Source organism: Indicator indicator, chromosome 10 (genome assembly GCF_027791375.1).
Source record: "Indicator indicator isolate 239-I01 chromosome 10, UM_Iind_1.1, whole genome shotgun sequence".
Taxonomy (NCBI): Eukaryota; Metazoa; Chordata; class Aves; order Piciformes; family Indicatoridae; genus Indicator; species Indicator indicator.
The window spans coordinates 12,871,826-12,943,453 of NC_072019.1; the positions used below are offsets into that span (position 1 = coordinate 12,871,826).

Consider the following 71,628-nt stretch of genomic DNA (forward strand, 5'->3'; position numbering starts at 1 on the left):
AACCTGGTCTAGCCCTGCTTTGAGCAGGAGGCTGGGCAGAAGCTCTCACAGTCCCTTTCCAGCTCCTTTTATGGCAAGATTCCAAGTCTCAGCAAGAATTACCTAGGTAGGCTCCTGTGACAGAAAGGTCCTTTTAAAAATTAAAGATCAAAAATTCTTTTATCACACGGGAAATAGCAATAAGAAGAAGCCATCTTAAATTCTAAGGAGGCTAAGTTGATTGCAGAGAGAAGATTAAAGACCCCCAAAGAACAAAGGAAGTGTGAACAAAGGAGAGCATGACAGAGGAATGTGAGAACTGCCTTATTTCTTGTTCCTAAATTAACCATGCCTGCTAGTGGCATAAACCAAATCCCTCAATAGCCATGTTATACATGAAGCTACTTCTGTAACTAGCTATGCAGTAGCCTAAGCAACAGACACCAACCTTGTTGCTCCGTAACACTGAAATTCACATTTTGCTTACAAGGTCTTTCATAGTTGTACCTTGTTTTTCCAGAGGTGCACTTGAACATTCTGGGATGCAACAGAATGACAACTACTGTGGTGCCTTGTTTTCACTCCTCAGTGTTCAATGTGAATTTTTTTGTGTTTCTGTATCTCATGCAGAGAATAAGACACCATAATAATTTTTTTTATTGGCTTTTTTATAATTTAGAGATAATCAAGATATTAGCATACACACATTTGTATTAAAATAACATGTTAGCCGAGACTTGGGGATGGGTGTTTCTAGTTTGTATGTGATACTTCACAATGAATTCACTTTACTTAGCACAACATTTAACTCCAGGCTGTCAAGACTTTTTAAGTAATCTAGATTCCCATCTGTCTTGCATAGCAAAACATTATGGTCAACTTCAGAAGAATATAAAAAGACCCAAAGGATGAGAGGAAAATTTCTCTCAAGCTTCAGTTGGTGATCAGTACATACCATAAAGCTCATTTCATTTTAGCTATTACCAGCACAAATAGCTAATCCATAAAAACCCCAACTACTTTTCATTCTCAATAGTACAAAAATGTCATGGTTAAAAACTAGTCAAGAGTTCAAGATCCACAACCTTTAAAATTCAGTGCTCATATGATAAGACAACATCACCGGTCCTCTGATAACCACATCTAAATTTTCTCACCCAATCCACCTAAAATAATGTATTGATAGTATTCTATTATCTGTTTTTTCTGTTACTGAAGTGCAGTAACTGAGTTACTCTACCTGTAGCAGCAATATAGTAATGAGGTCCTTAAAACCCAACCCACAGTGGTTCTGACAATCACAAAAGGGAACTACAGGGGAACTAAACTGATGCCATCTCTGGTTATGTTATCACAGCCAAGCTTTTTTTCCCTCAAAAACTATTCCAAATCAGCTACCGAACCTGTACACTACATCCTAGATAACAGACTCCACTGCCAATTTACTTTCAGAAATATTTGACAATTATTAAAAAAATTATGGAAAAAAATATTAAAAGAACTACCTACCTGAATGTTAAAACTTTATATATAAAAATACATCTTTGTATTATTAAACAATGTGTTTTATACCTCATTTATTGTTTTATATTTAATTATAAATTGTATATATTATTGATAATGTAAATATTATATATAAATGTATGTATATATACTGAATTCCAGGACATTCTCATTCCTGTAATGAGTCAGCATTGAAATAAACTCTTCACAAGCAAAGTATTTCTCAATACCTTCCATTACAGAATTGGCCAGCAGCACCTCTGACTAGATGTGGGAAAAATTGTTCTGACAAATAATGGGTGCCATGGTAAATTAAACAGATAACTTGAAACTGAATTTACTAATTCATTGGTGTAAAGACTGAATCCTGAAAGGACCATAATCCACAAAGGTGGATTTTGTGCTTAGATTTAACAATATGCTTTCATATCATTATCTTTTTCCATGACCATGAATTTAAGAAGAAAATAATTTTAAAATCCAATTTTAGATATCTGATAATTTGAGTAAGCTCCCCACCAAATTCTCAGTGCAATAAATTCCCTAAACCTCAATTTCTTAAAGAAAAAAAACACCACAATCAAAGAATTCTGTAAAAGGATTTATAACAAATAAGTTGTTCCAGCTTGTTATTTTTCTTCAAGTCTTAATTGCGAAATTTCTTCATCTTCCGATTTCTCTTCCCTGCTGCAAAAGCTGCTTTTTCACTCATGATCTCCTGATACTTCTTTTTATTATATCTGAACAAAATAGATAATTTACTTTTAAGCATGGTAAACCAAAATTCAGATGAAAACATGGAAACTACTCTACATATAAAATTTGTCCAACTGAATTCTCTCATGTTTTCCCAGTCAGATTTCCTAAGTTTTATATACTTACATGTTGGTAAAGGGAAACCAACACTTGGATTAACAGTAAACGAAGGTAAATTTGTTTGGGAAATACATTTGATTGAAGAATCATTACTTTTGACATAACCAGGGGTGATTCATTGCATATACAACCACATTTTGGACAGTTTGCTAAAGTACTACTACCGCTCAAATTTTGACAATAACTATGGACAAATTACAGCCACTTTATACTGCCTTCTCAAGATCATGCATCTTATACAGCAATCTCAAGATACTGAATCTTACTCTAATTAGATTAAAAACTGACATGGTATTAACACTAAACGATGAACAGGATATACTTACTGCATATGAATTGCTATCTTCTCCAATACAGATTCTTATGTACCTGGACTAAAGATTCTTATGCACCAGGGATCCACAGTGGATCACTGCATACTGAGCAGTACTGAGGCTTTTAATTGCAATACTGAAACCTGACAAATATCTGCACTAATGCTAAAGTATCTGGTTGAAGATGTTAATTAGCCACAATATAAATTAAGTGATCAGATTTCAAATAATTTTAAAATAGCTTTTAATACATACCTTCTAAATCAGGTCAAGCCAGAAAACTAGTTAAGAAATAGCTGTACTAGCTTGCCTTCCCAACATTAATAATTAATTTACAAGCCTGATAACATTAAATTCATAATCCTAAGACATGTACTGCTTCCAAAAAACCATGTCATAATGTGAAAAAAAGAAGTGCAGATTAAAATCATGTAATACACAATATAAAAATGGATCAACTAAAGGATGTGGTCCAAAAACTGTAGGTTAAACAAACATTAATGAGTTCAATCATAATCTTTGAGTAAGACTTCTAGTGGCAGGCTGACATGCTTATAAAATAAAATCGTATCAGCTTTCACTGAATTACAGTCTTTAAATAACAAAACATGCATGTTCATACATAAGCATCTATCACTCATTCAGAGCCCCTGGATTTTGGTTTAAGCCTCTGCACTTATTTCAGAAGTGAACCAGAATAGGGCTGGCAGATTATCCCTTCAACACTGATGTGTTGGGGTTGCATCAAGAAAAGTGTGTCCAGCAGGTCTAGGGAAATTCTCCTCCCCCTCTACTCTGCCCTGATGAGAATACCCAGAATACTGTGTCCAGTTTTGGGCTCCCCAGTTCAAGAGACAGGGAACTGCTGGAGAGAGTCCAATGGAGAGGTACAAGGATGATTCAGGGACTTAAACCTCTTTCCTAAGAGGAAAGACAGAGAGCTGGGCCTATTTAGTTTGGAAAAGAGAAGGCTGAGGGGGGAAGCTTGTTAATGTCTATAAATATCTGAGAGGCAGGTTTCAGAATGAAGGTGATGGCCTCTTTAGGGTGGTGCCCTGTGATAAGACAAGGAACAACAGCTACAAGCTGGAACACAGAAATTTCCACCTCAACGTGAAGAGAAACTTCACTGGAACAGGGTAGTCAGAGAGATTGTGGAGTCTCATTCTCTGGAGACTTTCAAAACCCACCTGGATGCATTCCTGTGTGGCCTAGGTGATCCTGCTTTGGCAGGGGGGTTGCACTAGATGATCAAGGTCCTTTCCAATCCCTAACATTCTGTGATTCTGTGACATTAAGAGTGGCTACAGTAGCAGTGACCTATGTTGGATAAAACCCTTCTCATGAAGATAAAAAAACCCACAACTATACTGTCTCAGTCTAGTTACCCTCTGTTCTTTAGATCTTCTCAATGACAGTACTGCTAAAGTGCTGAAACACACTAAAAGGATATGAAATAAAAAAAAAAAAAAAAAAAGAGAGAGAGCTGAATAAACCCAACAAAAAATAATGTTAAAAATAGCCCTCTCATACATAGGACATTAGAATTACAGAATTGTTTTTAAATACCTTCTAAACTCAGAATCCGCAAGCAGCTCTTCAACAATTGTTCTCTTCCTTTGTTTCTTAGGGATTCGACTGTGGTAGAAGTCTATGGGAGAATCAACCACAGTTCCAATCTAGAAAACAGAAATGAAAATATTCTTATTGCACAGCAAGATGTTAGTTATTTAGATATGGTATTTTTTTAGTGGTGTTTTTTTCTCTTTCCTTTTCTTTTTAATCCTCAGTGAAAAGTGTAAAGACATCTACAGAGACGATCAGAAAGGTGTCTTAAGAAAGTGCCAAATAACAAAAGAATTAAGCAATGGTTTGTATGCACACCGGGGAGTGTGAGCTCTAGGACTGTACAGTTTCCAACACTAGACCGTTGCATCAGTGCTTGTATTCATTAAAAAAAAAAAAAAAATCTGGTTCTTTACTTTTAAACGTTTTTCCAAGGAGGGAAACAAAACCCTTATGGCCATAGTAATTCTTTCCTGTCTCTAGATGGCCACACAGCAGTTAATCCAGCTCTACTACAAGGGCTTTATTCTGGAATGAATCATGTTTTTTCCAGCTAGCGTGTTAGCCAGTTATGATGATTCAGGTTAGGAGTGGAGATACATCAAAGTACATAGTTATGTAGTGAAAACAGACTTGTACAAATCTTGTCATGTGGAACACTCCTGTCTAAGCTTTTTCTATGCCCAGAAACTTACACAAGACCCCATCCTTTTGAGTAAAGCAGTAATATTTTGAGAAATGAAAACAATTTCCTCAAGCATGCTAACTATTCCAATAGGTGTGAGCAGATAGAAACCTATTTTTATAGTTTCTGCAGCAATTATTTTATTTATGCAAGCCACTTAAAAGCTGAGAGCTACAGCAGCAGCAATTCTGGATGAACACAAAGCTAGCTGTCTCCAATCTGTATTAGATATCAAGAAACTAAATTTATTACTTTCTATGCATTTGTTAAAAAAAATGCTAATACTTTAAAAAGCAGTGAAAATCTAGTACAGTGAAGGTTCAAAATATGAATTCAGTCAGATATTTGTTCACTACTAGGAGATCAGCTGAAACTGTGAAAGTCCAGCATATATACACATTCAAGAGCATGCAGTTTTAAACTGCAGTCAAGTAATCAAAATACTTTTATAATTAAGCTAGGAAATTCCACCAAGTTGGAGGCAGCCTACAAAACTGACAGCGGATGAGAACAGCCGTTCAAAACTTTAGCAGTACAATCCCATCTTCCTTACCTGGAAGTACTTGGGTAGACCATCTCTGTCATTCTTCTTGTAAAAATGCTTAGGGTCCAACGAAGCTCTCATCTTCAGAACTTTAAGATCATTTTTCAGTTCACTTGTGATTTCTGGGGCTTTCATACCAAACCAACCATCACCCGTTGTTTTCTCTCGCTCTGCCTAGGATGCAATACCGAGAGTAATAAATTTGCACTTGGCAACTAGGACGGGGTAGAGCCAGGAACACTCTCATCAAAAAGATGGCTAAGGCATTTAGAAGATAACTGTACCTTTAAAAAGTGTATTTTATGATACTTATAATAAGAAGGTCGTCAGCACTGTATTAATGACAATTTGTACTATCTGAGCACATTATCTTCCAGTTCGCTGTCCTCGTGACTAAAGGATAGCTTTTCACAGGATGGCTCAGGAAGGCACTAACTGCAGTCCATCCATCCATCTCCAGTGAGGCCTGTATAGGCACAGTTCCAGCATGGGACTTTCTACCAAGGTTTGTTTTGTAATTTGAGGCATTATCAGCTCTTTACTTACCCTTCGCTGTTTCTTTAGCTGGTGAAGGGATTCCCTGAAGGGTGGGACGCATTCCTTTTTTTCAAAATCTGGAGTTATTATACTCTTCTGCAAGAGCTGTAAGAATTTTTCTTAACATTGCATAGTCATCTCACTGTTTAACCTTATTTACAGAACCTACTCGATCAATCACACAGAAACTAAGCAAGCATTACAATATCGTACTTAAGCTTCTATGGTCCACAACAAAAGCAGTAGGGATCTTCAAAACAGAACCTTGGACAACAACAGAAAGCAGCTGGCTAGCCCTGAAGTGAGATAACAAATGCATTAAAGAGGGCTACCATGGATGAACCTAAGAAAACAGTCTCAATGAAAAGAACACATTTCCTTTATCTCAAAGGGTGCTTTTGAAATAGAACTGTTAATTACACATTAGGTAGAGCAAAAAACCTCTATTTTGCTGGAATTCTTTCTTGTTACGAACTAAGTATCTTGTTAGGAGACTTTCAGCTTTTATGTCATCAGGCAAAACTAGAAGCACAATCAACTTTGGCTTGTTTTACAAGCTAATGCTGATATTTGCACTGCTTCTCAGTTTCGAAGTGTCATATGTATTTAAATTCTTACCATTAAATCCTCAAATTCTTACCATTAAAACCAAATGTAAACTCGCACCTTGGCCAAAAAGAATGGAAATTCTCAGCAAACCATAAAACAGGATACTTATTTAGAAACAAGAATATCATCCTTATTAAACTGACATCTTTGTGTTAATGTAGGTAATTGCATAATTGTAAACACATTACCTGGTCCTTCTTTTTCTGCTTCGGTTGTTTAATTACACTTGATTTAAGCTTCTGTTTTTTTGCATCAAAACTAATATATAAACCTCCAAGCTTCTTGATATTCAAACCAGGGTCTATCTTGCTGGAAAGATGTAAACTAGAAGAGAAATACTTAATGATTAGACTGTTGTAACAAGCATGCAGCTAAACCTTCTACAGTCCTCCAAGAAAAATAAACAGGAAAAAAATTATACCATTATAGGAAGGTTTATTAAAAGAACAATGCCTGGGGAATGATTTCAACAAATATTTCATCTAATGCTGTATTCTTATCTTAGATACCACTCTTACATGAAATGAATTCTGAATTTGCTTAACTTTGCCAAAAGAACTCATGAGCAGCACCCTTCTTCTAAACATTGAGAAGCTTGGTAAAGGAAAAAAAACTTCAAAAGCACAAATATATAGGTGGTAAAAATATTGTCAGCTCTTAGTGAAAACCATGAAGAAGTTAGAACTGATCGTTTAAGTCCTTGTCTGTGTAACAGTACTAGAAATATCATTATTAAAAATTTCAAAGCTAGCATATGTTACTTCACCGCCCCCCCCCCCCTACTTCTTTCAACCAAAGGACTGCATCCTAATGACTCAAAAGGAAGTTTTTGATAAGAAGACTGCTTAAAAGCTGTTAAATATTATGGAGAAATGTGGTAACATCTAAAGAGATACAACATACATTTGTGGTAGCTTATTTGCCTTTTAACACAAGCCCTTTACAACTCTTCATTAAACTGTAAATAATTTTTGTAATGCCTTCACATTAAATAATTGGCTATGTTTTTTTGTAACTCTTCTGACCTGTCTGGAGGTTTTTAGAAGATTATGACTTACTTATCCAACCTAAATAGAGTATTACACATTAAGTGTACAAAGGGAGAACTCAACTAACTAGGAGACTCAAGAGTTATTCTATGATTCTATGCTGGGTTGATTTAACTTGAAGTCTCACCATCCCACAGCACAAGAACTGAAAACACAGAAGTATATGAAACTGTTTAAGATTAAAAAGGAGGATCCAATTAGGGAATGTGTAAGAAATTCACTAGACTTTTGATATTTCTATTAAAAACAAAACCAAACCAAAACCAAACCCACAAAACCAGTAATTAAGAAAACTGTGACCTGCATAAGCAATGAAGTCAACACGACCAGTTTAACTCAGTTTCACGTTATAGTTGAACATATACAAGCCCTCTAGATGCCTAAATATTTTAGTTATGTTCTACCATAAACAAAACTGAAAAAGCCCAAACCTTCCATTTATAGACTGTATTTGTTTTACAGTCTGTGCAACCCCACTTTTCATGTCAATGACTCACGTGATGAAACCACTCCCTCCTTTATTCCACATCATTTAGCACTTAATGTACATATGCTATGCATACACTTGAATGAAATGCAGACTCTTTACTTAGTCCCAGAAAGATACTTACACATCAATCTTATCTTCCAACAAATCATCATCTTCATCTTTCTCATCTTCATCTATCAATTCCTCTCCAGTCTCTTCCAGATCTGAGGACTCTTCATCTTTTTCATGTACTTCTTGCTTACTTTCAGCATCACTATCTTGGTCTACCTGGTCTAGATAATACTTACGGCTGGAACTCATGCCAGGCTCAGTATCAATTACAAAAAGCCCTTCAGCATGCAGTGAACTGTTTTTTAGAGAGTTTTTGAGGGAAGGAGTCCTCTTAATTGCCTCTTTATAACACAGATTCTCTTCCATATCTCTGTCTGCCACATCACAATTTTCACGTTCATCACTCTTATCTTTGCTCAGAAACACAAGAGAATTGTTTCCATGACTTGATCTCTTACTGCTTTGAGACAAAGATTCAACATACTCTCCTGTTTGTTCTTCACCACTGACCATACTGGTCTTCAGTGTACTGCATCTATCAACGTGATCAGCGCTTTGTGCAACAACTGTATCCTTTTGGGGACTGATGACTGCACTACTTCGCTTACCCTTTCTTAATTTATCAGCATGAGTGAAAGACTGCTGTGCATCAGCCTCAACATCTGCTTTTTTGCATTCTGGAATTTTTTTACTTTTCTGTAGCGTTACTTGCTCTGGGGATTCTAAAAAGCCTTTGGAACTCAGGCAATCATCCAAAGGAAGATCCATATGCTCAAATTTCCCCTCCTTTATAAGTATTCCACAGTGTTCTTCTTGTATTTGGCCGCATGCTTCCCCCAAATCATCTACTCCAACAGTATCTCTTTTTTTAATTGATTTTTTCCCAGGTGATTCAATGTTACTTTGTCTCATTTTTCTAAGACTGTTAGGTGTCACATCATTCAAAACCTCTTTGTTCACTTCTTCACTCTGGCTTGTGTCAGCAGATCTTGAAAAATATTTGCTTTTAAGTGAATTGGATTCTTTATTATTTTCAGTGACAGAGGCACCTTCTGTGTCAGGCACAAGTTCTGCAGCAGGTCTAGAATCAGGAATTATTTCTAGCTCAGATTTAACGGTGTCCTTAGTTACATCTTCATCTTCTGAAACAATTCTGCTTCCTTTTTCAGTCTGCTTAGTATTTTCTGCTTGTGATTTTATGTGCATGCTCCTAGTAATTCGTTTGGTAATGACAGGTGGTTCCCTATGAGTACTTAAGTATGACTCTGCATCAGAAACATCTTCACTCTGGTCTTCATGGACTGTACATGGCTGCATTTTCTTTTTGCTTTGCCGCCTTCTGGGCGTGCTTCTGGGAACATTAGGCATGTGGACACCAGAAACAGCAGAGGAACAAGACTCAGCTTCAGAGACACCATCTTCATCCAGAATCCTGCTTAACTTATTTAGAAAAACTGTCTTGTCACGTTTTTTTTTGCCAGGATAATCTGGTTGATAAGGAACTACAATTTGTCGTCTTCTTGTTACTCTAACATACAAAGGCGTCTGAAGGCCAGACATATCAGAGCAGTTTAATTCTGTTTCTGACACATCCCCATCAGCTTGTGATTCAGTAACCGACTGTGCTGAATGAACAGCTGTGTTGTCATTTCTAGCGATTTGTACCTCTAAACTATCACTGACATTCGACCTTGCTTCTGCATGCTCCAATTCTTCAAACTGAGATTCCTGAACTACCTCTGGCTTACAAATTGATTTAGTTGTTCTTCTAGTCATCCTTACAGACACAGGAGTACTCATTTCAGCAGACGCCATCTAGAAAAGGAGTTAAAAAAAAGAGTGCTATTGACAGATGAAGTAAACCCCATATGAAGAATGCTATATAAATCATTATTAATTTTTTTCAAACACATCTACTCAAGCTGACAACATATCACATATCTATGTGGAAAAAGTGTTAACAAACCATCCCTTGCTTATCTGTCTACTGTCTCTTGGTCACAGCAGGAAAGGAAACATACACATCTATTCAGAAAGATAAACAAATACACTCTCTCTCCCTGTCTATACATATAATTTTCTAATTCGAAAATTTACAGCAAGTGTCATGCGAAGCAGCTCCAGAAGGGACATTCAGAAACTGATGAATATTTGCTTGGCTATAAAACGCTGAAGTGGCAGAACGTGCCCCTCAATGGTTTCCATAACCAGTGTTAGCAGTTTAAGGGAGAGACTGCCCTCACAGCACCAGGTATAATCTGTTTCTTTAAAGGTGCTTTTAAGTTACCTGAAAGACAATTCATAATTTTGGAAAGAAAAAAAAAATACTCGGCAACAGCAGGATCTTCCCGAAACACAGAACAATGTTAGATCGGCATAAACCACACCACCTAAACGTTCACTATTCACATGTGCATTTGCCCGTGTAGTGGAAAATCTGCAGAGAAATGCTAGAACAACTGCAGTGTAAAAAAGTAACAACAAAAAACCCACATCAAAACCCATGCCAAAACAACCAACCAAAACACAACAAAAATCCCCAAATCATATCACCAAACCAAAACACTCCAACCCGTAAGCTTTAGTCTCGCAAGCTCCGAGAAAAGGAGGCGGTGGCAGGGCTGCTGTACCAGCTCCGAGAGAAGCCTGGGAGGCTCTGCAGGGCCGGCTGCGGCAGGGCGCAGCCGCGGCACGGGCGGTGAGGCGCGGCAGGTGGGCACACTGTTACCCGCAACCCACGCTGCTGTCCACAGTCGCGACCATCGAGCCCCGCGAAGCCGCCAGGCTCCGCCGTCGCCCGCTGCTGACCCCAGGCCCCGTGGTGTGGCCGCATGTGCAGGTGAAAGTGCCTGCCGCGGCGCCGCTCCGAGCGGCGGGTGCCGCCCGGCTGCCCGCGCTCCCCAGCTCCTGGCTCCCCTCACCTCCGAAGACTCGGCTGGTTCGGTCCCCGAGGGGCTACCGCTACCTCTCCTGGCCCGCGTTGCCCCCGCCCGGCTCCGGGCCGCCGCGCGCCTGGTGGCCACCATCTTGCCAGCCGTGCCGTGCCCGCCCCTTCCGCCCGCCTTTCCGGCGGCGCCCAGGAGCGCGCCTCGCAGGGGTGGGACCCTTGCCCGTGAACCCCGGGTTACGGAGAGCTGCCTTCCAGCCACTGAGGGAAAAACGAGCAGCGCAGCGCAGCATGTCGAAAAGCGCAGCGGCAAGGGCAGGCGCCATACCGTGCTGGGAGGGGCGTGCATTCGTCCCTAGTGGAAGAGGGTGAGGGGTGCCCCAAGATGAAGGCCCCGAGTGTTGGGACACTTAAAACCATTTTCTGACAGTGTAAAATACTCTTACTGAGATAATTCATGAAAGCAGAGATTAAATGCCTACAGGAAATTAAAATTTTAATTCAAAGTTTCTTATGAAAGGAAATCCCATCTCACCCACTTTGATGCAAAACAAATGAACCTGATAAAATGTTCCACTACCGCTGACTCTAGTAGAGTCAATAGAAAAATAAACTTTTGTACAGCAAGCAAACAGAGCAGTTTACAGAAAGGAAATGATTATCCGATTATAGCAGCCTCTACGTTTTCAGCACAATTCTTGTTTTGTAGAAATTCAGTTTATGAAACCGAGCACACATGCAGTCCCACGCAATAGAGAATGTCAATGGCGAAACAGATAATGGTTAATTATCAGCAGCACACAACTCAAAGCCAGTAGGGCAGTTTGAAACAAAACTCATGTAATTATGAAACTGATACACACTGACACAACATTAGAAAAATGTTTTGATTAGGAGAAAAAATAATTTAAAAAACCCCACAACTTTTATTGATGCCTTATTAGTTCCAGATCTCCATCTATTTCATTTATTGAAGAACAGAAGTAGTCCAGAAGAATTTCCCAGTATTTGCCACCTACAGATATTTGAGGACTTGAAAAGGTATCTTGGAAAAGTATCCTAGTGGGATGGATTAGAGGAAGCTAACACTATCCACAAACATTCACATTCCACTAGCTGCCTATGTGACCGAATTTGAAATAAGTTGGTGAAAATTCATTCCATTACAGTCCAGATCTCAAAATATGTACAAATTAAGTTAATGACTACTAATACTATGAAGTCCTGCTCCTTCCTGAAATCAAAGTAAAAATGAGCATTTTAGATAGCAAAAGCTCAACTTGTACTGACTGTCTATTCTGATGTAAAGGCCAAGGAAGTGAACAGTAATTTTTGAAAGAAACATTGTGTTAAACCAGAAGCCTTGCCTTAACTGTAGCAATCTTCCTGGAATTCAAAAGCCAGTGTGCTAAGTTACTGCCAAAGAGAAATACACCTAACTACAAGCTAACTCTTCTTGCATCATTTCTAAACAGCACTCAAGCAACCAAGTTTCCTAGGCAACCTCAAAAGAAGGCATAGATTTTAGACAATCCTGTAGTGAACAGCTTCAACATTTACTATCTGTTCTGATTTGGATGATTCTGACAGTCTAGTTCATGAATATAAAAAAGAAAAAAACAAATCAAAACACCAACACAGCCAGCCGCAGTTGAGAAGACAGGTACATTTCAATTTCCTTTTGTCAGATTTTGTCACCCCTTGTTTTAAACCTTCAGAAAATAGTATCTTTTGTATTTCAGACAGTAAAGGTCTCATCACACTTAAACAGTAAACAAAGCATACTGAGGCACAAAGGAGCCAGAAGGAATTCAAGTAAGAGTCAGAAAGTAATTTGGAAGATGTATTTTCTCTAAATCATAGATATCTTTTACACTATATTAAAAATAAACCAATTTTCCCATCCACACACACAGCAGACTTGCCTATATATACACATGCACCAAGTCATGAAATATCAGTTTAATTTGGGGGGATTTTTACTATCTCACAATTTTATATAAAAACTAGTCAACTGAATGCTTGAACTCTGTACCAACCAGGAAAGTATTATTTAAGAGAAATTAGATTTTTTTTTAAAAATATAAGTTTCTCTATACTACCTAACGGCAGCTGAAATATAATGATAATTTTACAGTGAACTGGTCATACAAAGAAAAATATTTTAAACTGTTTCTCTATAATTTCAAATAAAAACAAATGCAAAATACTCAATATTATAAATGAATAGGTTAAGAAAGAAAAATCGTGTTAGAACACTGCAGACACTCCTGATGACATATCACTCAGTAATTACAACTTTTGGTCTTTCTTACAAATGCTGTAAAATTATTTCTATGAAAAAAAGCATTTTTCCCCTCATCCCCAAGAAATTAAAACAGTAGGCCATTAAGAAAAAGAAAAAGCAAGTTTTAAGAGACATTTCTTTTAGCTTGTATGATATAGCCTTTGGACTTGATAATTCCTCTGCTTTTAACAATGACTGAATATCGGAGAAGCCATAAAGGAATCCACTCGTGTGCTTTCGTATTCTGGATGCTTTCCTGAAGAACTTCTTGGAAACTTGCTTCACAAAGTAACTCTGAAGTTAAAAAGGGATATTCATGTTTTAAATAATGTCATGTAAACAGCTGCACAAAGCAACATTCAGTAAGAGAAGCCCACTCCTAAAAGTCAAAAATCTTAAGCAGTGCCAAATACTTCCCAGATCAAGAGTTACAGGATGCACATAAGTTAAAGGCAGTTGAAAACTATGTACATCTTCACAACACTTGACTAATATTAAGTATTTTCCACCAAAACTAATTCACTGAGATTTCTACAATATCAAATAGAATTGATCAGCAGACCCATTAGCAGGAAAAAAAGACAGTTAAATTTCAGAAGTTAGCTAGACAAACCAGAGGCAAGTAAAGCATAAGGACAAAATCAGGAGAGTACTGAGCATTCTCAGTTACTTCTGCAGTCACCAGAAGCTAAACATCTATAGCAACACCCTCAACTGGGCTCATAAAAGTCTCAAGCTCAAAAAACATTAAGAAAAATGGGCTTAAATGCCACAAGGAAGAAAAGAAAGGCTAGTACAAATCCTCCTTGTTTTCTCTGGAATGTTAGTCAAGGGAACCATCTCTGATAGTCTCCATAGTCTCCAGCTGCCCATTACAGAAAAGCTTAGCAAACAATGCATAAGGGAATCATTGGATGATTCTTGTCTTCTGTCCAAATTCTCTTCTCCTTCATTTCATGACTCTTGATGGAGAGCATTAATTAAATTGCAAGTTGCACTTTGGACTTCAAAGGACATGGAAATCATTTAACTGAATGGCAATTCATCTTGTATGCTGCCAGAGCTGTGCTGATATATGCTCATGCACTGATGAAATTAATTAAACAGTGGTACTATAAGGCATGTACTTCAGAAATAGTGATTCATATACATTTTCATTGGGGATGTGGGCAATGGGAAGAAAGAAAAGGAAGGAAAAGTATATCATGAATTCATAAGGAAGTATGTAACAAAGGAATGAATTGAATGTTGTTCAAGACTTCTTGCTTACAACTCCAGCAAGGTCATTATAGTGAAGGTTAGATGATGCTTGAGAGAAACTAATATCATATCCCAGAATATTCTAAGAAGCTGGTAAGTCAGAGTTCTAAAGGAAAGCCTCAAGGTCCTTCAATTATTTAGTAAATTAATTACTGCACAAAACAAGAATTTACACCAACTCTTTCTGCAAGACTGTTGAAGTCACTACTTTCAAAGAATCCTGCTTCAAGTGTAATAATATTACATGTCTACCATTACCAGACTGCTCAAAAAAAAATTAAAAAAAAAACAAACAACATTTCTGTGCAAAGTACTTCACTGACAAGTAGACTTTCATTTGTCATTCAGTGTCGTTTAGCAATACAACTGCAATTTTGTTCTAGATTTTGTTGAAATAAGGGGATTTTGAATGTAAGTAGTAGTACAAATTTCTCAGTAGTTTTTCTATTTACTTTATTTTCTCTGATTAAAATTATTTCAAGAAACTGAAGCTGGAAGATTACCTTCTACTCCTTTTTATTGAAGCAAACCCAAGGACTTTATAGAAATATTTTGTAGAGAAGAAACTTCCAGAATCCTTTGTTCAGGATTCAAATGTTACCAACTCTGAAGTTCAGAGAAAGACTATTCCTGATTTATTATTATTTTCCTAATAAATCCATTTAGAAGTCTTCTGTTATCTGGCAAAGCCTTACCTTTTGGATCATTGTGAGTCAAGAGCTGTATGTCAAACTCTTTTGCAAATGCTGTGAGATCAGGTGGCATCACACAACAGGAAGCTAGATTCACCTGATTACTACTTGGTTTCACCTGAAAGTAACAAAATATTTCTGTAAGAAAAAAAAAGAAAAGTTCATGTACTTATAGTTGTTTTCCTCACGCCCTCTAACAACAGAAATTTTACTTTGAACAGTTTGCCTTCAACCATTGTTTTGAAGGCTGAGCAAGGCTCATGAATTCTGCATGTTGGAACAGGCAACTCTGGGAGGGAAAGTAACACAAAAAGCCCTTTGCTTGAGATAAGGAGCTTAATGGAAATAACACAATGTACAACTACCTTAGCTATTTTGCAGAAAGGCAAAAGCAGAAACCAGCCATAAAATGACTCCCCCATCCTTCAAGCCTGCAGCCAGCCTAGCAAAAAAGACCAACACCTCAAATAGAAGCAGCAACAAGAACAGGAAGCCTCTCACGTTACAATCTGAACTACAAGCCCCATAACACTTTGCTCCAGCCAGCACTTTCATTTTAAAGCTGGCATGACATCAGCCTGGTATTGAACACTCATCAGCAGACTCAACTGCCTAAACCATGACACTCTTACATTTGCAACTTCCCACAGCACACTGCCAAAACCAAGAACAGGATCTAACTTTAGGTGCTGCAACAGCAAGATGAGTACTAACCAATTTTGGATTCCTGTTTGCTGTGCTTCCTAAACAGTAGCAGGGTATTTTTCCCTTCTTTAGAAAAAAACAAAAATGTTATAGGGACATTAGTTTGAGTAAGACTTCAAATAAAAAAAAAAAAAAATCCAAATACATTTTTGTGGAGGATATATAATTAGAAGTCTCCAATGCCTTCAGGTAAGCCTCTAAACCAGATGATGGTAAAAGGAATGCTCTTCCGCTGACTTTCTCTGCTCATCACAAACTGCATTTCTGATCACCAGACAGGTGATCATTAATCCCCTCCATTACCCTCCACTCAGTATAGGCAATAGCAAAAAGCACCAATCAGGGCTAAGCAGGACCCCTTATACAGCATGTTCACATACCACAAAAGAAAAGCTGAGCATTCAAACAGCATTTTTCCAAGGGGAAATCTCTCCATTCAGCTTAAAGTGAAAACAGCTATGTTTGCAGAGTCATTGGATAAATCTGAGGGTTTAAGAACATTGTTTATACTGAAGCCTTCAGTACTTCAAAGACCCTGTTACTGAACAGACCCATGGCTTCCAGCCTTTCCCTACTGAAGAAGACTGAACAAGTAACAGTCAAACTTTGTGCTTCCTCCACCTTGAACAACGTTGTAACCATCCATGAAATGATGCAAGTTATAGGGCTAATTAACATTTTGCACAGACCCCCATTTATAGCAGAAGTTTAAGACTATGATAGCTAACAAAACAAGTTACATTAGAAATGCTGTAAAAGTAGGAAGTTTGTTCTCACCTGTGCCCACATATAGAGCTCCTCTAACAGTGTTTTATCTAGGTCAGAGGTGCCTATGGCAACAATCTTTTTGTTTTGAACTAAATTTTCAAGTTCTTGCCAATAAGGTTGCAGGTACTCCAAGGAGAAGCTAGTTCCATCTTCAACAGGAGGTGGGGCAATAATGACCGAGTCTAACTGTGCAACACCAAGGGCAGAACATGCTGAGGAAAAAGAAGAGACACTGCAAAAACTTTTGTCAGATGCAAACATAAGCAGCATGACTCAAAATTGAGAAAAAAAACAAATCACAAAACTTGAAAACAAACAAAAAACCACTCCTAAACAAAAACAAGCTAGCTTCACTCAGCTAGCTTCCCACTATTTCAAAACTCTATCAGCAGTCAGGGATAGTATCACAATGGTTTTCACAAAGAATCAAACATACACCTGAAGGTCATGTTTCAGTTATAGGTCTTCAGTGAAAAAAAAAAAACCAACAACAAACAAATCAACAAAAAACACCATAAAAAAGCCAAACCCCTCACCCCCAACCACTACCACCACCAAATAAAAACCAAACTAAAAAGCCCAAACCATCCAAACAATAAAAACAACTCTATCAAACAAAGCATGAAGCTTTATTTTTTCTCCTTTTTCAGTGATAAAACTGTTGTTCTGCACAGCAAACAGAATAAAACTAAACAGCTTATGAAATTATTTTCTTCTGGAGGAGGATTCTATTATACTTTTAAGAAGTGGTACTGCAACTTACAATAAAGAGATTACTAACTTTGGTATCAGTAGAAAATAAATCTATCTGCCTCTTTGTTCTTCGGTTTTATGTCCAGCAGTCTTCTGAAGTCATGAAGTTCAGTGCTGCTCAATTACTGCTATATTAGTCTAGCAATACTTTATGATACAATGCCTGTACTGATAGATATTTTCAATAAAAGTTAACTATTTCATCATCTGCTTGCAGCATTGTTTTACTTCCTAAATAATCTCTGAAATACTGCAGCTAGTAACTGAAGTTCATAATGTTAAAAACAACTGGCAAATAACCAGTAAGGACTGTTTTATCACTGTTACTAAAATATCACATTATTTACTTTATAAGAAGTTGTGTGAAAGAAGAAAACCTTGCTCTTGCTTGGAGCAAGGAGTCAGATTTGAGTTTGTGGACCTAACGCTACAGCAATCCATGTTTACATAAGTTTATTGACTGAATTTATGGGTCAAGACCCGATTACTTAAGTCTCTTTAAACAGGCAATACTTTTGAAAGTCACTAAATACACCTTAATTTTCTAAATACCAAAGTAAAAAAAAACAACTCTACCAGAAGTTCGAGTTTCACACTTACCCAGGTCAGCTGCATCTCTGATTGATGAAGAGTTTGATCCAACGAGGAAAAGTTTTGCTATTTTCAAAGAAACTGGAATCAATAACTAAACAAGCCAGCTATTATTAAATATATAGCGATTTACTTTTGCTGTACACACTACTGAGGAGATCCTGCATAAAAGTCTCTTAGAATAATCACCAGTTATTTAAAGAAGTTGGAAAACCCTAACATTCTGAAAGGTGACTGCTGAGTAAGGTCACTGTTCTCTTAAACTTCAGAGTTGTTGTATAGTCTCAGAAAAAGAGATCAGTCAGTACGATGACACAATAACCTATAAAGCTAGGGCTTACACATCAAGACACTAAGCAATAACCATAACACCCTGTATAAACCCCCCAAACATAACAGTACAATTTACTCAGACTCAAAATGTACTAGTGTTAATTTGGATCGCCTCCCTCAAGTTCATGAAATTCAAACTGGAAAAAATATGGAAATAAGTGTGGTTCCAATGTTATTTCTTAATTGCAATATTATCTGTAATATTTTGCTTCAGAAAAGTCAGATTCACAAAACATTTAAAATGTCTTAAGGGGATGCAAGTTAAACTTGAAAAATGCTGAACTGCTTTAAAACCAGCAGCGTGAATTTGATTCTTTATCTTGATTACCCAAAGGACGACAGTGTGCACTGATGACATTTGACTTTGCAATTATAAAACATGGTGGAAAAAGCATACATATATGAACACCTGTTAGTGACCACGTATGAAAGCGGTTTATGCTACAAAATGTCTTAATACATTCTTACCTGATACTTTCAATTCATCCCGTTCTTCAGGATTTATTTTTTCTATAGCTTGAGCTACAGAACATTCCAGAACCTCCAATATTTCCTGTAGTAAGCACATGAAACTTAGGACATCCTCATATGAAACTCCCATAACACCCTTATAGAAAAGCTCAGGAAGTATGGCATAGAAAATTGCTCTGTGAGGTGGACTGAAAACTGGCTTGACAATAGAGTTCAGAGGGTTGTGATTGGTGGCAGAGTCAACTTGGAGGCCTGTGGCCCGTGGTGTTCTTCCAGAATCAGTACTAAGCCCGTTTTAAACATCTTTATCTACAACCTGGATGAGGGGATTGGGTGTACCCTCAACAAGTTCGCTGATGGTACAAAACTGGGGCAGAAGGATGACACCCTGTCAGGCTGTGCAATCTGGACAGGCTGGAGAGCTGGGTGAAGTCAAACAAGTTCAATAAGGACAAGTACAGGGTCCTGCATCTGGGGAAGAATAACAGCAGGTACCAGTACAGGTTAGGGGTTGCCCTGCTCCACAGAGAAAGACCTCGGAGTCCTAGCGGACAGCAAGTTCTCCATGGGACAGCAAACAGCCCTTGTGCCCAAGAGGACCAATGGTATCCTGGGGTGCGTTAAGAAAAGTGTGTCCAGCGGGTCTAGGGAGGTTCTTCTCCCTGTCTGCTCTGCCCTGGTGAGACCACACCTGGAGTATTGTGTTGAGTTTTGGGCTCCCCAATTCAAGAGAGACAGGGATCTGCTGGAAAGAGTCCCACAGAGAGCCACGAGGATGATTAGGGGACTTGAGCATCTCTCCTATGAGGAGAGACTAAACAGCCCAATGTCTCTCAGTTTTGAGAAGACTGAGAGGGGAACTGATCAATGTCTATAAATATCTGAGGGGTGGGTGTCAAGTGAATGGGGCCAATCTCTTTTTGGTGGTGCATAGTGATGAAACAAAGAACAATGATACAACCTTGAACATAGAAGGTTTCACCTCAACATGAGGAGAAACTTCTTTACAGTGGGGGTGACAGAACTGGAAGAGGTTTCTCGGGGCCTTGTGGAGTCTCCTCTGGAGACTTTCAAAACCCATGTGGATGCATTCCTGTGCAGACTACCCTAGATGATCCTGCTTTGGCAGGGGGGTTGGATTTGATGATCTCTGGAGGTCCCTTCCAACCTCTAACACTCTGTGATTTTAAGAACAACTCAAGAGGAAGCAGTAAGTTCCCGAACAATATTTTTAAAGTATTTAAAAAAAAAAAACCCACACCTTACATCAGTTACAAAAAACAATAGTATAAAAATGCAATGACAAAGTAACTCAATGCTTCTTTATCTCTGAGAGGTCAAGAAAATGAAGCTATATGAAAGGCCCTATATGCTCCTAATACAGAAAAGACAATTTACTAAGTTGCTGTTAACAAATTAATGAATTCTGAATTTCTGATGTGAACAGATCACTGTGCCAATTCAAATTGCCTTGCTTTAAAAAGAAGCCTCATGACCATCTGAAGAACACCCATCCAAATCTTAACGGAATTAAGGAAGTTTGAGTGTTGGTTGGGAATATCTTTGTACAAAAGAGTTTTGTAATTTCAGTGAAGCCTATGAAAAGCCTACAGTGAAAATGCTGTAAAATACAGACTTAAAACAGCAATTTTGAAACTAAAATTAGGAAAGTTTCCGAGATTTCACCTTATGATTAGGCTAATGTCTCACATCAGATGGCACAAGGTGTTAAATCTTTGCCTACATGAGCTCTTGCATTACATACACACACAACACCCCACCTCCCTGGTAATTTTTGCTGCCCTAACAACAGATGTTCAAGAGAGTCTCTGTTTAGTGGGAATCTATTACTGCTTTGCTGATTTCCAGAAGCAACAATGAAAGGGGAACAGGCACATACAGCAAGATCTTGATGTCAGACAGCCCTAACTGTGGTTTTAAGAATGGTATGAAGTCTTCAGTTCTGAAGGGAGAAACTACTACTTCTGTATCTTCAGAAATATTTCCACGACCACCAAGGCTACATTTCAGAGTTCCCTTCCAAACAGCTATCTAGTTTGTCATTTCCAGTTTAGGTAACTCTTCACTGAGTTTTTACAAACATGTGACATATTAACACTTAGGCCAGCACCCTGCTATCACATTAATGATTCACTTCTATGACTCTGTGTGGTAGTAGCTTAGCATTAGTGGTGGGATTGTGAGGTCTAGGCAAGCGGTCAGACTTAATGATTTTCAAAGGTATCTTCCAATCTCAACAGTTGCATGATTCTATGTTAACAAACTTTTATGGTACACAGATTTGTGTGTGTGTGGTTACCCCAACCATTAACCTGAAATCTTACAGACCAGGACTTTTATTTTGCTAAGATTTGTCTTGCTATCCACAGGGTTCTTTACTTGGGTATTTCTTAATCTCTCCAGATTTATTGAATATTACAGCATTTCTCTGGTTTCCCATGTAAAATGGATAACATGCATAACACCTCTCCTACCTGATTTAGAGTTGGTCCTATTTTTGAGCTCCATTCAGTCAGTGTTTTCTGAATGCAGTCCCGCACCTACAAAACATGTTTTTCAAAATGAAATGCAGGTATGCACAGAAACACAATGATTCATAAACGTGTAGGATAGACTGAGCACATAAACTTATGACACCATTCCTTCAACCACAGATGATTGTTCCTTCATAGCTTCCATCTGAAACTTGTTCAAACTAGTTTGTTTACATAATTTCCTCTCCATTTTCACGAGTTTTAGCAGAAATACATGTACTGTACTTCATTCATTTCTCAGATCATCTTTAAAGAGAAGAACAATGCTAAGCAAGCAAGAACTAGAGTGTGGGATGGTTTTATTTTTTGTTTCATGTTTTTTTGCATACAGTTGATTAAGTTACAGTGTAATCAGATAATAGCATACATGCTGTGGCACTGGTAGAAATGAGACTTTACAAAGAATCATTAAATACTCATAATACTAACTTATCTTTCTGAGATGCATCTGCCCCTTTTCTTTTACTGCCTATTTGACTGTCCTAAACCAAGTCTGTGCTTTAAGTCCTTCATCACTTAAGTAGGAACCTTCAGATTCTACCCCCTGCTTGCATTCACAGATGCAAAATAAACTTGACTAGGACTCTCCTAAAGGATTTTCTTGAACACAGTAAGGCATAAATATTAAGTCTAAATCAGCTACTTAACTGCATATTGCACTAGTGCTTCTGCTGTGCCAATGTTCTAGCTTCCCTATGATACATCTTGGGAGTTCTTAAGCTGCAGGCTAAGTAAATGTACATTCAAGGCTGCTATACGCCACAGGTAAGAGCACTTTCATGAGCTGCTGCACTTCAGTTTTAGCAATATATAACTATGTTGATACCTATCCTTACCCTTTTGGTATCCTTAAATGGCAATTTCCATCATCAAACATCAAACTAATTCAGAGAGCTCATAATAACATGCACAAACTAGAAGCCACACTCTCCCTCGTAAAACTGGGTATCACAGACTTCAAGATTTAACACAGAAATAATACTTTGTGAGCACATATTCCACACATTCTTTCCCAGTCATTCACGTTAACCTGAAAAAAAAAATACAAACCTCAGTCAAGATGCAAGAATTGATTCCCCCTCAGTGAATACTTCTGCACAGTGCTGGAACTTTTTAACCTAATTGACTTGTTATCTTTTCCTTTCTGAGGGAAGTGAGACAGTGCTAAATATGTATATTCTATATATTGCTACTTTGTAACTGTCACACTTTATTTTTTCACTGCAGTTTGTATGTACAAGCTTCTGCCTCCAAAGTACACCACTCTCCTGTCCTCAACACATGTGAAAAGTGCAGTATTTGACTTCTTGGACCAGTTTTTCCAAATACAATTACATCCCCAAACCCTTAACATTAGTTCATAGTTTACAAAATTTTAGCTTACATACGGCCACTGAGATCTATACACACAGTAACTACATCAAACAAAAGAACTAAAATCCAGTTTATTTCTGATAATTATTTGCTTTTGGAATTCCAGCAACTCCAGAAAGCAAGCAGACTTAAAAGCAGGTTTCCGTGTAAGCAAATAATTTAAATACTTTGTTATGCACACTGGCCACTCTATTAACAATTTGCACAAGGGTGCCACTAGATACAGCTCTTTGCTACAGAATTGAGATCTTTCACACAGATCACAGAATGTTGTAATATGCATCCAGGGCAAATAAAAATAATTAAAAAAAAAATCCCATGACAACTAAAAGTATGAATTCTTCCTTCTCGTTTACATCATCCTCCCAGTCCCCCTTCCTATTTATGCAAGGTAATACACAATCAGCCAACTTCTAGGTTATCAACAATGTCACTGCCTAACGATAAACAGCCAAAACCATAGTTATGCTGTTTATTAAAACCACCATTTTCAGACCGAGTCATGGCAAGACAGCAAATACAGTGGTTCTAAAGTTCATGGCCACAGGATCTCCAAACGTTTACTCTGCATTATTCCAAGTATTCATATACACTGCTAGAGGTAACAAAGTAGCAATTAAAGAGTTCTTAAACAGTTTTAAACAAGAATGACAACTATACTCTTGGAGAGCTAGAGTAACGACAGGTTTTCCTGAGACCTGTCACCACCAACAAATTAAACTAACTTCAGATTATACTTTTCCTTTGCAATGCAAGATCACATCTATTCACCTCTTTCTCTTGCTACAGAATTATCAAGATCTCCTTTGCTATTGCAGGCACTACGTTAACTTGTAAGCATTTTATTTCTTCAAACCTCGAGAGCAAAACTACGGTCTGGCTTCTTCCCAAAGACACTCAAACACAGACAAGTGCTTCCAGGGGCATGGCGGAGGCAGTCCTGCGCTGCAGCTAGCGTGGCTGGCTCTGGACGTTCCCACGACGCCCAGCACAGCCCGCCCGCTGGTTCTTCAACGCCGCCCGCCGCAGCTACTCCAGCCCCGCCGTGCCGCTTCGCACACCGGCCCGGCCCGAATGTCCCACAAGGTAGAGCTCGTAGAGGAGAGGTAAAGCAAACAAACACCCAAGGCCCCTGCCCTGCTTTTCCCTGATCGCGGACGCTGCCTCGCTGCCCAGGAACCTCTGCGGTGGCCCTTAGGGCCGTTACACCCTTTGCTCCTCGATGACGGGCATCAGGCCACGACGGCCAGCGCCAGGAAAAAATAGCCTACTCTGGTCGTGCTTTGATCGTCCCGAGTCCCCGCACCCACCACCAGCAAAGAGAGCTACCTGAGGTTCCCCTATCCACCGCACCGGGCTCTCGGCTGCGGCACGCCCCCGCCTCGACTCCCCCCGCCTCGACTCCCCCCGCCGCGCAGGCGCCGCCACAGCCCGCCCCTGCCTCTGGGTGAGCCCCCACTGCGGCGCCTTGAGAGGAGGTCAGCCCCGCTCACCTCCTCGTTGGGGGTAGCCGGGCACTTCTTGCGCAGGCAGCCCCAGTTGAGGAGGTTGCCAGTCTGCAGGGTGAGAGTAGTGGCCCGCTCCAAGAGAGCACGGGCGCCGTCTGTCCCCATGGGTAAACCTAGCAATGCAGCAGCGGCCGCAAGACTCTGCAACACCGCAAAGCGCCGCGCCGTGACTCAGCACAAATAACGGCAGCGCGGAGGGAGGAGGGGAAAGATGCTTTGGAACCGTCCCCAGTCACATGGCACGAGGACAATGGGCGGCGGGGCGGGCCCAGCGCGGGAAGGCGCGTGCCGCACCAGCACCGCCCCGCGCCTGCGCGCGGCCCCTCACGAGGCGGCTGCCCTCACGAGGCGCTTGCCCTTACCAGGCAGCGCCCCCTGGCTGAGCGGAGCGAGAAGCTCGGCGGGTGGGCTGGGGCGGCGCTGAGTTGCGTGCGTTTGTTGTCCGGTCGTCGTCCGGTCCAGGGCGCCTTGACGGGAGCCGCCCGCAGTTCGGTAGCAACGCCAGCCTCAGACCCCAGCGGCAGCGGGGCACCCACCCACGCCCAGCTGTGACTCGTCATGGTGGGCCCAATGTAGTCACCCTACAAACATTACTGATTTAGATACTCTGCCGGCTTAGGAGAATCAATGCAACCCATCTGAATTTTAAAATCACTGAACCGTTTTGGTTGAAGAAGACCTTGAAGATCGTAAGTCAAATCATTAACCCAGCACTGACAAGTCACTGAACCATGTCCCTCAGTGCCACATCTACACATCTTTTAAATAACTCCAGGAATGGTGATTTACCTGGTCAACCTGTTTCAAGGCTTGACAGCCTTCAGTGAAGAAATTTTTCCAAATATCCTGTCAAAACCTCTTCTGGCACAGCTTGATGCCATTTCATCTAGTCATCTCACTTTAGCGGTGATGTTGTTAAGTAAAAGATAGTAGTTGATAGACAGATAAACAGCCCAGGAAGGGAAAACAAATGCTTATTTAGTTTGGTTATGATTACATTTTGATTGAACTTAAAAACTTAATGTCAGGATATAACTCCAGTTTTACACCAGCTAATTTCAGTGAAGACACACCAGGTGAGACTTGAAGGATTATGGTTTGGGAATTGTTTTTAAAACCAGGAGGCTTCTGGGAAGCCGCACTATGAATATTCACATCCTTCTCTATGGGAGAGGGGTGCAATATTTTTGCTTTTCTTTCTTCCCCTCTGCCCCCTCCCCCCCCCCAACTACAGTTACAGGGAACTATAAGCGAGTAATTGTAATTTTGCTGTTAGCGTGGAAATTTTGAATTGTTTTTCTAACAGATTTTCCTTCTCAGGGCTGCATGTTGTGCTAGTACAGAAAAACAATCTGCATAACTTCTGTCAGTCTGAAGCACCACCTGATCACTTTCTAGTACAGAAGGTTAGTCTAAATGTTCTTTATATTTGTGTTCTAATTACTTTTCTGTATTGGATGACTTTCATGTGTTTGAAAGACTGGATATTAGGAAGAAATTATTTACAATGAGGGTGGTGAAACACTGCAACAGGTTGCCCAGACGTGGAAGTTGTGGATGCCTCCTCCCTGGCGGTGTTCAAAGCCAGGTAGGATGAGGCTTTGAGCAACCTGGTCTATTGGAAGGTATCCCTGCCCATAGCAGCAGGGTTGGAACTAGATGATCTTCAAAGTCCTTTCCAACCCAAACCATTCTATGAATTTGTGAAACCTTTTCCTCATTGGAGGAGCATCTGGAATACAGAGCATCTGGAAATGAAATATACTGAAAGAAATACCAGCTTATTTGGAAAATATTGGAAATTATGTTTTCTTTAACATAAAAATCCCAAAGGTTAACCGTCCTGATTAGTAAAAGGCTTGAGAAGGAGCATGTATTTTCAGACACCTTCACAGGTTTGCCCATATTCACACTAGTGGCAAAATTCTGTCCTGATGGGTCTTTCTGATCAGCCTTCTGCCTTTCCAGGAGAGGTCTTTTCTTTTGGTCACATTAATCCTTGATATTTAAGTAGCTTTGATGGTTATAAATCCATGGAAGCAAGTTAAATTTGGGGATTGCAGAAGGCCTTCTAACAGTGCACAGCATAAATCTTTCGGTCTAATGGAAATTTATGGCAGTGAAAAAACAATGTTCCTTTTTAGCATTGTAGAATTTGCTGATACTTAATTACCTTGCCAATAGAAAAATAATATCATGTAATATAGGCTGTTTGTAGGAAAAATAGTATCAGGTTCTGTACTGCTTTATGCTCTGCATTTAATACTCAGCAGCTGCAGGAACAGGTCACAGGAGGAGACCTCAGCAGAGTTCTCTTGTCAGTACAGTCACTCCTGAAACGTAAAGCAAACTATCAGGGAGAGAAAGGAGGATGTTTTCCAGCTTATCGTCAGTTATATTTTTGCTGATTATCTTATTAAACTATTTCAGATCTGTGAAAAATGTGAAACACGACCGATTTCCTGCAGTAATTCTATAACGTTCAAAGGAAAAAAATTACTCTTTGGAATAAAATGCCAGTGAAGCACTCCAGGCGGCCGGTCGGTGAATATTACTCTTCTCCCCCAGCTTCTGAGCACCGGGAGCTGCAGGACTTGGCTTGTGTGAGCTACCAGCGGTCCCCGCACTGCTGCAGACTGCCTGGGGTGGGTGCCGCTGCCGGCTTTAGAGCCGCCCAAAGCGCACCGCTGAGCAGGGGCAGCGGCCGCAGGCGGGGGTCCGGGCGCGGGTCCGGGCGCCGCCTCCGCTGGCCCGACGCTGCCTCCGGGAGCACCCCCGCGGGGGCTGGGCCCCGCCTGATTGGCCGCAGCCCGGGGCCCCGGGGAAGGTGCCGCGGCGGCGGGAGGTGGCGGCGGCCCGCAGGATGGGCGGCAGAGTCGGCTTTTTCGAGGTGGGTGCGGGCGGTGCCGCGGGGCAGCGCCGGGGGTAGGGGGCGGGCGGGCTAAGCCCGGATCGGGTCCAGCAGCATCCTGCTGCTAGCAGACGCGGATGTCCCGAGTGCCGGCGGACTCCTCTCTTGTCCCGCTTCATCTGCATTGAAGCATTGGGAAGCTGGAGCCGTCTGCTCCTGGGTGTGCCAAGACAAGTGCCTACCTCTGGAGACGGGCGGAGGGAGCCGCCGGGGCACGTCTCTCGCTGGGATTTCCTCGGAGCGAGGGGGCAGAAGCGGTCTCCGCGCGCCCCGTCCTCCCTTTCCCTGGACATGTTTCCCTCGCTGCTCCTCTTCCCCTTGTATCCAGTGATCCTCGGACATGGCTTTGGAAAGACGGGATGAGTGGAGTCTGTGTCGGGCTCTCGGCGGCCCATGGAGGCTCCGGATAAATGGCTCTGGGCTTCTCGTGGCTCCTCCCGAGGGTAGGGCCGTGGTCAGCCCTCCGGAGTGCGTCCGGCAGTGCATCCCAGCCATAAGGAAAGAGAGAGAGCGAGGAACGTCCTCGGCCTCTTCTGTCCCCAACTTCTTGGAAGAGCCTGTCGCTAGCCGCTGTGCACCTTGCCGAGAACCGTCCCGCTGAGCCTTCCGGGCCGGTGCAGGTGTGGCTCCAGGCAGCAGTGGCCTCGGGGCGGCTTGGCTCGGCGGCACGGAACCGGCGAGGAAGTTCGTGCCCTAGCCGAGAGACTGGCTTCTAACCCGGCTTCCCTCGACTGCGCAACGAGTACCGTTCGGCGAGAGGGAGCGAGGTCGAGCGGCCCCAGCCTCGGGCAGGCTCCACCGGTCCTCTGCTAGCGCTGTGCGTTCGCGTCTTCCGTGGGAAACGACAACCGCACGTAGTTCGGTACAGTCAGCTCCCTATTCAGAAAATGTGAAATATCGCGCACCTGGGGAGTGTGAAGGGTAACCTAGCTCTTCGACTTAAACGGCCGTGCTGGCTCTTTGCTAGAGTTAGTTGGCTGTCTAATACAAAGGTTCTTAAGAGTGGTTTACATTATAAAAAAAGGTCGATAGGAGCTAAATGGTGGCGATCCTGGATGTGTTTCTGTAGGCTTACACAATTTCTCCAGCACGACTCGTCTAAAAAGGAGCGCAGTTCCTCCCATCGTGCAAAGTACCGAATAGTTGTTACAACGTTGACAGAATCCAAATCAATCTAGAAAGCTGCTGCTCCAGTAGTTACTTTCTGTAACCCAAAAGTTCAAATTTTGCTTTTCAAAACTGTAAGTGTTCTGGGCATCACAAACAATTCATCAAAATGAGCTGTCTGTAGCTATTGTGGGTGTGGGGTAAGCATCTGCACTGTCTCTTCTCTGCACTGTTGACTTCTCTGTTTTTTTAGGAAAAACAACCAAGGTTTTCACTACTTACTGTATTTCTACCAGTGTCCCAAACTCTTATGAGATCCAGATGCAGGAGCAGGCACACGTTTATTACCCTCCGAAATGCCTTTGGTCTTTGTCTGGTCTGCAGGTTTGCTCCTCTGCCTTAGTCTTGCTGAACTTCTGAGCACTGAACTTCTTACAAACACTTGTTGTGCTGGGAGACCTCAAAAGCATGGATATCATTATTACCAGATTTTGCAGATAAGGAAACACACAAAAGTAGAATGACCTGCCCCATCCTGCTAGGCAGAACAATAGTAGCAGATGCAAGTCTTTTGAGCCCTAAATGAAAATCCTGTGTCTAAGCAACATTAATCCAAACTTGTAATGCCTCATTAATGTACATGACAGCCTTGTCTTAGTCCTTTTCTCTGTGATAGTGAGTGATAGTGAGTGAAAACAGATTTGCCTAGCTCATACAGTGACTGTATGTGAGCTGACTCAGGGTGTAGGATGTGAATAAAGACAGCCTAGGCAGTGCTGGTGCATATCGCTTTCTGTGGTGTTCTCCCAACTGATTTGCTTTCTATTATATATTAATTGAATTTGAGCTCTGAATTTCATTTCCCTACCATGCTTTGTTGTTCTTCTGTGGTGCTTCCTTATAAGAACCACAAAGCACTTCACAATCTGTTGCTGTCTGAGTTTTTTAGAATGACTGTTACGATTTTAGAAGAGATTTATTGGTAGACTATTTCTTTTTGTTGAGTTTGTGCATTTGATCGTGCTTAGGACACAATCAGTTTCATATGTTCCTGAGCACATAGGGAGGCCCTCTCCTTTATGCATGCATAAAACTGTTTTGGTGAGCAGACTTACTAAAGGATAGGCAAGAACATCAGACTGACTCTTGGTGCTGAGACACTGGCTGTTAATTCCTTTCCATTTCCTTACCAGAGGTAATGACAGAAACGCTTAAAAACAGACATTGTATTGAAGTGACTATTAAGAAGCCAGTGAAAGGCAGATTCATATTTAGAAGCACCTTTAGCTCCTTTTTTTTTGAATTGGCTGTGTTGAAACTTAGTAACAAGAATTATGAGCAACCACCTAATTAAGCCAAAGCATGCTGGACCTAATAGATGGACAACAAAAACCCCAGGGTGCCTGAGAGATTTCCCTCTACTTACGAGATGTCTGTATTAGCACTGGTATGCAAAGCCTCTGATGGCTGCCTTTACATTTCTTAGAGTAAGTCTTGTTTACTTCAGGTATTGGTATGTTTCTGATTTCACCTCTTCTTTTCTATCACTGATAGCACAGGAGAAGCTTAGAAAGAACAACTACAGTTTACAGAAATATGTACATACCTGAAAGCACTGCACCTGATAATTTGAGGAGATTCACCTCTGAAAATTTAGAAATGTATGATTGACACCTGTATCTAGATAATTAAGTGATCATTTCTCCAGAATTATTAGAGAACAACTCTTCTGACCTATTTTGGATGTTTCAGAGCTTATGATACAGTTTATTCTAGAAGTGCCTGCATTTCTCCTTTCCATACAAAGGATGTCTATGTGGCATGCTCAGATATAAATCTTTAGTAGAGAGCTCTGAAGTTAGGCTAACGAATTCTACCTTTTTTACCTACTTGACAGTTTTAGATGCTCTGACTTCCCAGAGGAAAGACACTGGAACAAATAAACTCATACTGTAGAAAATCTGTGTCATAAGAGCCATAGCTGTACTTTAACTGGCTTGGATGGGAAGTGCCTTTTGTGAGCAGTGATAACCAAAAATGTTTAGGAGTCTTCACTTTGAGGATAGATTGAACTGATAGTATTGAACTGCAGTACAGTCTAACAGCAATAATGTACTGCCCCACCCCCCCACCCCCCCATTGGCATTTAAAGCTTCTCCCCCTTCTGACTGTGGTGAAAACCCTCTGAATGCAAGGGGGGCTGACTGCTGCCCTAGCCAACATTGCTGGGATGTCACAGCTCCTGTTACAAAGGTTTCTCCCACTCAGAGCTGCGCTGTCTAAAGTCTCATCAAGTAAGAGCATTGAGAGCAAGTGCCAAAAGCAGGACAGCAGAGGATTTTAGGATTCTGTACCCTCCAAGAGCTGCCTGAGCAAGACAAGGCTACATATGAGAGATCTGAATGGCTGGTTAAAGGGACACTACTGAAAATTTCCCTGCTGTTTGGAGATGTCTGCTCTGTTTTCACAGGTAACACATAATTATCACAGAAAGAGATGAGAAGACAGGGAGAAACATTCTTTCTCTTCTCTCCCCACTTCTCCACATGGCTTACCAACACTTTCTATGTTCAGTTGTGCTGCTTTAAAAGACAACAATGTGTCCTCTTTCTCTGTGGAGCTTGAGAGAGAAACTTACTTTAGGAAAATATGGTAGTAAAACAATACTTGGCAGGATATACCTTGATCTACTCAGAATTTGAAGGCTATGTCTGAAATCAGAAATCTTATTTTAGAAAAAATGATAGACTTGATTGGATTTTTTTTTTTCCAAATTGATACAAATCTTGTGAGTTCAGCTGTCAGTTTAAGGGCTCCAAATTTCTCAGGGCTTTCTGAGCTGTCAAAAGACAGCAGATCTAGCCTTGAAACCTCTAGGTTAAAAAAAAAAAAAAAAAGAAGAAATCTCTGCCCTGAATCTCTTCAGTTCTATTTCAAAAGCATACATACTGCATGTACATTTTGACATCCATGCAATAAATGATCCATGAAGAGCAGTAATGGAACTATAGATACTGAAGTTCAATATTGCAAATCACAGTGCTGATGCAAATAAATGATTTTAATTTCATGAAGAATTTATAAGCTTCTTCTACCCGAATATTTTCAGTGTAGAAAATAATTGTCATAAACTAAAGCACTGAGGCAATGAATATTCTCTGTTGTGCATGGAAAGGGCTACTCAGTGGTGTTGAAAAACCTGGATGTCTGCTTAGTGTTGAGCCAAAGTTGGCACAGGTTCTCAGATGGAGGCACTCCAACCTCGTTCATAGTGACAGTAATACTCAGTGAATGATGTGACCCTTCAGTATGCCTGGGAAATGTGCAGCTCTCTGTTAGCCAGTGTAAGTAAATACCCACTGAGTCACTATTAGCTGTTGCAGGTTCCTTTCTCATCTTGTGTATCCTCCTCCTGGAAGATGTCATGCTAGTAAAATCTGGAAAGCTTTCATAGGCTTTCAAGGGCCAGAATTTGCTGTGAAAGCACAAACCTCTAAAGGCTTTTCTATTTTGTGAAAAATAAACCAGCCTCTCACTCCAAGGTAATATACCTTCCTTGTCCTTCTTAATCATGCCTATACCAATTAGTTTTATTCCCTATCAACTGTACAAATTGACTTGTCTTTCTGAATGATAATAATTTATAGCTCTATACCTGTTACCATTTTGAAGTCCAGGCCCATGAAGCAAATTGGGGTTTGCCATACCTTCAGGTTATACACCCAGCTTTAAGAGTGGTTATACAATTTGGTTAAGGTACCCAATTTCACTTCAACTCTACTCCTTCACTGTGTGGTGTCCCCAAAATCATCCATTAAAGGGGAATGCTAAACAGGCTGACAATGAAAGGGAACAATGCTCAAAGCAGTCCAGAGACATAAATTCAGGGTTTCTTTTTTGTAGGAGACTGCATTTTTCACTGGAATACACTCCTGCCCTCTCCTGCCTGTACTTTCTGGTCTCTTGAATCCTTTATTCCTTGCTTGGTGGATCAAACCTTCTGTGGGGTTTGGAAATGGCAGAACACTAAGACAATTTTTCCATTTCCTGTCAGTGTGCTTAACCGTTACATATAAAGTAGGAAGAATGAGATCATCTCTTTAGATTACATTTTAGTTTCATTCAGAAATAATCTAAATCCTGTGCATTGTGCTGACCTTGGGATAAAGATGCTTATTGGAGCAAGGTCCTTGAGGATTTAGATGCTAGCTTGCCTAATTAACAAATCTGAAATGGGTGGAAGAAATAATAATGTGCTATGAGTTTCAGCACATTTCAGACAGTGTTTCTCATTGTCTTGTATAGGAACAGAGCTTAGAAAGCTGAGGAATAAGTGTGTAGTGGGAAACTGTAAATGTTTGACATTTAAACTCTACAAAAGTGAAATCTAACCTTTTGAGTATGAGTGTTATGATATCCCTTCTCTTTATGCAAAGTGAAATAATGTAATAAAATTCTAGGTTCATGAAATATGAGCCAATTGTTTCAGAGAGGTAAGGCTTTACTTAGTTGGACTGCTTACAGAGTTAAGGTCCAGCACTCCACAGGTAGGATGATGAAATTTCACTTTGTGGTTAAACATTTGCCTTGGTTGTGCTTTAGGATGTGGCTAAGCTATGGAACTCTCTGCCTCAGGATTCTGTGCATGCAGAAAGTTTACATACGTTTAAAAGGTAATGGATAAACTAATTGAGGGAATAGCCATGAAAAGCTATTAAATACAAAGGCAGCACTTCTGGTGCAGGAAAATTACAGTCTGTGTCTGCCTTCTCCTTCCAGTTACTACATCCTTGCCCTGATTTATTACTTTTTCTGAGTCACCTGCTGCTGGCTGTATCAGAAAGAAAGATACTGTTCTAGATGGATTCTTTGACTCCTCTGCAACAGTTTGTCCATTCAAAAGTTTCAGTCTGCAAGTCAGTTGTAGCAGCAGCACAAACAGAGTTTTCAGTGTAACTACACTTACAGTAATTTCCATTTGGCTTAACTCCATCAGCTTCAAGAAAGTTATTCTTGATGTGCTGTTGTGTGAGGTCACACAAAGGCTTGCTTACTTCCTTCAGGAAAAGCACACTCTACCAGAAAAGTCTAAGGAAGCAGAGAATTCCACAGGGGGAAAAAAAAGTTTAGAAAGATTTAATTAGGATTATGGCATACACTGAATTTTTTTTTTTTTTTTTTAGTGTTAAATTCACAGAACGTGACTTATGGAAGTATTCTTAATAGTTCAGGGAGAATTCATTCTGCATTACTCTTTCTCAGACTGCTTGGTTCCTAGACTGTAAACCAGGTAATTTCAAAAGAAATCCATACGATAGATACCTATGTCAGTGATCAGAAAATCTCACCCAGCTACGGTTTACTGAATATGCTGGGTGTAAATATCTTCTAATCAAACTTCCAAGATGCACAGACATGCTAACTGTGTCAGCATTTCCATAATAGTTATCACATAATTTTTGAAAATCTGTTGATCCTTAAGCATTTGATAAGCCTTTAACCTGCAGGAATTTGATCAACTATATTTTTGTAATCCTGTTGCAGGAGCACTACATCCTAAAAATTCTTTTCTAAACTGTTTGCTCAACTGTTTTCCCCTATGAATAAGCTTTTCTCCCTTTTATTTTCTCAATAAAATTTTAACAGTTGAATACTTTTCTCTGCTTATGTTATATACTAATTACTTTGTCCTTGATAACACTAATCAAAAATTTTCCTATTTTTTTAAAGACACCATCAAACTTTAATTTTTATGCACAAGAAGAAATTGGTTTTCTAAACATTGAAGACATAAATTTGTATTTGCTTATAAAAGAGTTTGAACATAGCCATCTTGCACATATCTGCCTATTGACTGAGTTCTACTCAAGGTGGTTTTAGAGAAGCCATAATTTAAAATGGCTTTAAAAATTCACCAAATAAGTGGACTGGAAGTCATACTGAGCTAGTGCATGCCACCAGCCAGTGTCCTATTGTGCTAATGCTTTGAAAACACATAGAAATATAAGTTCTCTGAGCCAAAAAAATTATGTTTGAAAGGGATGATACCCACCAGTAAGCGTTCCAAGAACAGATTGCTGGGTGTCTAAAAACTGTTGCCAACCAATACATTAACTGACTTGGTGCTGGGCCTGGAGACTGGAAACACTGTGTTCAGTGGTATGCAAGTTGATATGATTGGCCATTATGTTCAGAAAATACAACATTTCTTGCTTTGGATAGCAGGGCGTTTCTGTCCCTTATGCAGAGAGTATCTAAGCCTGGGGGATGTTTTGATACGGACAGGAGGTGTGATAACTAGAGGAAAAAGTCACCTTGTTTTCACTCTGTTGTCACAAAACTTTCTGTGGGTTGGAGTGGAATCTAAACGTGTGTTCCTGTGTCTGCCTTTCTGAAAAAGGAAGAAAGAATGTTTGATATTTGCTTAGATCTTGAAAGCAACTGAAGTGTTTGATGTTCAGGAATGGGCATCAAAAAAACCCAAACCAAAACAAACACTCCTCCCCCACCACCCCAAAACCCCAAAAAATCAAACCAAAAAATCCACCCACCCACCCAACCAAAAAACCAAACAACAAAAGAAACATTGAATAAATTAGGTTTCAAGAGGCTTCTGGAAGCCATGTAGTGCAATTCCTGCTCAAAGCAGATACAACTAGATCAAATGGCATTGGATCTTGTCCAGACCAGTCCACATCCTCTCAAGGCAACTTGTACCAGTGTTTGACCAAGCTCATGGTGAAAAAATTTTCTTGGATCTGATTGGATTTTCCCATATTGCAACCCGTATCCATTGCCTCTTACCATTATACCGTGCACCTTCAAGGGGAACCTGGATCCATCATCTATATAGGCTTCCCTTAAGTATTTGAAGAAATGGGCCAGTACAGACAGGTGTGTCAGTTTGGCATTTCAACAAAACATCCTGGAGTGAAACCAAGTATCAGTGTAGATCTGTGATGATTTTGTTTGTTCTCTCCACTGATTCCAAAGGTTCACAAAAGCACATATGTTTCTGTGCAGCCACATCTATGAAAACCACAAAGCAAAAAACCCCAAAAAGCTCTATAATTTTTAGTCTGGCTTTGTGCACAATGAGAAGAGTGTAGGTGCCAGAAAGATATCCAAACCATCTGTAACTGGCCTGGAGAAGATTTCTCTGATACAGCCACTGAAGGCTATAGACTTAAAATTACCCCTGGGGGGTTTCTCATTCAATATGTATACACTGGGAATGGGTATGAAATGGGAAGGAGACTGCTAAAGTTGTGGGCCCTGCTGCAGTCTGTAGGGCAGCCCAGTGGTATTCATTGATAAAAGAGCTTTGAGATACACCAAAGATTTCAATAACCCTTGTAGGAACTTGGCATCAAAAGGGACAAAAAGAGGTTTTACAGCCTTCACAGTATTTGTTCTGTGGACTGTAAGAGTCAGAATGCTGTATCACAAGAACAGCCCTCTGGGAAGGAAATCCACCTCATCTGCTTTCTGATGGAGATGTCCCACAAAGACACTAAAACTTGAATTTTGTATTATTTCAAATGTAAAAAAGTGAAGGAGAAACATACAATATCCCAGTAATCTTTTACACATAGATGGTGGGAAAATGCTTATCCACTTAGAGCTTACAATGCATAAGCAGAAAACATCACTGCATTAGTATTCCTTGTGGAGATCAGATTTGATACTTCTGGCTGCAGCTGAAGTGCTCCGTTGCTGCACCAACAGAGAAAGAACGGTTTGGGATAAGTAAAATAAGGAAATAAGATACTTGAACCAAGTGATCTCTTCAAAGCAACCCTATTAGAAAGATACTGGGCTGTGACTCCTATTTTTAGTAAGGAATCATCTTTGCAATCTAATGTTAATCTATCCTCTTGGCCAGTTATACCAAACATAATCAATGCTAGATGTTTATTTTAAAAACAACAAATTCTTTTGGTCCTAAGTAATGATAGTGTCAGTCATTTAGTGTGACAGATGAGCTTCGAGCTTTCATTTAGATATACCACAACATTCCATTACAAAGTATTTTATGAGAACAAATTACATTAAAACACCACCACTGTATCTTAGGTCTTGCTAGCTTGCCACAGCTGAACTTTGAAACATCTGAGGAATTTTTGCTTGGTTGTTGATTAAAATCATAACCTTTTGCCAAAGTGCCATTTGATGACAGAAATAAACTGCTCTTTCCTTTTCAGAGCTGTAGCTAAACCACTGCTTGGAATATGTAGTTACTAATAACACAAGGGATCCGAGAGGCAAGAGTAATACTGAATATTCCTACAACAACCTTTTAAGGATTTGTGAAGCCCATATCCTAAGCTGCATCTATTATTTATGTCTGCCAATGCTTTCCACTCTCTTTAGAATTCAATTATTCAGGGAACAATGCACATTAATCTTCAAGCTGCAAGTCCTCAGCATGTTGACTTATATGCATATATATGCACAGTTACACTTTTTCCCCTCAAACTGTCTTTTTAGTTTTACAGATCATAAAAATTCTGTTCTTTAATGGTTCCTGGGAAATTTATCCTCATTTGTTCCTTTAGCTTAATAAAATACCCTAGGTCACTGTGCTTTAATCAACAAATTAATTATTCCTGCTTCTGAATATATCTACCTGAGAAGACAATTTATTTGGCAAGAATTCTCTCTTTTTTTTTTTTTTGTTTTCTTCACAAATTGAGTGCTTTGAGAACCTGGCTATGATTAAAGCTGTCTCTTGAGATCATCCGCTGTATTTTTAACACAGTTCAATGATCAAGAGAAATGGTGTCTCACTCTGAACAATGACTGTGAATCTGGGAATCAACTAAGAGTTCAGAGATTATTTAGCCATTTATTGGTAATTACCATTTTGTCTCCTATCAGGTGGAAATCCTTGACTGGAGGACAAAGAAACAGTTATGCTTCCTAGACAAGGTAAAACAAAAATCTGTTTAAAATGCTGACTATTGAAAAATGACTAACTTAGGTAAACTTAGTGGTTATGAAGGGTATGTAATCTCATAGCATTTGCTTGGCCACTGAAGAGGCAATGATTACGAAGACTTTGTACTGTCTACAGAGTACTTCAACTCTTCTAGAAGCTTTTGGGCAAAGAGCACAACTTCATCTGCTTCACTAAGATGGTGCAAGTTGTGCCTTGCTTACAGGCCATCGAACTGTCACTGCTGTTGCAGTGATTCTTGACTACTAATAGAGAAGCTGCCTCTGAAACAGATGCCACAAATGATCCTCCCTTTCTACTGTAAGAAGTACTCTGAATCATCCAAACCAATCCTAGCCATCTGTAAGAAAGTTATCCTGTTACACTGAGTTATATTTCTACTTGTATAACCTTACATACAGTAGTTGTCTTTCAAAATATGCATCTTACATATGCAATACTTTTTGTTTCCTAGGTGGAACCAAATGCTACAATTAGGGAGATCAGACTGATGTTCCATAAATTATGTGAGTATAACTTTTACAGCAGTTCACATCACATCAGAATATCCGGTATATAAATACGAGAAAACTACTTTTTTTTGAAACACGTTGCACACAACCATAATGCTAAGTAATCTGCTAATGTAATGCTGTTAGTATAATTTTTTTATACCATCGTGATACAAATCTGTGTTTTTTTAGTGCTGCATAATTTCTTACAGATATTTGTCTAAAATAAATATTTCTAAAAATGTTTCACTAAATTTTATCTTGTTCTGTTGCATTCATTAGTACATGATCTAAAATAAACATCGTATATCACACAATTCTGTATGGTCTTACAGATCCTCAGTGGTATCCAGCAAGGCAGTCAATAAAACTTGATCCAAGTAAGTACTTGTGAGGACTAGAGTAACAAAGCTCCGGGCAGGGGCCAGGCATAAAAGGTGCACTTTGCATGAGTATTAGCTCTTAAGAATGAGTTTCCAGCTATGTTAATTAGCACTATGAAGACTGAAGAGAGTGCCTGACACTTGGTAATTAACTCAGGAGTCTGCACATTGTTACAGTGCACTTTCCAACTACTGAGCACTTTCGCTTTCAGACAGGCAGCACAGAATCTAGATACTAATTTCCCTAGCTGCAGTGAAACGATCTCTGCAATGATGCTCAGCTGGGAGTACTAAAAAGGCTATGAGTTAGAGCTATCAATTCACATATTCCTCTGCTCTCGGGTCAGAATTACAGTTCTTTTGAGGTAAGCAAACCATAATGCCATGGATGTAGAATTTGCTGATGAAGCTGATGCCATGTGCCTGACTTCATTAATGCAGTTGTAGGTATTGCTACTAGAAGCCACTTAGTACATGGCCTGAGTGCACAAAAAGTCCAACTGTGTTAATTCATGCTAGCATTCAGTATAAAGCATAGCACTTTCTTGTTTTGATTCCATTAGTATAAGTTTATTTAAACAGCCTCTTAAAAGTATGCTGGTGAAGATTATTTATGTAGAATCTATCCATGTAAACAGGTGTCTAAGTACCTTATTTCCTTCTTCAAAGATCTGCCTTCACAGAATCACTATGGTTGGAAATGACCTTTAAGATCACCAAGTCCAACTACTCTCTAACTCTACCTTGTTGGAATCTTCCATGGAGTTACATTGTGAGACATGCCATGAGAAAATGCTGGCCTTTTAGAGATGCCCCCAGTTCTAGGCATTAAAAGCTTGAGTACTGGTTCAAGTCCCATGGAATCACCACCTAGCTTGTTTGTTGGGAAAAAAATGAGGCAATGAAAACCTCTGTAGAAGAGCCTTTCTATGTCAGCTTATCCTAGGTTTTGTCTGTCTGGTGATTAAGAATGAGGAGAGAGATTGCGGTGCAGCTGAACAGGAGGTTAGTGAACCATGTTAAAGAGCAGTAAACCATCAGCAAATTCTGCTGTAGCAGTGGTGAAGCAAGTCTACTAGACTAGGCAGGCACATAGGACTGAGAATTCTCCACAATGTCTTGGTGTGAATAGAGGATCCTTGCTTATATGTGATTACAGGGATAAGTAAAAATTAGGTGTAAACATTCTTAGTTTACTCATTGAGATTCCCATAAACCCATGTCATGCCAAAGAATATCACAGGTTAAAGCACAACATAGGGTTAGTATGCTGTCAAAGCTGACTTGAATTTCTTTGAGATGTAATTACTTCTTTCCTTCTCAGAAGGAAAGTCTCTGAAGGATGAGGAAATCCTGCAGCACCTCCCTGTTGGCACAACTGCTACCTTATATTTTAAAGATTTAGGGCCACAGATAGGCTGGACTATGGTGAGCTATGCATCAAGTCTGAGCCATTTTAATGGCTTTGTTCCATAATTAATCCTTACATCACTTTTTGTATTTCTCCAGTATTTCTGCATGATGCCTGCTCTAATAGTGGATGCAGGCAATGAATCCTCATTGCTTCAGTTCATTTAATTAGGGAAAGCAGTAACATGATATTCTGAATGCCTTGTTCCCTGGGAGAGCAGCAGTGGAAAACTTGCTGTAGGGTAGGTTTGCTCTACTAAACTAAGGTTCAGATTCTCAAATGGATTTAGAAATCTACTTCAAATCACAAGGAACTAAGTGTCTAAATGCCTTTGGGGATCTGCTTCATCGGGCCTGTGTAACTCTCCTGACAAAGATCAAGATTATACTGCTACAAGTTTCTCCTGCAGTAAGATGACCAATAACTCTTCCAGTTCTTCAAAAGGCCCGTTATGCACATACACTGGTTCTAGTGAAAGAGCACAACACAAAGGGAAAAGGACACAGTAATTTAAAGACACATTTGCCGTTTCTTAGCTATGAGACATTAATAAAATCTTGTGTTAATGACAAACAGCAAAGACAACCTTCACAGGACGTAAAAAAGAGGTCAAATGTTCTGCAAGACTGAGTATTCACATCATTATATTGGATGCAATGCCAAAAAGTCAGGCAGCTATTACACAACCCAAACCCCAGTAAGACAGCAAAACTTCTAATGGCAATGTAAACTCCAAGGCACACATGCATTAATATATACTAAAAATATCACGGTGCAGAGTAACACCAGACTTCTGCCATTCCATAATCTTCCATTTACATTCTGCGGTCTCTGCCCTTCAAGCTACTTCATTTGAATACAAGCTTAGTCTTATTGAATAAAAAGGACAAACTTCTAATTCACAATCAAATCTGATCTTCACCAGAGAAAATGCTGATTGCTACAGAAGTTAATAACACAACTTTTCTGAGTGTTGAAATAACTCTAAATAAATTAGAAAACTCTTGGGTTTTTTATTTTTTTTTTACTGAAGTGCAATCAATTTCATTTCTTTCTCTGTACATGGAGTATGGACTTACCTTCCTCACTTATAGAAGTGTGGAAAATTAAACTGTTAATGTTTGGTCCAAAGTTAACTTTGATTTAAAATTCTGTTCCCAAGAAATACATATCTATCTGAAATGAAATGAAATCAAGTTAGACAATGGCTTCTTTGGTTTCCTCTCTTTTTTTTTTTTTTTTGTGTGTGTGTTGACATTAAAGGTTTTTTGAACATTGTATTCATGATTGTTTCCTGGGACATCTGCTGTGCTAACTGTTCATACAGATGGGGTCACCTGTGAACACTTGCAAGCTGTGTTTCCAGTTTAAACAAAATTCACTCATTAAAAACAAAGTGCCTCTTTTTCAAGATAAATTCTTCACCAAATTTCATTTTAACCTAAAATAAAGCAACCTTTTTTGAGGGCAAGAGGAGGGTTAGAGCTGTGTAAATATAACGTGCATGCATATTTATCACGATCTCTGGACTGCCATGATTATCTTTCCATGCCCATACTGTGTTGGCTGCATTGGCAATGGCCGTTGGTATGCAAGTGAGGCAAATGCATTGCAGATCACTTATGTGCATGTCTACCACTTTTGTAGCTTGCTATTCTCTCCCTGCCTCTCTAAATGCCATCCTAGGTCAGTGGAGCTGATAAATCCCACTGCATTAATTATCACAGAGACCAAAGCGAAACTGGCATCTGATTCAGCTGTCTAATTATTTTCTCTCTTTTTGCAGGTATTTTTGATAGAATATACAGGTCCATTGTTCATCTATTTTCTGTTTTATTTCCGCATGCCTTTTGTCTATGGACTGGATGAGAGTTTTACATCAAGCCCACATCCAGTAGTTAAGTAAGTCTGTTTGCAGGCTTGAGCAGTATTTCTTGTTAGCATTGTACTCTTATTCCAAATGTCTTGCCATGCGTGTGTTTTTAAGCACTCTTAAATGCTTTTGTCTTGCTGTTTCTAGCTTGGCATGTATCTGCCATTCTTTCCACTACATCAAAAGGTTGATTGAAACAGTATTTGTTCATCGCTTCTCCCATGGGACTATGCCACTGAGGAATATTGTGAAGGTAAATTGTGTCAGAATCTATCCATAGCCCCCCTTACAAGTCCAACCTTGCCAACCTATGCTCTGTCTCTGCAGCATAGAGTTGGTGTGGCTTTTGTAGTAATGCACAGCAAATCTCACCAATAAATCTGTAGTTCTTTCAAAAGACTTCTTAATGTTGCTATTGTATAACGCACACTGCCATACTGTTATTCATGTTGCAGTATTCTCATTGCTCTTAGAATGTGAAACCTTCAGAATGTGAGCTTGCCCACTCAGCTAGCTCCTTGGGAGTGAAGGTTTCTGTAACAGTGTTAATTTTTAAGGTAGCTCACCTAGGCACAATATTGGGAAGGCTGCTTTTTTTTTTATATAGTACAAATAAGTACTTTTTGGAAACACTCATTTTACATCCTTGTTGCTCCTAACACTCTCTTTGCTTATTTTAAGCAACTGTAAATTTATCTTTGATTCAGTGGAAAGCACCTTGGTTGTTCCACCTTTTCTTCTCCTTGCAGAAGCACTTCCTTATCCTACCAGTGCTGCTGTGGCACAGAGCAGCTGTTGAGATGCAGACTCCTTGTTTCCTAGATGTGTGTGGAGCAGCGCAGTGGGCTGTTATTCACAGTCTCATGTTATTTTACAGATCTTTGCAACAGACTGCACACTGCATTAAAAATACACTTTATGCACAGCAAGACAGGAGATTATCATCTAAAACTGGACAAGTGTATAGTATAGTATCAGCATTTGGGTATTTAACATTTGGTATTTAGACAATTGCTTGGAATTTGTCCTGTGGCAGTGATACTCAGCAGCTGAAGCTCTACCTTGTGGCTAGCTCCTTACAGCTGTGCATGTGGTGGTAGTTCTGCTGATACCTATCCGGAAGTATTGTCTATAGCTGAGCAGCCCTTAGCAAGAATCCTCCCTAGCAATTTATTGTGCTGAGCGTAAGGGTTGTTAAAAAGCTAGCAGATCTCTTAAAGACTTGTTCTTGACACAACAATAGCTAATGAATGCTAAGCAACAGATAAATTAGCAACTTTGCCATGAAAAAGAAACTGTACCGTGTGACAAAACTTGATTTTCTTACTGCCATCTCTGACAGCTACTTGCCCCTTTCAGAAGATTTCAGAGGATACAACCTGTTGTTGCTCCAAGTGACATTTGTACCAGTCATTCTAATCACTTCTGCTTTTCTCAGTTTGGTGGTACTTCCTTTCATCTGAAAGTTCTTCTTCTACCAGCTTAGTAGTGCTTGGATTTCATTTGCTTTAAAATCTCCACAATTGTGCCAGTGAGAAACATATCACATCCTCTTCCCTTTTTTTCCTCGTGCACAGATGGTAGATGGAGCTTCTTGAAGCATTTGGTCACATACATAGCAGATATAGATAGCTTATTTCCTAAGCACAATGAGAGCTACCTTTAACTTCAGCCTCAATAAGCAGAGATCTGAGACAGGAATTTATGAGATTGTGATTTTTATCCTTTGTTTACCAAATGGAAATGTGAGTAAGTGATGCTGTAAAATATAGCAGGGATTTATCACAAGCAGTTCCTGCTATATACCAACATAGTATAATTCTTTCTAAGGTATGTGATTTTTCTGGGCAATGGAAAGGTAGAATGTCTGATTTATCTGGACTTAGTAAACAACTGGCCTAGGATGAATACGAAAGGGATTAATTAAAAAATTGTGTGGTGATAAAGCAACTAACAAAAAGAAAGATGATGGTGGTTGCACCAGAAAAGGATCTGTCAGACCTTTAATAATAGGAAGGTACCAGTGGCATTCCTCAAAGATCAGTGTTACAATTGGTCGTACTGAACATTTTCATGGGAAAAAAAGGATATTGTCACTTTCTATAAAAAATCTGAAGGAAAGAAAACACTGGACCTGAAGAAACATCATTTAAACCAGAAGACAATAGAATAAGACAGAAGGATACATGCTGGCCATGAGTAAACATAAACAGAAATGGTTTTGGTTATCACAAGAATAATCAATTGAAGAAAACAAAAATACTTACCATAACTTAGTAAACTTAGAAATAAGTTATTTATCTGATCCTTGCAATATCTGAACTTGATCCACAAAATCTTTTTTAGAAGAGATTGTTTTAAAGCTTTACTATCCACCTGGAATATGAAAGATTCATTAAAACAATTTCTTTCTTTGAAGTGAGTTTATGAAGTCTGCATGTACTTTGATGTTCCTGCCTGAACCTGCTTTTGTATGAGCAATAATGCTTCTAGTGGCTGGTGGACATTCGTACTGTTATCACTAAGGAACTTAGCAGTGGCAGACTCCACTTATCCTAAAGCTCCTTTTCTTATAACTGAGGAATACTCTTTCAATGAATCATGTTCCTTGGATGAATAGTACTTGTTCTGTTTAATTACAGCATGTATTGCTGGGAGATAAGCCAAGCCATGATTATTTTTTTTTTAAATTTAATTTTACTTTACTGAAATCCATTGCCATATAATTCATCCTGTGGGAAAGGTTTTTCAGAAGATGCCATTCCAGGATTACAAGAGACCGTTTCCAGTTAAGTTTGTACAGCAATTAATAATATATAGTAGAAGAAGGTAGTGTTAGGGGGAAGCAGTAGTTTATGGATAGGACACTAACCAGATGGCTCCTCACTGGAGTCATTCTTATTGCTCTGCTGCTTTTCCTAGGGAAAAAGGAAGTCATCACAAGAAAGTCACTTGATCTCTCTGCCCATTTATCCCACCCGATCTGTAACTATTGGTTAATAACTTGCTGTTTCTCATTAGTTATCTATTAATACATAATCTCAGAGCAAGGACATACTATATATGTGTTTGTATTACAGCATACCCAAGAGGGTGTCCATTGTGTCTGAGGTTTCTTCAGTCATTCAACTAACTTTGAAAGTAAAAAGTGGAAATGCAACAGAATGTTTGATAAAACTGCTTCAGCAGGTGGGGGGGCTTACTCCTCACCAGCATTTTCAGAAAAACATACTGTCAGACAGTGGAGTCAGCTAGGGTGGGTTGCAGGTGCAGAAAGGTAATCACTTGGGGAGGTTTTATTTGCTAGAAATGAAGTTCTGGTATATATTAAGGGGAAAAGGCTGCACCATTCAAGCCCTTCAGAAAATGTAACACCAGTCAGGACAGGAAAGAATGGAGCACTGGGTAAGAATTATGGCTGCAGGACTAGGAAAGGAGAGCTGTGCAATAGAAACCAAAAAGACCTAGAAATATCTAAGGTATGTGAAACTATAGGAAAGCCAAGAAAAGTCATCACCAGAAGGAGGATCAGTGTTTTACTTGAGACCAAAAACAGGAGGGAAAGAAAGAACAGGAGAAGCGTGAAAGGTAGATAAAGAGTTCAGTTTTGGTCTTGTTGAAGCCCAGGTGATGACAAAGCATGTCCTCAAACATTAAAAACTGAGCTACTCGTTTTAATAAAGGAAGAAATCTCAACTGATGAGAAGCAAATTTATGAGTTGTCAACAAGTGTTAAAGTCTGTTTGCAAGAAAACAGCACCTAAAGGTGTGAGCAGAGAAGAAGAAGAGGAATGGGCCAAGAAAATGCCTACCTCCTACCTACAGACATATAAAGAGGGAGAATTTAACTTGTCACCAAGATACTGAAGCAGCAGTATCAGATTAAAAACTACAAGGCTATGGCAGGAAAACCAAACAAGAGGCAGAGATTGCTATAGTAAGTAGGTTGTGAGTTTTTTTCCCACAGATGAAGCCTTGGCAAGCTTCACAAAGCTCTGAGATTGATCAGGTATGAGTCGGTACCATTAGTGACAGCTATGCTATCAGTTTAGAGAACGGAAGCAGGATCACAGATAGTCAAGGGCAGTAGTACAGGGGATAAACTAATGTCAAAGGGCAGAGGAAAGTGGTCAGGCATGGTGGCTTTAGGTAGGAAAAGTTAAGGCATGGGAAAGAAAACTGATGAGGTGAAGGAGAAGAGAAAGCAAGAGATAGGGCAATACAAAGTAATCAGGGAAGAGAGCACAGTATATAGATGTCAGTTTACAAAATTTCAGGGATAAGCAAAATAGGTCTGTCTATCATACAGTCTGTATGTCACTTCATCTGTGGCCAAATGGATTGGCAGACAATTGGTTTTCAATAGGACAATCGTACTTTCTAAAACTATTTATGAACTTAACTCCAAGATATGTAAAAGAAACTCTTACTCTCAGCACTACTTTTTCCTGTTATCAATTGTCATCTGCTCCCACCTTACCACACTTAGTATTATTGTTTTTTGCACTATCAGCAACTTGAAGGATCAGACCAATTGATTGTTATCAACAGTCCTTGCAGTGAATACCTGCGTAGAGGATTGTACTAAAACAAAGAAAAATTCCCTGTTTTTCAGAACTGTTTGTATTACTGGGGATTTGCAGCTTGGCTTGCTTATTACATCAATCATCCTCTTTACACTCCTCCTTGTAAGTAGCAAAACAGCCCTCAATATGATTTAAGTACTTAGGTGTTTGTATATTTGTTCTAATCACATGTACTCTTTTTCTTTTTAATAGCTTATGGGAAAAAGCAGATAAATTTTGCTGTGATCATGTTTCTGGTAGGTCTACTCTTTTTAAAAAATGCTGAAACCTGTTGCTTTATTTCTTATGTTGTCTAAGTGAAGGAGTGAGAAGGATAAACAGATATTTCAAACCTGAACACTTGGGACATACTACTAAAGCTGAAACTTGCATGCACAACAGAGAAATCTGTCAATTTTTAATGTGATCTTGTACACAAGGGAAGATTTTGATTCAGTATCCATTCCAAGACTGGTATATTTATTTGGTTAAAAGAATCCTGGAACTACCAGTTTGTGTGAAAAAGCTAGTGAGTTTGTTTTGTGAACTATTTATTAAGAGTTAAGAATCACAACAGGCCATAAAACTTGGAGACCTGGACAACTACGTATGTTGCTGATAATTTCTAGTGACAGAGGAATTTTTTACAGCTTTCCTTATGAAGCAAAATTCTTAACTCGGTGTCCATTCTCACAGTTTCTAGGAATGTTTCATACATGCAGAAACACTCTAAGTGTAGCAAAAAAAGATGGACCCATTTTTCCTATGTATGTGTAACTTGTTTAGGACACCAGCTGTTCACTTGCTTTGGGAAACTAACCATCAGTGACCGCAGGATCTCAAAGCAGCTTCCCAGTATGAAAACTCTGTAAATTAATAATCTATTCCCATTTTATAGAGATACTACATAGCTGAAAGTACTGAGCTGGGAATAAAACTCACTGGAGATTGGCCATAATCATATAAATGAGTCATTTCAGCATGCTTTCTACATAATTGATTGGGGAAGCATTATTTAAAACTAGTGGCGGAAGCTGGTCATGATTCATATCAATTATACTCTAAAGAAGAAAACTTACTTAGAGCCCAACTCGTATCTTCCTTGGGATTTAAAAACTTCTGATAAAATAAAAGTATCCAAGTCAAAATTTCAGATGCTTTTAAATACAGAAGAATAACAAAAAGTAAAGCAAGAATCTCCTGGGTTTACTTTTATCCCCTTTGGTTTAATGCCTTTAGATCTCATGGGGATTGTATATGTAAAAAATACACGATCTTTTGGACACTGAATTCATGTTTGCTGGCAAATACCATAAATATATAAGAGACTGTAATATCCACTCATGTTTGAACAAAGATTTTCCATCCTTATGTTCGAGAGCAGTCTTGTTTAAGTATATTTATGATGGTGTGTTAACTCCCATTTAAAAATCTTGTTTATAACAGATTCTTTTCTTTTTTAAACTTTTTTTTTTCCTTTTCAAAGTACCTCAAGAAAAGAAAAAAGGAAGAGGCTAAATAGAAGGGAAGCACATTTTTAACTCAGTCATGCTTTTTTTTGCAGCTCTGTGAAGCTGGAAATTTTTCCATTCATGTTGTGCTCAGTGACCTCCGGAGAAAGGGTAAAAACTTGTTGTCATTTTTCACTTTTGCACAGCCATTCAGTACTTCTACAGTTACTCTACCTCGTGAAAGACCTGATCCTGGAGGGTGTTGACACCCACCAGCTGATTGCTGTGGGTGTGCAGGTTGCTCAGCACTGTAAAGATTGGCTTCTAGGAGAGATAAGACGGTGCAAGAAATCCTACACCTGCTCATTAAACAGCGCTACTTTTCTTACTGTAACTTTTATTGGTTAGGACCAGATTGTGTTGGGAGGAGCAATTATGTTAGTTACACTGGTAATGTAAAAGGAATTAGTGCTAGTATCAACTATGCTTTGGGAAGCAAGGAAATGTAATTTCACTGGCTTCTACAGGGTGGGGGGCACAAGATCTCTGTGCAGGCCAGGGAGCCTTGACCATGAGCCAAACATCTTACAGCTGTCAACTGTGATTGCTACAATTCTATTCTGTGACAATCTGAGAAAACCTTTAACTTTTAAATATAGAACTTGAGGTACCTTTTACAGGAGTGACTGTGACCAAAGGCATCTATAGATGACTTTCTAATGCTCAGAGCATTTCCTTGAAGTTATCCTACTCCATCTGTGGGTCCAGAGGACAACTTGTTTCCCCACATCCTGTTTGTCTGTCTGATAGCGATGAGACACAGGAGTAGGCAGATTTGGGTTATCTATAGAGGAAACAATATGTTTAGGAGTGTGAATATTTTATGATTTGTTTTCTAATCTATAGGATCCAAAACCCGTAAGATCCCATATCCAACAAAGAATCCTTTCACATGGCTGTTTTTCTTTGTATCTTGCCCTAACTATACATATGAGGTATGTATTCTCAAATGAGAATATTTTAGTTTTGCTGAATATATTTTCATTTCTTTTAGAATGTTAAACATGAAAGAAACCTTTGAGATAGTTTGGCTCAATATATTTCTCCTCCTTCCCTAAACCTCATGAAATCACACAGCACACATGAAGTTGTCTGTTCTTCCTCTCCTCCCTTGAAGCAGTAGTTACAAGACTAGCCTTGAAGAGACAGCTCAGAGCCTGGGCCTACGATTCAGTATGGCTGCTAGACAAGACATATCTATTTTAAAGCAGTGCACATTTTGCAGAGAGGAACAGGAAAATTGCCACTGGATGTGTGTTGTGTCTGGTGGAATTATAATCTGAAAGAGTTCAGGAATAACACACTATGCAGGAAGATAGTGGGCAGATGAACAGAAGGTACTGTGGCAGACAAAATAGGAAATGGGCCCAGATTGTCTTCCCTGTTTCCACAAGTTACACAGTGACTTGTGTTGGTGGTGGCTGCTTTAGAAGCTTGAATCTGTTTATTGGTTCATATTCCTTAATCAGGATCTAAAATCTGGACTCAGTTCAAGACCAGTTAAAAACAGTGCAACTCAGTGTAAAATTTGCTCTTGCACAAGACAGCATCAGGTTTCAACTTCAGTGGAAATTACCAGACATTAATGAGAACACCATTTGGCCTCAGACTATAGAAAGCTGCCATTCCTAGCACTGACAGAGGCATGACAAATACAAATTTGATCGAAAATTGGAAAGGATGCTATGTCATAATGCTTAAAATTTTGTCAGGGTAATAGCTGTGTAAGCAAACATAAAGGTTTTATTTATGATAACATGGCACTGTTCACCTTTTTGGCTAAAGGTATCTTGTGCTAACACTAGAAATGGATATGGCTGACCTTGGCTTTTTTATTTACCTATACTAGGACAAGGTTGGTTTTGATCAGTAGAGACATAAATGCAAATGCTGTCACCAGAAATATTTTAAATTTCCTTGGCCAAAACAGGTGGGGACCTGGATCAGTTTCACTATCATGACTCAGTGTGTTCCAGGTGAGTAATGTTTTGGTACTTCACCTTGAAGTAATGTCAGCAATAAGAGTGTGTTTTCAATGCAATAATGAAATGTGTCTTTCTCTCCTTTCCTTACAGTGGGGCTGTTCACCTTCCTTTGCTTCATTCAGATGACAATTTGGGCAAAGGATAAACACTGCACCTACCTACGGGAATTCAAGGATTATCCAAGTCTTCGAATGCCCATTATTCCCTTTTTGTTATAAGAAAAATAGATTTCATTTGAATACTGCACAGAACTTCAAGAAGAAAAAGATGATAAACCTACCAAATAAGTGAATTAATTTAAAGGATTTTGGTGCATGTTGAAGCTCCATTACGGAGAAAAATTGTATGCACTTGAAAACTACCAAAAGCCCCTACAGTTCACTGTAACTTGATTGACTTAGATTTTCCTGTACTAGTGCATTTAGACTGATGGATCAGAGATACCAAGAAGTATGTGCTGAAAAGCAGCTCCAAATTTAGCAGTGGTATTCTGAAAGACATAAGTGCATTGGAACGAGGACATACCAGCTAACTACTAGAGAGCTCAGCTCAGCCAGCTGACCTGAAGAAAGTTGCATGATCTGCTGCCTTTGATTTGAAGAAGAGTGTGCTGCCTGGTGGCAGGTGCTTTGTAACAAATAATATTACCAAAGAATATGAATGACTTCTGGAATAAAGAAACAGGCGATATCTTAAATACCTGATTTGGGTCTAACCTCTAATTTGCAGAAGAATTTTAACTCAGAAGTATTTGTAGCAAATACATCCTGTGTTGTTGGGGGTTTTTGTTTGGTTTTTAGTCTTCTTCAGTGGTAAACTGCATACTAGTACTAAGACTCAGATGATCTGATCTATGCTCTATCTGTGATATCTGGTTTATTTTCATATAACAAGTCCATATGATACTGAAAGGACTTTTTAGCTAGCATTTTATGTCAGCATTTTCTGAATAATTTTTAATACCTTTTGTAAATACATGAAGTCACTGCTAGTCCTCAGAATGCTAGCTCCCTTCCTATTTTGAGTGCCAGGGAGAAAAAATCAGCTACATTTTGGACTTCCTGTGTTTTCTTATTCACAAGATGTTCAGTGGGATTTACTTGGGTTTTGTGCAAATCTAGTTAAAAAAAAAAAGATTGCAATCAATCTGAATGGCATTTTAAAGAAGCCATTTTAGAACAGGAAGAGAATGCATAGATTCTGTTTTGTTTCATAATTTATTTATCTAAAATGGATGTATGGAAAACATGTTGCAACTATTTGTAAGGGTGATAGATGCAATAAATTGTAGACTGTATTTTGAGATCAGTTGAAATAATTATGGCAAAAGAAGACTACAGCTGGTTGCTGAAGTTTCATAATATTTTGTACAGTCAAAAGCAAGAATGTCCTTCTATACATATTTTTTCTGTTAAATCTACATCAATTGAAGAAAAAAAATCTTGACAAAGTAAAACTACATGACCCAGCTTTTATTTCTGTATAGCATGTCTTGAAGAAGATTTCTTAGAATTTATTATATCTGGTAGGTAACTGAAGCAATACATCATTATGAATTGTTTTCAGTATTGTTATTTTCCACTGGTTTAACTGTGAACCAGAGAAAAGAACTAAATGTCAAACAAATTCCCACTGAGTGCATGGTGGAGTACAAGCAGGTGGAAATTTTCCTTCTGAGAACAAAGACAGCACATACCCTATTCACACTATATGCCCACTTAAGTTCCAGTCACAGGAAAGAAAAAAAAATTGGTCTTGTTTATAAATAAAGATGTCTCTTTCCATGCTTCCATGAGAAAACAAAACATTTGACAGATTTGGACATACTCGCTTTCCTTTTTGGCTCCATTATGGCATTCTGCTTTTATTTGAGAAATCTGAAGGTGAGGTAATTTTCATTAGGAAGTGTTTCTTTTCTTTTCTTTTTTTTTTTTTTTTTTAAGAAAAAAAGGCACATGTCTTGCCCAAATCTGAGTTCTGAATTAATTCTTCCCCTCCTGGCTGAGACAATGTCTGTTTTTACTGGCAGCTGGTGAGACAGTGAAACAGTCTCCCAGCACAAGCGTGACCTTGGTAGTCTCCTACACTCAAGATGGCAGGAATCCACTTGTAAGCTGAGCAATGCACTCTGCCTTGGGACCTGACTGGTAGCAGTTGATTTAAAAGTTAAACAAGAAAAGCCTGCCAGCATGAAAGAACCTGACAGAGAAACTGCCATGCTCTTTATAGGTCAACAAGAAGGAAGGAGACTCCTCTTCTTGTGACTTATAATGAAATTTGTTAGAGGAAGATTTTGTTCTATTCCAAGGACCTGCCTTTGATGCTTTGAGCATTAGTGTTCCTGTAGAGCAATAGAAGTTGGCTGTTGCTAGAGCTCAGTGAGCACAGTGCTCAGAAAGATGAAAAAGGAAAAATCAGTATAATACTGAGCATGGGAACCTTTGTTTTACCCTTGTACTGCTCATTGGAATGGGCTGCCCAGGGAGGTGGTGGAGTCACTATCCCTGGAGGTGTTCAAGAGGGGATTGGACGTGGCACTTGGTGCCATGGTTTAGATAGTCATGAGGTTTAGGGTGACAGGTTGGACTCGATGATCTTTGAGGTCTCTTCCAGCCTTCTTGATTCTATGATTCTATGATTTTATGATTCTATGATTCTGTTTGCACTCTGCACACCAAATGCTAGTTATATGACTGCCTGTGGATGCAAAGCGGGGGACACCTTTGCATTTTGGCTGGCTCCAGCTGCATGAGGAATCAAGGGGATTTCCTAATCTTCCATCTGCTGTTTAGCAAAGTTCACAAAATCCTGTGTGAGGAAAGAAATTGTCACTCTCTCATCAACTAGTATGAGTTAGTGGAACATCTCTGTACATTTGCATCCTCTTGGCCTTTCTCCAGGAAGGAGACAGAAAGACGACATGAACACTGTGTATTCCTTCTTTATTTTGATAAACTTCCTTGCAACTTCTTTCCTTTGGATGCACTTGTAACTGAAATCCTCTTTTTCCTTCAGCAGGAGATGGGTTCAGCAAGCTTTGCATGGCTTGCACAATGTGAGTTTGGTTGTGATGAATAGACAGAATATTTTAGAGGAAGCTGTAAGGCAGCCAGGAATGTCTCCAACATTCCTGTCAAAGACAGCTTTGCATATATGGACCCCCAGCTACTTAGGAAAGCAGGCAGATAAGGCTAATGCCCTCTAGCAGATGGGTGTTGCCAACAGTCCCAATGGACTTTCCCGGTATTAAGAATGGTACATACCACACACACTAAGTTTTCCCATTAAAAACACCATTAAAATATTCTATTTACTTGTATTTTAGCTGCTGAATGGTGCCCAGGCATTTGAAGATGCTCTTTACTACAATGTCTAAATGAGTACACTCTTAATACTGCTGAGTATCAATTATTAAATACTGGATAGAAGTAATTTTGTTAACTCCTGAATATCCTACCATCAACTCAACTAATTTGGATAGACTGTCACTATTTCTACTAAATACTCCAGGAATAGTTTCCACCAAATAAAACAAGATGTTTCACAATCAGTGGAAGGGTGAAACCCAGATTCTTCCACACTGTTTCTGTTGTCCCTCAACTGCCTTTCACAGCAGTAACCAGAGCTATCTCTATATCTCTGTGACACCATCATTAGGTCCATACTATGGATAATCATAGAATTGTCAGGGTTGGAAGGGAGCTCAAGGATCCTGCCATAGACAGGAACACCACACACTAGATCAGGCTGCTCAGAGCCACATCCAGCCTGGCCTTAAAAAATTCCAGGGATGGAGCTTCTGCCACCTCCATGGGCAAACTGTTCTAGTGTCTCACCACCCTCATTGTGAAGAATTTCTTCCTAACATCCAATCTGAATCTACCCATTTCTAGTTTTGCTCCATTCCCCCTAGTCCTATCACTGCCCAACATCTTAAAAACTCCCTCCCCTTTCCTCTAGGCCCTCTTAAGATACTGGAAGGCCACAATAAGGACTCCTCAGAGCCTTCTCCTCTACAGCTTCACATACCTTCCATATTTTCAAAATAGAAAACAAATATTTGGGATAAAAAGCCAGCAGATTAACTTCATCTACTCTGGAATTCTGAATTCTAACCATTTTTACCTGTGTGAGGTTAGAACCACAGCGGGTCTGTCTCCGAGCATGCTGACAATAGAGATCCATAGGAGGCACTGGGACTGAGGGTCCATTCCAGTAGTTGGTTCATCCTGTAAGGAAAATGTTAAGACACAGAGATTCAGAGAAGCAGATATGAAAATGTATTTAGAATCAAGTTATTGTATGTTTGGTCCTTAGCACAGAGCTGCTTCCCTACTGAAATCTGTGCCTTGAGAAAGCATATGGACCCTGAGAAGCACGAGTGAATGGGAACTCATGTACTTAGTACAAAGCAGAAAGGAGACAAGTGCAAGGAACTGCAGGTGAGAATATAATGCTCTCGGTGTAGGGGACAGCTGTGGGGAAGGGAATGCAGAATTATTTAGCAAAAATGCAAGCATTTGTGATATCTCATTACAAAAACCATTTAGGACCCAAACCAGAAATAAACGGAAAGAGGCTCGTGGGGTAGCAGTTACAGCAAGTTGTGTCAAGTTTGGCTCCCATGTTTGGTGGACATTAGAGATATAGGTCAATATACTAGAGAAACAAAGAATCTTCTATCTCTAATTCTAGTTTTTAAGGGAGAGATGAACACTTCCCTTCTCTCTTTTCTAGGGCAATAACTCTTGTAAAAGGAGAGTGAATCTTCCCCAAGGAATCTTCTTACTCACATAAACATATAGGACACATTTTTCAACCAAAGAAGATATTGAAATTACCCAGATTTACATCAGCTAAGGATCTAGTTCTGCATAAATTGGTTGACTCAGTTAAGTAACAATTTATTTTTTTTTTTAATCTTGGAGAAAAAAAAAAATCAACATTCTGTCTTAAATTATTAGAAAACTTTTTTTTTTGATGTTTACTACATACCGGCAGAATGTATGTAAAGACATTAAATGGCACAAGGAACCACGCTATCAAAGATTTCTTCTTCAGCATACAAATTAAGGTTTTACAGTATAATTTAAATAATTGTTGTAGTAATTGCAGTCAGAATTTCCCTTGAGATAGGCAGTTTTCTGCTACCTTAGGTTAATGATGAGCATTTGTATACTTTAGTCTAAATTAGTATAATTTATTCCAACAATATTAAAGGCTGCCAAAAGGTAGCTAACTTCCTCTGTTCTGCTGGAAAAAGCAGCAAAGTATATGTTGTAAGATCATAATTTATTTGAATAGCTATACTCTGACAAGAAAAGCAGACTGAAACCAAAGATGGATTTAAATTCAGATTTGTCTGAATTATAGATTTTATCTCAGACCATTCTTTGTTGAAGATCTTTCTTTTGTAATCCCTTGGGGTCCATTAGAAACCTACTTCTGCCTCCCAGTCTACCCCTGAAATACACTGTAAGTTGAGGACAGAAAGCAGCTTGCAAAGACTGTCATAGAAGTCCTTGTACTTCTTTAGCACACAGTTTTTATGAGATATTATATTCAGTGATCACAAATCTATGTGACAATGACACTCACTAGCAAGACAACTAGTGGGCAGCCAATCAGAGCAGTAGAGAGCTTGTGCTTGTACCCCTGTAGGTACCAGCCAGGTAGTCTGCATACACAGAAGTCCCAGCTTCTGGATGCCCCATTCAGCAGCCTTTGAGAAAGACTGCCTTTTTCACACAGCAGCTAATGCATAACTGACAGAATTGCTGACACAACCTTCTTCTGGCAGAGAAAATGGCAATCCCTTGGCTTTTAGCACACTCATTTTACATCTGGAGCAGGGGAGTCCAAAAAATTTGTGATGATGAGAGGAATTCTAGCTACTTGAGGGAAAGCCATGAACCAGTCTCAGTGAGACTTTCTATCTGTACAAGAATTTAAACTATTTTCTTCTGGAATCTTCTTCATGTTTTATACCTTGTACATAAAACATTTTGAAGATGAACAAACCCATAACCAATGCAGTTCTGAGTCATGGCAGTTGCATCTTTAGCTTTCTGTGGTTGGCACCACAGTTTTGCAAGTACCACTTACACCTAAGAACCTGCATTTGAAGCACAGTCTTGTACTTCACTTTCCAAATGCAAGAAGCTGCTCCTAGGACTTCAAAACACAGAATGGCAATCCCACTTTGGAAATTCTGGCCCTTGGCATGGTATGAACCCGGTTAACCATCACAAATATTCACTGTTAACTATGTATAAGTCAAAAGCAACTCTGCTGGAATCCCCTTCTGGTATGCATGTAAGTGGAGATGTTCTCTTCCTGTGTGCTGGCCACCAATGGCATCAGACTAAGGGCAGTAACCCTCTGTTTTGATGGGTGTTTGAAATGGGGGTCTGTATACTGGAGGGAAAAAGAAGAATCTTAGTTCTATAACACTAGCATTAAGACAGAGATAGACAGAATAAAATCTTTTCTGGGGCAACAACTCTTATAAGGGGAGAATGAAGTCTTCCTGATATGATATCCTACTAACAATGTCTGTACAGAACAGCAAGGAATGTATTCTCACCTAATTTAGGTCAGTCCTGGTTAGGAGTGCAAGCCCATCTCCCCTTACTCATTTTCCTTTCCTAGGCTAACTTAGTATGAAATTCTTTGAACAGCCACTCAGATCTTGTTTTTTGGCAAATGGCATTTATTTCTACAAGAAAAAAAAGATAAATTTCATCTCAGAGCATGTTGACTAGGAACAGATGAGCAAGACACAAGTCTAACACTGGTAGTAGTAGTATGGAGGGAGAAACACAGAATCACAGAACAGTTAAGATTGAAAGAAGCCTCTGGAGGTCATCTTGTCCACTCACCCTGCTCAAGCAGGGTCACTTAGAGCAGGTTGCTCGGGACTGTGTTTTGGCAACAAAACAGCAATTGTTCAAATCACATCAATGGACAAAGCATCAAATCCCAACTGCATGTAACAAACCAAGACATGTAAGTTGAACTAAACTAACATAAATGAATATCAGATCACCTTGTATTAACTTATGACAAAGATGCTGGAAACAGCCAGAGAAAAGACCCAAAGCTCCGATCAACTGGTTATCTTAAGTTTGCAGCTTTTGCTATCACATCCAATTGCTTTATCCCACTGTTAGCATTACTGTAACTTACTCACAGAATTTATAACAGATTGTTGGAAGTGAAAAGCACCAGTGTGTGTTAACTGTGGTCTCTCTCAGTGCCATGAAACTGGAAAAGAGCTGCTAGGTCACAAAGTATGATCTGGACAGTTCTAGCCTGGTAAATAGACTGTCCCAGGCGTGTTTTAAGGTACTTGTCTATTGTGGGCCAGCCACTACAGCATGTCCAGATGTCACATCAGGATCTGCAGTCAGGATTTTGAATGTTGTTGTTTTGCCAGTGCTGTTCACTCCCAAAAGACCAAAGCACTAAATCACAAAATTTATCACATTCTTCAGTATTTCCAACTTGCAGATCAGCAGAGGCATGAAATATGAACTGATCCATGGAATGTAATCTAGTGTATTGAACAACATACCTCTCCAGGACAGATGCCAACCCAGAGTGTCCACAAAAAAAAACCCCTCAAAACCAACCAAACAAAAAAATTCAAGACTTCTGTAGCAAAGAAAATCTGATTTTTTTAGTTTAATGTTATTGGCCTGAGGCAACTGTAGAACCAGGACAGGAGTAAATAAACAAATTAAAAAGAGCAAGCATTCTACAAAGTCAGATACGTATTTACATTAAATAATTTTTTTGTGATCTCTAAAATACAAATTTTCTGCATGAAGCCTTTTACTTCTTATCTTTAGCAGCGGGAAACAGACTTGAGTAGCTCTGACACATCAAACTTAAAGAGGACCAATACAGCAGGAGAGTCTGAAGAATGATAGGTATCTTATTCATTAAAGAGCCCAGCAATATGTGTAGTCTTTGTATGTCTGTGGCTGAAGTTTGCATGCTTCTGACAGCATAATGCAGATGCCTTCAATGTCTGGCAAGAAGATAAATTAGTAGTAGAAATGGATGCTAGTAGAAATCGCTAACAGTCGTTTCAAGTGATAAGGTAAAAAACTTAAGCAGGGAAGATTGCACTATCCTTGCTGGACTTCTCGGTGGTTTTATTTCTCATCAAAAGGAAGCAGCCTTGATTTCCAAAATGCTTGTTATTTTCTAAGGCACAGGCAGATTTTGAGATCAATACCATCTGAAATCACAGCTGAAATAAATTTACACTAGACTAAATTGCTTAATTATCAAGATATTACCTTGGTCAGTTCTTGTAATTCTAAGGTATTTGTTTTGTTCCCACCACTCATAATTCTTTTTCTTTTTTCTGCAATGTCCTTATCTTCATCAGTAACAGGTGACATGGCAGTCCCAGCAAACCTGGAAAAACCCAAGAGGCTGGCTGCAGAAGCAATGACTTGCTCTGGTTTGAGTTAAAACAACATGTGACATTGGTTGGAGCATTCCTGCTGTTGGAAGAATCCCTGACTTTTGAAAATTAGTCTCTGCTGAAAAGGTAGGAAATTACTTGCTCAAAAGAGCATGCCTTGTCAGTTGTTGATATGACACAATCTGTGTCTCAGCCAAATCTTTCACCCCTTGGCTCCTCTTCAGCTAGTGAGAGTCCTGCTACAGATCTTTTGAGCAGACCTCAGAATAAGACAGTAGTTTTGCAGTTGTAGCCATTAGTTCTCTTGTTGGCAGTCTCCAACAGGAGTGAATGGCCCACTCACACCTGGATAGGCAGCAGCTTTCACTGAGGTAGAGCAGAGAGGGGAAATTTGCATAGCATCCAGGCTGCAACTGTCCTGTGCCATGGACTCTAATTTCTGTCTTGGGGTGCAAGGCTAGTACCTCGTATGAGTACTTATGAGAATACAAGCTTCTCAAGTAATTTTTAATCTCAGTATTACAGTGCCTTAATCTTTAAAAAAAAAAAATCACAATGAAGTGTCGATTCAAGAAAACTAATTTATTTAGTAATACATTCCTAAATCCTGTTAACATAGTGCATATTTGTAAATGCTTCCTTGAACCAGGATATCAGCAAACTGAGATGAAATCAGGTAAGCAAACAGGGAAAAAAAGGCAAACAAAAAAAGCTGACAATTCAGACAAAAAGAAAGAAAAAAGAACAAAGAGGAACATAGAGAATAACAAACACCCTGTAAATACAGAAACATTAACACAAACTTTCAGACACACTATCTTGTAGAGAAAAAATGGTGCTGCATAAGGAGATTCAGAATGAAGTATGCAGTTCCTTGAACAGCCATGGCAAACACCATGGCAAGCGAGGAAAAGGCTCGTCCACTGAAAAGGACTGGAAAGATGCTCACCTTTGGAGAAAGAGCATCAGAATGTAAGGTTTTGCTATTTTTATTGGTGAAAAAAATCACTACTCTTCAGACCAAAGACATACTCATAATAGTTTAGAATTAAAATCTGTACATTATTTCATTATGATCAAGCAATATCTTAGTTTTCCAATATTTTATTAAGATTTTAAAGAAAGCTCACTCAAAGCTCAGCTGCTGCAGGAGAGTAAAAATGACTATAAATTCTCTGAATATGCAGCAATTTGGATATTCAGAACATGATTTTTTTTATGGATTATGCGAAAGACATTTTCCGAATAAAACCAGATGGGTTCTGATATACTGTTATTTTAATGAGGAATCATAGAATGGTTTGGGTTGGAAGGGACCTCCAAAGGTCACCTAGTCCAACCCCTGTTTTCTGATATCAGACAGCTGTATCCCAAGAGAATGTATTTGAAGAACAGCAGCCACATTAAGAATTAATATTAGGGCTGATGAAGTATTCAAATGAAATGAAATAATATATCTTCCTATAATAATCTAAGGACTTTAGAACAAGTGATAAAAGCCACCAGAGTCTGGCACTGAACAAATGGGTTAATTTCCAATGCAGACTACTGTACTGGGGAGAATTTCAGAAACTCCTTGACTTTACTTACCAAATCTGGCATATACTTCAGTCACAGCTTGGTTCATGGCCAAATCAATGAGTCCACAGCCCAGGCAAAAATGTGTGAAGACAATTAACACATTTTTCTATGTCTTATTACACTTCAGCAAAGACTATATGAAAGAGAAAAAACACAGTAAGTAGTTGAAACCAGACTTAAGAAAACATGAACGAAAAGTTCTTTGTTACATTAGAGCAACTGGATGTTTTGTGTTCTTAGAACAGAAAAACAGAGTATTTACCAAACTGCACCCAAAGCGTCTGCAACCTAAAATGCATCATGGCAGAACCTTGGCACTTTCTGAATCCAGAGAAGGGCAATGGTCACTTTAGAGACACAGTGTCTACAACAGAGACATATTCTCAAAGGTAACAATATTGGCCTGCTGTCACAATAGACTGAACCCTGCCCTAATTAAGAAGCGTGTCTGAGAATGCAGGAACACCAGGTATAGAAAGTATTGTAAAGCTGACTCCTGAAACCATGCACTTAACCAAGATCTGTTTCTCTTTCCTGGCAAATAACATCACTTGATCAGCACATGATGTTTGAAAATGCACTATCAGTAAGGATAGCGAATTGGATTGCTGTCCAATGTAGAAAAGGGAGTCAATGTCAGTGGCCAGAATATTAGCAGGTGTAGAGGTGGTAGTAGTAGTGCATGTCAAACTAAAAGTACTACTCTCAGCCTTTCTAAGAACTATCAGGACTAAGTGCCTTTCCTTGCTTAGTGGTGACTTCATGATTTTCTACCATCCATATCCACCAAATCAAGCTGCAGAGTCAAGCACAAAGTGCCATATCTCCTCATCCCCATCTGTGAAAGTATACAGAAGTTTACTTTTAGGATGAAAAACCCCTCCATATCTTTCCATGCATGTAACCCAAGGTATCAATGGCCCTGAGACACTTCCCTAGGTTATTCTGCTCATCTGTCCCAGCCAGTTCTCCATTCATTTATTGCCAGAAAAAAAATGGCAAGGTAGACAAAGACAGTTATTGTTAGAGATGGCGATCCTTGGATAGACTTTCACAGCTCCTTAAGACTAGTTGTCAACAAAAACATTCCTTACCAGGTTATTTTCAAATTACTCCAGGATGAATGTAATGGCACTGCTATTGATCCCCACAGAGATTAATACAAGACAATGCAACATAAAGGACACTGAAGAAAGAAGAAGCAGGATACATAATGGGAATTACTGCTCATCTGCATGCAAAAGATAGAAAAGACAGAAAAATTATCACCATGTCAGTTGGCCTAATGAACACACAAAGCTGCTCTTTCTTTGCATTTCAAGTGTAATGAAATGGTGTAACCAACCAGAGATACCACTATAGTATTCTTTTCCGGTTACTAGATAAAAATACTCCTTTTTCTGCCTAGTCTTTTTTTTTATGTTAAAAATACATGGCAATAGAAACTGCAAAACCTGAGAAAACTCAGCATTAACAAGGTTATCACCCTAGGTATCTTTGCAGATCTCAGTGGATTGTACACAAGAAGGGAGAGAAAAATAAATGTTAGATAAAGCAAATATGTTATACTCCTCAACCTGTTTGTCTTAGGAAATCACAAACTCTTTAAATTTTAAAAATTGTTTTCTAATTCTACCTTTTTTTTTTTTTTAACTCCTGAATAGGAGATTTCTGTGCCTTGACCTCTGGGACACAGCAAACGCACGTTCAGCAGCACAGGAAGAGTATTCCTCTGGAATAAGCTTGCAATGCTTAACGACAATCAGTCTGTCTGGGATGAATTCAGTAACAAGAACCTAAATTGCTTCTTAACAGGACAACACGCACATGGTCAGAAAAGATAATTGTTTCCTAGGTTAAATGCTGAAAGATATTTTAGTACTGGCTTCAATGAGGCAAATGAAAACCCACCAAATTCCTACACAGTGAAGCAAACAGAAAGCAGCAAACTGAACAAATATATTTGCCTATAAATATCACATTAAATGTTTTTAAATGTCATTGACAAACCAACCCAACAAAACCATAAAACCAAAACTAAATAATATAAAAAAAAAAAAAAGCTTCAGCATGTGGCTGGGAGGTCACTGGGAGAAATAGGAAAGGGATTGTATGTTACTGGGAGCACTGGAAGGAATTTTGGGGTTACTGAGTGGGGCTGGGGATTTATGGTTAATGGGAGTACTGGAAGCGACAGTGCAATAGTGGGCGTCACTGAGCAATACTGGGAAACAAAACGAAATGTTAAAACCCTGCTGCGGCTTGCGCAGGCAAACCCGAACTGAGTATGCAAAACAGCGAAACTGCCGGTTCAGTTTGCGAGCAGTACCTGCCCATGGCCGCATGACGGCAGCAGCGAGCGCCAGAGCACGCGGCACGGGAGCGTATGCGCCGCGTCCGTAGCAACGCGCGGGTCTGCACCAATGCCTGCAGGGGGACAGGGCCCGTGAGGAGCAACTGGCCCAAATCGGGATGGGAAAAGGGGAAAAGGAAAAGTAGGGATTTTCAAAGTGTTTCTCTGTCTGAATAGAGAGATATTTAGGGCGGAGGGTCAAGGTTTTCAATCCTTGCTATAAATAGCACTTACGGGCAGTTTAGAAACCTATTAGACAATTTAGGCTTAGTTCTCCAGTTACACTTACCTGCAGTCTTCAGGCTGCACAGAGTATCTGCTTAGAGTTACTATGTAACAGGAATTGCAGACAGCTCTGTTCCGACTTTTTTCTATTGAAACTACGTGAAGAAACTTCGAAGTCCATTACTTAAGTTGTTCTAAAGTGTGTCTCAGATCCGTCGCATTTGATCAATTGATTTGCTAAATCCTCGTGTTAGAGAGAAAAAGAACGAACCACTCTCAGTGAACGCGTGAGGTTTTCCTTCCCCCGCCGTGAGGGCGGCGGCTTATAGGCACCCGCGGCTGCTCAGAACCCTGCAAGGCACCGAGTCTCGGGTTTCCGGGAGCCCTCTGTTCCCAAGGCAGAGCCATCTCCGGGCTGGAGACCTGAGGCCTCCCGCGGGGCGGCAGCGGCGGGACGCGGAGGCCCATCTCGGCTCCACGCGGCTCGGGTCCGTCCGTCTCCTCTCGGCTCGGCTGAGTTCGTCTCCGTTCGGCTTGACTCGGGTCGGTCCGCTTCTGCCCCCATAGCACACGTGTAACAACGCCCTGCTATATAAACATGCGCGGAGGCTATCGCAAGGCGCCGCTCCAGTGCCATAGCAACAAGGGGTTCCACCGTGCACGCTCCGTTTCGCTAAGAAGGGGCCATCCCCATTGCAGCACGGGTTTCGATCTTCAAAAATCCTTTCTCTAGTATAGTAGATACAGCCTTTCATTTTAAAATCCCCTTTTACCTATAAACGAACGCAAATTTTTACTATCTATATAAAAATAAGATATTTCTGGCCATTTAACTCCTCACACTAATACCTACAAGTTTAAATAAATTTTAATGTGTGTGTGTGTGTGTTCTCCGAGTTTTCAGGCATTTGAAGCATTTAGGGCATTTAGAGAGGAGTCAGCAGCACCAAGGACTGATGGGGCGGGCACACGAGGCTGAACAAACTGCAGTGTCGACAATTAAACACATGGTGGCAGCACTGAGCATGAATGGAGCATCTCCTGCCCGTGTGCGTGGGGAGCAGCATTGCTTGGCTCTGCTCAGTGTTTTTTCCATTTTAAATTTAAAACAAAAAAGCACCACACACACAAAGGAAAACCCACTATTTCAAATATATATACATCATTTATATTTATACGTCAAAAGACCATGTGGCTATACTCAGGATTTTTTTTTTTATATTCTAGAAGTCTATGTAATAGAGGAGGTATAGGGTTGGTAATTTAAAAATCTTTATTACATATAAATTAATACCATTCTTCAATAATTAGATAAAAAGAGTGATATTTTTCTCTACTGGAACACCTCACACTAATATTTGGAGTTTTTAATATTTTTTAAATCCCCTTCCAGAATTTTAAGGCATTTCAAGCATCCAGGGCTGCAAGGATCCTTTTTGGGGGGATGCCTCTAGTCATGTGCTTTCAAACTGCTACCTGTAGTTGGATATAGCTGTCCCCATGTAAGCCATGTGATTGCTGAACTGTAAGATCCCAGCACTTGCACCTCCAGACATTTTCATCCTCACACACACGAGAAACAGTCTTCGCAGATGTGGGACTGTTTAAATGACACCACAACACAGAAGGACAGAGGGTCAGGGACCACCTGGAGGACTTTCCCTCTATCCCTCCAAGTTTCTCAAGGGTGACAGAGCCACAGACTCATAGAATGGTTTGGGTTGGAATGGAACTTAAAGATCATTCAGTTCCACCCAGGACAAGGGGCAATGGCTTTGAGCTGGAAGAGAGGAGGTTGAGACTGGAGATTAGGAAGAAATTCTTGAGAGTGAGGGTGATGAGACACCCTGCACCTAAATGCAAAATTTAGCTTGCAGGATGCTGCGTTCATTTGCGATTAATTTCTCATCTGTGACAGTCATCTCAAAGGTAACATTTATGAGACTGTTACACAGGCATCCTTCTTGTAATGAACATTTGTAGAGCAACAGAAATGTGGTCATTGTATCAACATTTGCCACATCTACTGACACAAATGTCCACAGTTCACTGGTCAGTAAAGAAACCAACACTGAGTTCGTGCTCTGGGTGAGATAGTTGATCACACAGTCAGAAGAGTGCAAAAGAGCTCCTTCTTGCCTGCAGAGCTTTTTGGAGTAAAAAAACAACATCAGCAGTTCCAGCCATTTTGCTGCAGTCTAGCCACTGCCAACATCAACTTTAGAGATCATTGGCTCCTGCAAAGGCAGCTTCCTATGGGACGCCTATGAAAATCAGGCAGGGCAACAACTGCCATGTGCAGTCTGGCATGGAGGAAGGTCAGGGACAAAAACTCTAGTATAGATAACTGGATATCAACAGCAAGCAGATAGGAACCAAGCTATTTGGAAAAAGCAATGGGGCCCAGAGAAAGCAACTGGGAAGTCTGCTTAGTTGACTATGAATAACTTACCTTTAAAAGTCTCTGTTTCCAGAACTTGACAGCTGGGGCTTGATGTTCAAGGTTTGAGTACACATCTTTGAGGTGCCTTCCCATCTAAGCTAACCTACAATTTCAACCCTCTATAAGTGATACTGTGTTCTATTTGGGATCACAAATTGCTCTGGGTGAAAACTGATTCTCTTCAGCACCTGCTCCAAGACAGAAAGTTGAAGCAATGACTTTTGTTGTCCAAACTTACAGTCCCTTGGCAACCTTTTCACAGCATCAAGAAATTTGGGAGTACCACCTTTACTGAAGTTTACAACCCACAATGCTTCACAACATGCTCTTCCTGATCCCTGCTACATTATTTCACCATCAGCCCAAGCAAGGGTAACATAAGCAATACTTAGAGCATACTGGTAAGCTGGTAGAAAACAATTGTCCCACATCCATAAAGTTAGGACTGCAGTTATGCTGATGGCAGTTTAAGGGTAAGTAACTAAGTTTACCTTTTCTAAAGCATAGCTGGGAAAGGAGAGGTGTAATGCAGGATATGGAGAACAGAGGCTTGTGAAGTGAGACCCATGTTCTTATCTAAACCCATCTGTTTTAGCTTCCTGTAAAAAAACTGATGGAAAGACATGGGGTGATGCTTTGTTTTCAATGTCCTAGTTTTGAGCCATGAGCTGCCCAGGGCAAAAAGACAGAAAAGATATTTTATCCCTTTCCAAAGAGTGAAATAAAAATGCTCTGTGCTGGACTGGAAGTTTAAATGGAAATTCTATTTACAAATACATACAAAAGGTACTCAGGTAAAAGGAATACATTCACAAATGAGCCAAGATGGTAGGCAATTTGCCTTGTTCTCACTCAGAAGGAAACAAAAGCCAGATGCTACTGGATGTGCAGCTGAAGAGCTTGTCCTAACAGGCAAACCACACCTGGGCCTTGCACCTGGACCAATGCAACCAACATCCTGAGAGCCCTGTGCCAGAGGCAGGAAGGGGAAAAGCCCCAAGAGAACTGAATCTCAGAAGTGCCATGGAAAGTCTACAGCCTGGTGATGGAGCACATGAGAGGGAGAGGCTCCTTAGCCCTCTCTGAGCCAAGGAAAGGCTACAGCCTGGTGACAGAGCACACGAGAGGGAGAGGCTCCTTAGCCCTCTCTGAGCCAAGAGCCTGCTGAATTATAGTTGCAGCATATGGGAAGATACTGGACAAAGGAGCAAGCTGTGAGTACCTGCCTAATTTGCTACAGAATCCTCCTTGTGGGAAACCACACATTGCAGCACCAGAATTTCCAGTTTAAATTGCTGTAATGGAAAATCCCAGATTTCTGCTTAAATCGTTTAGCTGTCCTCATATGTGGAATGTATTACTCACAGATGAATAACAGAACCTGTAAATATATTTTGTCAATAAATTCTAGTGGTGTTTGAAGAGACCACTGCTAGAAATATTAAATATAAAAATATATAAAACATATATTTTATTACAAGTCCCAGACTGGCTTACTTGATTTTGTAATTAAACTCTTAGCTGTGCCCCAAAATGATGGTTTTGCATCTTTTTAAAGATGCAAAGAGCAACTCCCTCAGTCTTGTCATGCACTGCAAACCTTGCCTTGGTGGCTTCTTTTACTGCCTGTGGAACTGCAAATGTTATGCTCTGCTACCTGAAGCAGATGTCCCTGATCACAACAGGGGGGTTCAGCCAGGTGACCTTGAAAGGTTCCTGCTGACCCCAGCCATTCTTTGATTCTGTGATTCTACACCCATATTTTCTCCCTCAATTGATTTCCATTTCTAGTGGTGAATGGACATCTGCAAGATCCTGCTGTGGAAGTTTCCCCCATCACCACTAGATGTTACTATTGCTCTGCAGAACGGTGTTCGAGCAGCTGTACTAATTCCTGACAAAACGTCTGAGTGTGTGGAGCTATTTCTGTGTCAAACCCTTCCCCACCAACAACCTCCCCTCTGCCACAATTTACTTTTTCGATTGTTACTGTCACATCTAGAATTTACCAAATTGTCACTTAAGAGTAGAAAGTGACAATTTCCTTCTCAAGCTCCTAGTTGTGGGGACCTCTCTTGCCCTTTTTCTAAGCACTTTAAATGCATCCAGTGCATGGCAACCCTTTAAAGAGCAAAACGGCAAAAAAGAGAGAGGCTCTCCTTTTTAACTCTTTGTGAGCTTGTGACTTCAATCCTGCAACGAATTTCTAATGACCTTTACATTCTCTGTTAATACAAGGATTAAAGAGATAGGTCACAAGCTTTGTCCTTAATTTTGAGTTCTGTTTTAATTTTTTTTTTACAGTTTTGCATCTTTTCTGTTGTATTTGTCCTCCCTCTTTCCCCTCATTTAAGGATGCAGCCAAATCATAGGATGTTAGGGGTTGGAAGGGATGAGGAAGGCTAAGACTGTTTGCTTCATTCCTGTCACATATGGTCATGACTTCCACTGCACCAGCTTCAGCTCTTTGCTCATGCCATCATCAGTCAAACAGAAAACCAATCCAGAAAAAAACCCACTGAAAGTCTAGAAAAAACCCCACTGCACATCTTCCTGCTGAAGAAGTGAGCTTTGTGGTAGATAAATGCTAGGACAGGAGACAGGATTCTCTGAGTATGGTGGAGTACCGGTAGTACTGTCTTCAGTTCTGGGGTCTTCAACACAAGAGAGGCACAGACCTGTTGATGTGGGGACAGAGGAGGCCACAGCAATGATGCAAGGACTGCAACCCCTCTGCTGTGAGGTCAGGTTGACGGAGCTGGGTTGTTCAGGCTGGAGAAGCTGTGGGGAGACCTGGTGGCCTCCCAGTACTTGCAGGAAAGATGAAGGGAGTTAGTGGCTGGTTTCAGACTGAAACAGGGTGGATTTAGATTAGTCATTCCAATTTTTTACACTGAGGGTGGTGAGACATTGGAGCTGGTTACCCACAGAATTGTGGATGCCCCCTCCCTGGAGGTGTTCAAGGCCAGGTTGGATGCTGCCTTGAGCAACCTGGTCTAGTGGAAGGTGTCCTTATCTGTGGCGTGGGGGTTGGAATTAGTTGATCTTTAAGGTCCCCTCCAAATCAAATCATTCTATGATTCTATCCCATCCTTCATCTCTGTGGGGGGTTTGTTCTCTGCTGTCATTTGAGGAGCTCCAGCTGTTGGCAGGAGACAGCAGGCAATAGCTCCTGAAGTGAGTGTGTCACTTTCAGCACTGTTGACCTAATTCACTGTAAAACTCCCAGAGTTTTATCTCAGCAGCTTCACCTTTGTTTTTTTTCCATCTGATTAGGAGACCTTTGGTAAAACATGCTAGTGCAGGAAAGTCATGAGTTGGGCTTTCAGCCTACCACCACACCAGGGAGATAAGGGAGGATTCCTGCCGAATGGCCCCAGACTGGTTTCAGGCTGTCTGCAGGTTCAGGAAGGTGATGTTGCATTGGTTGTCTGTAAATCACAAATCAATGGTTATCTCTGGAGTTAAAGCATGAGGAAACAGTGACAGCTGCTCAGGCTGTTCAGGGGCTCCATGTGCAGTGAGATATTTGCCTCAGCAGGATTAAAGTGTTTAAAATCCACTGTTCCAGATTTCTAAGTGGCCTCAGCCTTGCCTCACCTCTCTAGTTTTAGATTTTAATCACCACACCAGCCTTTCCTTCACTGTCAGTGTGTGCAGTGACTAGGCTTGTAGGCTCAGCTGAGTGCAGCACAAGTGGTAATTAATAGAAAACTTATGCTGTGGAAGAGCTGCTTGTGTGCAGTGTGGAATGTTCTTTTCAAAGGCCAGATAAGGCATGTACACCAAACCCTTCATTCCAGTTCCTCAGAGGATGGTGGTTGTTACAAAGCATCCCAGCTTGAGCTAGATTAGAACCAGTTCAGGTCAGTGCTGTCATTCCCAGCTCAGTCTCTGCTCACTGAGGCACTTTCTGAAGCTCAGGGCAGGCTTGCACAGCCAGGGGCTGCTTCTACTGGGCAGGGTTCCTGCCAAGGGCTGGGCTGCAGAAAAGTTGTGCCTTAGACTTGCTTCTCTGCAGACCAAGGGCACTGCCACAGCTTGTTCCCCACCTTGGGGGGCAGGAAGGCAGAGGTGGCACCTGTGGGGAGGAGCAGACAGGACAGGTGACCCTCAACTGCCCAATAAAGCATTGCATCCCATGGATGGCATCTTCAGGAACAAGCAAGGGATCACCAGGGTCAAGCCTCTTCTTCACTGGCTGATGTCCCAGGAGGACTCTGTCCCTTCTGCCTTTGATCCTGATCCATGCGTTCCTGAGCCCAATTCCAGAATCCAGCTTCTGAATCTAGTTCCTATCTACTGCTGAGTCCAGTCTGAGACTTGCCCAGTGCTTGCCCCCAGCGTCAGTGGTGCCACTGGTGTCATTGTTGACTTCAGGTTTGGTTCTTGGTTTGTGTCTCTTTGTCCCTATTATGTGGCATTGTTCTTTCCATCCCATCCGGTTTAGTTTCTTTCCCATCCCATTAGTCTCTCCCTTCTTCCAGGCAGAGGACTTCATGAAGAGCCTCTGGCACTTGTCTGGTGGCCAGCACAGCCCCGACCCTTGACAAAACTGTTTTGTGACTTTAGACAACAGCCACAAAACATCTCCCGGTAGCCATGACTACCTAAGTGTGGTGCAAAGCCCATGGTCACACATACAGAGGAAAATGCATATAGAGGAAAAGTGCACATTTCTTAAAACAAATCCTGGTGCCTTTAGTTCCCAGTTCTACTTCCTTCTGCATGCAGCATGTTCACAATGTTTATACACAATCTAATGCCAAGATGTTGATTAATTTTAACTATCTGTGGCTAACAGCTCAATAAATTGACTTGTACAAGACAATTGCATCTCTTGAAGAAACTATTTAATGTCTATTAGCTTGAGAAGGTAAGTCACTGGCAGGTGGGATTTGTTGGAGATGGACAAGCAGAGCATCCTGGGAGCTTTGTCCTGCCTCAGCCCAGGGTGTGCTGGCTCTGCCTGAGACTTTCTGTGAGTGCGCAGAGCAAGGTCACAGCAGGATCATGATGTTGAACTTTGATTCTATGTGGGCTGATTGGGATACCTGTGGCATCTCTTTCCCCTGAGAGTCATTCGTGGTGCAGGAGACCTTAGTATAGCTTTCTCTTCTATCTGAAAGATTTTCAATTCATGTGTCTAAGAAGACTGCCTTCAGCAGCTGGTTGGTTCTCTCTCCTGTTGATGGTCATCACTACAGAGGCATCAAGGACATTTGATTTCTTCATTTTTTTTTCCAAAAGGACATTAAAAAATACAGAGACCAAATAGTTCTGCTGGGTTTCCAGCCCAAAACAATGAAATATTTGAGGTGAGAGGAGTGCTGAGCAAGACCCTACCGGTTAGAGGTCTTTCTGGTTGCACCCTGTAGTAACAGTTGCACAGTGGCTCTGGCATGGACTCAGGTGCGTGTTAGAGCACCTTCCCTTCCTCTCTGTCACAACACAGCAAGCACGAACCAATAATGTGGACAAGTTTCTCTGCTTACATGTTGTGTTTAGGCAAATGCTTTGTGGTGTGGCTTGTCCCAGTTTAAAATGTGAAGTGTGAAACCCTTCAGGTACCTCCTTTGTAAGATACTCATTCTTATTCTTGTTACTTGCTGAGAATCCCTTTCTCTTCTGAATGCTCCAGGGAAAACCCTGTGTGAAACTGCTGGATCTTTTCCCATCACCTGCCATTTACCTCCTTCAGAAGATCATGAAATAGAAGCAAGCAAATAAAATGGAGCAATTCAGAGATGTTCTTTTATATCAGAAACAATTCCCTTTCCTCCTCCTAACTGCCTGCCCAGCCTGTGTCTAATTGCTCAGTGCACATGATCCTCTATATGCACTGAGACAGAGATGACCCATACAATCCCAACTGCCCCCAAAAGAGCTGAGTGGGTGACTTTGGAGGCAGTGCCTTGGGAATGCAGAGCTGTGAGCCTTTTCCAGATAGTTCTGTGGCTTTTCTGAGACTTTTACTAGATGTGGCTGTTGCATATCATTCCGTAGGTCATCTTATACCGGGTGAAAATATCAAAGTCCTTCCTTATCACATCGTATTTTGAAGTTGTCTGCTTTCATGTTGCTGGTTTGCAGGTATAATACATTTTCCTTTAGTTTCTGTCACAAACTGGAATTGGATGGGAATTTCATTGCTACAGATGGTGCTTTGACAGAAAACTTTGGTTTAGTACAAATGGAACAGAAATTTCAAATTATGCCTACAGGCTCAAAAGAAGAGAATCCAAACCAGCAGTGCAGCAGGTGTGGGCCATTTCTAACTTCTGTTCCCTCACGTGGGCATTATCAAGCATGCAATCAGTTCTGAGACTGAGCTTTAGCTCTGATGTGTCAGTGTCAGCAATACCTTTTATTTTCATTAAATTATATGCAGACATATTACCTTTAAATGAGGGTTCAACCTGAATGTCAGTCGAGGTTTTATTAAATTTTTGGTTTTGTGCTGGGTCATACATGTGGGATACAACAACCTCATGAATGCTCCAGGCTTAGAGGAGTGGCTGGAAAGCTGCTCAGTGGAAAAGGACCTGGTGTGGGTGTTGGTTGACAGTAGCTGAAGATGATCCAGTGTGTCCAGGGGGCCAGGAAAGCCAACAGCATCCTGGCCAGGATCAGCAGTAGTGTGGCCAGCAGGACCAGGGCAGGGATTGTTTCCCTGTACTGGGCACTGGTGAGGCCACGCCTCAAATACTGGGTTCAGTTTTGGGTCCCCCACTCTAAGAAGGACATTGAGGTGCTGGAACGATGTCTAGTGTGTCACCAGAAGCTGGTGAAGGGTCTGGAGAACAGGTCTTGTGAGGAGCAGCTGAGGGAACTGGTGGTGTTCCTCCTGGAGAAAAGGAGTATGAGGGAAGACCTCATTGCTCTCTACAACTCCCTGAAAGGAATTCAGAGTGAGGTGGGGGTTGGTTTCTTCTCTCAAGTAACAAGTGGTAAGACAAGAGGAAATGGCCTTAGGTTGCACCAGGGCAGATTTCTGATGTGG

General features: G+C 40.2%; 3 protein-coding genes across 4 annotated transcripts; 1 reads left to right on the plus strand and 2 right to left on the minus strand.

The window, feature by feature from the left end:
• Positions 1–2,109: 2,109 nt before the first annotated feature.
• DNTTIP2 (deoxynucleotidyltransferase terminal interacting protein 2) lies at positions 2,110–11,229 on the minus strand. Its single transcript, XM_054383980.1, has 7 exons — positions 11,125–11,229; positions 8,274–10,018; positions 6,802–6,937; positions 6,014–6,109; positions 5,477–5,641; positions 4,242–4,351; positions 2,110–2,222 (listed from the first exon to the last, which is right to left on the minus strand). The coding sequence occupies exons 1-7, from the start codon at positions 11,227–11,229 to the stop codon at positions 2,129–2,131; spliced, it is 2,451 nt and encodes an 816-aa protein (XP_054239955.1). The 3' UTR covers positions 2,110–2,128.
• Positions 11,230–13,305: 2,076 nt separating this feature from the next.
• GCLM (glutamate-cysteine ligase modifier subunit) lies at positions 13,306–24,538 on the minus strand. Of its 2 annotated transcripts, XM_054383981.1 has the most exons (7): positions 24,373–24,538; positions 21,446–21,511; positions 18,948–19,032; positions 18,156–18,212; positions 16,812–17,014; positions 15,333–15,447; positions 13,306–13,671 (listed from the first exon to the last, which is right to left on the minus strand). In XM_054383981.1, the coding sequence occupies exons 1-7, from the start codon at positions 24,490–24,492 to the stop codon at positions 13,502–13,504; spliced, it is 816 nt and encodes a 271-aa protein (XP_054239956.1). In that variant the 5' UTR covers positions 24,493–24,538; the 3' UTR covers positions 13,306–13,501. The 2 variants fall into 2 exon arrangements, with proteins under 2 accessions (XP_054239956.1, XP_054239957.1); XM_054383982.1 differs by lacking the exon at positions 21,446–21,511.
• A 5,296-nt stretch (positions 24,539–29,834) lies between these two features.
• On the plus strand, positions 29,835–49,801 carry TECR (trans-2,3-enoyl-CoA reductase). Its single transcript, XM_054384270.1, has 15 exons — positions 29,835–29,852; positions 33,008–33,078; positions 33,246–33,357; positions 37,286–37,336; positions 37,819–37,870; positions 38,191–38,235; positions 39,563–39,666; positions 41,436–41,551; positions 41,670–41,775; positions 46,138–46,210; positions 46,301–46,344; positions 47,652–47,709; positions 48,445–48,533; positions 49,529–49,574; positions 49,674–49,801. Exons 1-15 carry the CDS (start codon positions 29,835–29,837, stop codon positions 49,799–49,801), a joined length of 1,113 nt encoding a protein of 370 aa, XP_054240245.1.
• Positions 49,802–71,628: the final 21,827 nt, after the last annotated feature.

Bases quoted from the DNA above. Each gene is read 5' to 3' on its own strand.
- GCLM (XM_054383981.1), bottom strand. From the start codon at position 24,492: ATGGGGACAGACGGCGCCCGTGCTCTCTTGGAGCGGGCCACTACTCTC. The intron at 18,213-18,947 runs GTAAGAATGTAT...CTTTGAAAATAG, and splicing joins GGATGAATTGAAAGTATCAG to CAAAACTTTTCCTCGTTGGA. The intron at 17,015-18,155 runs GTAAGTGTGAAA...CTTTTTCCTCAG, and splicing joins CAGAGATGCAGCTGACCTGG to CATGTTCTGCCCTTGGTGTT.
- DNTTIP2 (XM_054383980.1), bottom strand. From the start codon at position 11,229: ATGGTGGCCACCAGGCGCGCGGCGGCCCGGAGCCGGGCGGGGGCAACG. The intron at 6,938-8,273 runs GTAAGTATCTTT...TTTCTCTTCTAG, and splicing joins TTGGAAGATAAGATTGATGT to TTTACATCTTTCCAGCAAGA. The intron at 6,110-6,801 runs GTAATGTGTTTA...AAATTCTTACAG, and splicing joins AGCAGAAAAAGAAGGACCAG to CTCTTGCAGAAGAGTATAAT.
- TECR (XM_054384270.1), top strand. The intron at 33,358-37,285 runs GTAACTACACTT...GTCTCCTATCAG, and splicing joins GCACAAACAGAGTTTTCAGT to GTGGAAATCCTTGACTGGAG. The intron at 41,552-41,669 runs GTAAGTCTGTTT...TGCTGTTTCTAG, and splicing joins AGCCCACATCCAGTAGTTAA to CTTGGCATGTATCTGCCATT.